General features: G+C 44.1%; 6 gene segments (V, D, J or C); all 6 read left to right on the plus strand.

The window, feature by feature from the left end:
- The first annotated feature begins 1,830 nt into the window (after positions 1 to 1,830).
- Positions 1,831 to 2,362, plus strand: LOC129407151 (immunoglobulin lambda variable 3-21-like). The segment is given in 2 exon segments: positions 1,831 to 1,877; positions 2,058 to 2,362. Coding segments are annotated over 2 exon segments (351 nt in total).
- Positions 2,363 to 18,247: 15,885 nt separating this feature from the next.
- Positions 18,248 to 18,778, plus strand: LOC129407152 (immunoglobulin lambda variable 3-21-like). The segment is given in 2 exon segments: positions 18,248 to 18,293; positions 18,471 to 18,778. Coding segments are annotated over 2 exon segments (354 nt in total).
- A 5,656-nt stretch (positions 18,779 to 24,434) lies between these two features.
- Positions 24,435 to 24,966, plus strand: LOC129407153 (immunoglobulin lambda variable 3-21-like). The segment is given in 2 exon segments: positions 24,435 to 24,481; positions 24,662 to 24,966. Coding segments are annotated over 2 exon segments (351 nt in total).
- A 17,901-nt stretch (positions 24,967 to 42,867) lies between these two features.
- Positions 42,868 to 48,556, plus strand: LOC101558109 (immunoglobulin lambda variable 3-9-like). The segment is given in 3 exon segments: positions 42,868 to 42,913; positions 43,093 to 43,431; positions 48,441 to 48,556. Coding segments are annotated over 3 exon segments (501 nt in total).
- A 6,036-nt stretch (positions 48,557 to 54,592) lies between these two features.
- On the plus strand, positions 54,593 to 55,124 carry LOC101557834 (immunoglobulin lambda variable 3-21-like). The segment is given in 2 exon segments: positions 54,593 to 54,638; positions 54,820 to 55,124. Coding segments are annotated over 2 exon segments (351 nt in total).
- Positions 55,125 to 62,922: 7,798 nt separating this feature from the next.
- Positions 62,923 to 63,454, plus strand: LOC101547561 (immunoglobulin lambda variable 3-1-like). The segment is given in 2 exon segments: positions 62,923 to 62,968; positions 63,150 to 63,454. Coding segments are annotated over 2 exon segments (351 nt in total).
- The last annotated feature ends 8,635 nt before the right edge of the window (positions 63,455 to 72,089 follow it).

A 72,089-nucleotide genomic window follows, 5' to 3' on the forward strand; every position in this document is an offset into this window, starting at 1 on the left:
GGTTGGTTGTGGAACATCATATGACTGAAACTCATTCATGAGTGATTTTGTAACTATATCTCATTGCATTTTATAAACAAATTTGTTTCATCCTAGGCAGTGCTACAGCTGCATTTGAACAATTGTTCATCTATTGTGTGAGAATATCTTCATACCTATCATGTTTATGAAAATTAGAAAGCTTCAGCTCCAAATGTGAAAACTGTGCAAATTCAATGGCCTGTCCATGATATTAATAATCCTAATTCTGGGGCCTGAGCAGATGGTCCTCTCATCAACCTGCCAATTAAATTCAAGTGTCCTTATTCATATTTTCAATTTCCTTAAGAATTGAACCTATGAGATCCAGGATCCACAGAGAAAATGCTCACCCCTCCTCCTCCTTGTCTGATCCCAGGAAATAGTGACCAGTCCCTGAGCCCTGTGATCTGAATCTTCCTTGGACTCCCTGCTAGATTTTCCCAGTCTCTCCCAAAGCACCGAATGACCAGCAGGGAGCAGCAGAGAATCAAGGGGTCCAATGGAGCTGGTGTGGGTCAGGGTTAAAGGGGGTCTAACTCAATACATTTGGAATTTCCAGGGTGCTGGTTTTAATAAGCAGCCTCATATCTAAGAAAAAGGTATGTATTTTCCTATCTGATGAGCATATATTTTCTTTTCTTCCTTCCTTCCTTCCTTCCTTCCTTCCTTCCTTCCTTCCTTCCTTCCTTCCTTCCTTCCTTCCTTCCTTCCTTCCTTCCTTCCTTCCTTCCTTCCTTCCTTCCTTTCTTTCTTTCTTTCTTTCTTTCTTTCTTTCTTTCTTTCTTTCTTTCTTTCTCTCTTTCTTTCTCTCTCTCTTTGATTGACTCCTTTGGAAAATGAACTTCACTGTGTGGCAAATGGCAGGGCCTGTGGTGTAAATTAGTGGGGGGATGTATGGGGAACTGTGGAACTGTGATGCATTCTAAGGAGGCCCTGAGGAACTGTGATGCTGATCAAACCATGTGGTGTCAGAGATTAGTCAGCCACTAGGAGGTGCTGTGGGGAATCCAGAGCTGTCCTCAGTGATGCTCAGTCCAAAAACACATAGTGCTGGGAAACTAAGAAGAATAGTTTTCAAGCAGGGCACCTAGAAAATGAAATCTGTGTGTGTGTGTGTGTGTGTGTGTGTGTGTGTGTCCACGCGTGCGCGCCACACCTTGCCATACTCATAAATTCTGACTTTGCATTCTTGGACAATGTTTGAAGACAGCGTTCAAACCTGGGCAGGCTCTGCACAGGGAATCACCCTCCCCGATTTCTTATATCCCCAGCCACAAGATCTAAATATTTTTGGTCCAGAGAATGTTTGCTCTCTAGTCTGTTGAACATTTTAATGTCCTTTGGTATCTGGTAACAAGAAAGATCCTCTATTTTTACTTGAATCAAGTAGTGAAGGTGACTTTTATTATTGTATGATTGTCCCACATACTGAAGGAAACCAATCATAAAAAATATTTTAATGATAAATCCTTGTAATTTAAACAAATATGTCATACCACATTTCAAATTTTTTATTCTGTAAAAAAAAAAAAAAACGTTTCAGTGCCTTAAACTGCTTCCTAAGCAGACAAAATAAACATAACAGAGAAACAAAACTGTCAGGGAGATACCACTAAGCAGCAGGTAGGGACTGTAGGGCCAGCCCTCCCGCTTTCTGTGTCCCTTGGGTCTGGCCCTTTTCTGCAGCCACAGACCCCAGGCAGCAGCCCTGAGCCTGGCTGATTTGCATAGCCAGCATCTCTCTCCCTGAGGGGATAAGAGGGAACCAGGAGGAGTTCAGCCTCAGGTGCCAGGATCCCAGCCCCTCACCATGGCCTGGACCGCGCTTCTCCTGGGCCTCCTGGCTCACTGCACAGGTGATGTGACCAGGCTTACAGCAGCCAAAGGCCCAGTGCTTGGGAGCCATTCTGACCCTGAATCTGACCACAGCAGGACACTGGTGTAGGATGTCTGTCACACTGATGGATGGTTATGAAGATGGGGGTCTCAGCAGAACTGACTTTCCTCCTTACCTGACCTCTCCTTCTCTCTTGCAGGGTCTGTATTTTCCTATGAGGTGAATCAGCCGCCCTCATTATCTGTGAGGCCGGGAGGGGAGGCCAAGATGACCTGTGCGGGAAACAACATTGGAAGCTATTATGTTGCCTGGTACCAGCAGAAACCAGACCAGATCCCTGTGTTCATCATATATGACAGCAACCGGCCCTCAGGGATCCCTGACCGCTTCTCTGGCTCCAAGTCTGGCAACCTGGCCACCCTGACCATCACGGGAGTCCTGGCTGAGGATGAGGCCGACTATTACTGCGCAGTACATGGTTCCTTTGACAGCAGCTGGCAGTGAGCACAGTGGCACAGACACTGGGGAAGTAGGACAAGAACCTCCTGCTCTGATCTGGTTCTCACCCTCACTGTGCTCAATGGCTGAGGCCTGGAGTTCAAGAAACTTCCCTGCTCTCTGATCCTGATCTCGAATAAGAGCTGGTTCTGTATGCTCCTGGATCTTCACATATCCTTCAATACACAAACCCCTTGAGGGCTAAATCAATACTTAAGTAGGTAAGGCCCTTGCCTTGCATGCACCCGACCTAGTTTGATACTCTGATTCCCATATGGTCCCCTGACCCTGCCGTGAGTGATCCCTGAGTGTAGAATAGGACTAAGTCCTGAGCATAGTCAAGGTGGGCCCAAAACTAAAATTTAAAAAAAAACCAAAACTTTTAAAACCCTCTATTGGGTCTGGAGCAATAGCACAGCGGGTAGAGCATTTGCCTTGCACGTGGCCGACCTGGGTTCTATTCCCAGCATCCCATATGGTTCGAGTAACACAAGGAGTGATTCCTGAGTGTAAGAGCCAGGAGTGATCCCTGTGCACTTCTGGGTGTGACCCAAAAAGCAAAAAAAATTTAAAAAAATAAAATAAAATAAAAATAAATAAAATCCTTGATGTCCTGAGTTATTCAATTTGATGTATTGAGTTCTTCAACTTTTGTCAACACCTGCTGGTCCAGAGTCCCTCCAGCTGTGTGTGGGGCAGCTGCAGCCACCTCCAATGTAGTGTCTTCACTTCCTCATCCCAGGGCTGTGAAAGGAATTCAGACACCAGGGCAGTCTCTGACTCTCAGTGGCCCCTGGCTTCTTGGGGCCTTCTTGTTATCCCTTTAGTCTTGTCCTTTGATGAGACCGCAGGTCTTTCTTGTTAGAGAAGAACTCCTTGGAAGGAGAAGCACAGGATACATCACCTGCTCACTTATTAGAACTGAGATTTATGACACCTGGATTTTGTACTTTGCTGAAAATTTTTATCAGATGTTTCTTAAACTTCCATGTCACTCTTTTATGTATATTGATTGGAAACAAATATCACATTACTTGATACCCACTCTTGAATGATTCTTTCTAATCATTTAAGCTCCCCCTCTGCCACCTTTTTGTCCTTCTTCTTCTTTAAGGACAAAAACGGGGGAATCTATTTCCCATATCAGACTTATTTACTGTATTTTATTTCTCAAATACTTTTCTTCATTTTTTCTTCTGTGGACAGCTCCCAGCAATACTCAGGAGCTACTACTCACTCTGTGCTCTAGAAGTATTCCTGGCAATGCTCAGGGGACCATATGGGATGCTAGGGACCAAACCTGGGTTGGCCACATGCAAAGCAAACACGCTACCCACTATACTATCCAGCTCCTATTCATATATTTTTATACTGAAACTCTCTCATTCTTTGTCTCCCATTAATTTTTCTGCCATACATTTATTCCAAAAATATAAATTTAAGATAAAAATCATTTTATGAATTAGAGAGGCAATACAGGGGTTACCGTTCTTGACTTGCACCTGCTCTTTCAGGTTTGGATGTTCTGGACCACTTTGGGTCTCCTAAATCCTCTAAGCACTACTAATGACACAAGCCAGGAATAGTTCCTGGGCACCAGTGGTTATGGTCCCAAAAGAAAACAGAAAAATTAAAATGTCTTATATTCTTTCAATAAAACTAAATAACTTCAGTTTCTATCTTCCATATTGACTATCATTATTAGTAGTAGAGGCAAAACTGGATCAAACCAATATAAATGTATTATAAATTTCATGGGTAATCATGAGTATTTTCCTGAATACACGGTTAATGTTATTTTCTTCTAGAATGCAACAGAATTCCTCTTCAGTTAACTCCCGATTTTCATTCCTTTGAATCTCAGGGAAAAATTCTTGGGTCTCATAAATATCAATTCTGCAATACACTGTCACCCACCTATCTCATCTCCTTCCTAATCATTATACAAAACCTATTACCTGTCAATGATCAAAGTGAATTTTAATGGACTCATCATTTTTATCACTTGCCATCCTGTTGTTCATTGATTTGGTCGAGCGGATGCCAGGAACACTGCAGTGGGCTCAAGCAGCGCTCTGGAGAGGATCCATCAAGGCCCAACCCCTTCCCCTGCCATCTCTCTTTGATGTCTGCACTGGTGCCATGTCAGAAGCTCAGCCCCTCAGTATTGCCCAAACCCTGAGCTCCACACTGTCACAGGCCCATTGTAGGGCTTCCTGAGACCAGAGCCTTTCTGTTCAATCCTTTCTCCTCTCCTTTCTCTCAAGCTGCTGTGGTCTCCTTTAAGCTGACCCAGTCACCTTCCACATCAGTGGACCTTATACAGACACTCAAGATCACCTGCTCCTGAGACAACCCAGAGATGAGATATACTATTCACTGGTACCAGCAGAAGCTGGCCAGGTCCCTGTGCTGGTCATCTGGTGATAACAACCAGCCATCCGGGATCCCTGACTGCTTCTCTTACTCCAAATGGCCTCCCTGACCATCTGAGTCACCCTGGCTGAGCACCAAGCTGACTCTCACTGTAATAGGTGGAAACTTGAGTGGCAAAGCACGCATCAAGAAGGGTGAAGAGAAGTGACAGGCAAATCTCACCCCATCTGAATCCCACTCCTTCCAGCCCCATGAGTTTGTAGTCAGAGCAGCAAACAGATCTGACTCAGAGAGATCTGAGGACACCTGACTCCACATGACAAGTCCTGGAACAGGCTCTCTCCATGGATCATGAAGGGTGAACTTGGGATTGTAGGATGAAGCTGTCATGGTGTTCACTTGGAAGGGGGTGTTGGGCAAACAGGAACAGACTTCAGGATTATTAGAGGGAAATGTGCGGCCAATGTGTTAAAAGATAAACTCAAGCATATTAATATTTCTGGGTTGTTTTCAGCAGATTCCTATTTGAGTGCTATACTAGATGTAGTTAAGAGCCTCCCCAGGGACCTGGGGCAGGGAGGAAGCTTATAGAGAAGAGGCAAATGCAAGGTAAGAAATGGGTTAAATGACTAGTACTCAAAAGTCAGCCCAAACCTGAGGACTCAGCCACCTCAGAAGATTATTTAACAAGACAAAAGAACTTGATAGACTTTCAAAACAAAAAGTCAGAGCTCAAAGTCCTTTACTTGATAAACCTTGCCAGTAACTGCTTGCTACAGAGAGGGCTCCAAGCTAAGCAGCTTGAAGAGGCACCAAGCCATTGCCTCCTGGAGGATTCAGAACACAAGACAGGCCTTTCAGAGCCACTGCACCCACCTTAGAATGTGTTCTTTTCCTTGAGAGTCTTGCCTTTCTCTGGAGAAGCTCATATTCTTTCTTGTTTTTAATCTGTTTTCCCTTCTAATTTGTGTGTATGGGTGTATGTGTCTGTTTGCCTGTGTGTGTCTATGTGTGTGTTGTTTGGGAGCCACACCTAGTGGGTTCCAGGACTTGCTCATGGCTCTATACTCAGAAATTAATGCTGGAAGGTATAACGGGGACCATAAGTGTTGTCAGGGATTGAATTCACGTCAGTTGCAGGCAAGGCAAGCACCTTAGTCTCTGTACTGCCTATTAGGCCACACTGAGTTAATATCTTGAAATTAAACTATTTTGCTTCACTCTTTCACCTACCCATGACATTTTTTTCTTTGAGAAAAGATGAAGCTCCTGGAGCACTGTGCAGAGACTCAGACTTTTCTTTTCCTGCAAAGTGAGGAACTGTCCTCACTCCAGCCTGAGGCTATTGCTCCTGAGCATTCAGGTGACAGGGACCAGTTCCAGGCTTTGCAGAATGAGTGAACTTAAGGCATAGCTTGATGGTCACATAGAAGGGTCCATGGGATATAAGCATCTATGCCACAGAGTTGCTAGGAGAAGCCTTGAACCGTCCTTACCCAAAAAGGCATTTCCTGGTGTGACCAAGGAGGGTTACACAGAGGGGCAGAGAGGGGCAGAAAGACTCTTTTCTCCAGGCTACCGACCTTGCTCCTCACTCCACCCAAGGCACCTGCAATGATGTTCAGTAAATACTTCAATCACTGCACAAAATCTCAACAGCATTCTCATATTCACACTTTACAGAGGGGTAGCTGAGGCATGAGAGGTGAGTGCAGAAACACAATCGGTACTCGAGCACCATCCAGAATAGCCAGAATCTAGAAATAACCCTGTGCCAAGATCAGAAAAGTGGATAAAGAAACTATTGTACAGCAGAGATGCCACCAGCCCCCATGCTAGGCTATCTCATCTAGGGGGGATCAAGCAGACCTGATGAGGCCCACCACCCAATCCCAGAAAAGCCATGGCAGTAAAAATCTCCAGAAATCAATCACTGCTCTGCTCAAGGCCCATTACCACTGTCTGTACGATCCTCATCCATGAGTGGATCTGCTGAAAACCAGGGATGCGAGACTTGTGACTGAAATCTCCATGCCCGCCTGCAGTCTGGTGACCTCTACCCCACCTCCCTGAGTTCTGGTAGTTGGCAGTCAGGCCCACAACCTTCCTTTGGTGCATTTAATGTCACGAACGGCCATGATCCAGAGACTCACAACTAAACCTAAGAAGAGGAGGACAGCAACATACCTAGACATTCCTCTGGACCCCCAAATTACCATCCACTTAAAAATTGAATTCTTACTGTATCATCCAATTGAAAGTCTTAGAAATTCTGAACATTTCATACTCTATAAAACGGCTTTTTAGCTCCAGGATGACAAAACAATCTTCACACACTTTCCTCTAGTAAAACTTTTTGTATCATCTTTAGAGGATTATTCATCATTGGCAATACAAAGGAAATTATTATGTTCTGCTTTGAGCATCAGCATGGCATAATTTGAAATATGGTTGTTGGAATGTGTTACTGTATTGTAATTGGTAATTATGGCAGTTGACTGGTGTTGGAATACGGAATGTAATCAATTATTGTGAAAAACTTCATAAAATAAAATGTTTAAAGTAAAATAAATTAGAAAGAAACTATCATCTACACAATGGAACAAATTATTCATGTTAGGAAAAACAAAGAAACAAAATTTGCTTCTACATGGATAGACATGGAGAATATCATGTTGAGTTCATGAGTCAATGGGGCACAGACAAAAATACATGATGGCACTCATTTGTGACAATAAAGCTAAAAACAACAACACAGCATGTGAATAATACCCAAAGACTTAGAAACAAGAGCCAGGAGAAATAGCTCATGAAAAAGCATGCCACAAAAAGGGAGCGAATGAAGTTAGTACAGAGAAGGAAGCACTTTGACATGAGAATTGGAAATGATCACTCTGAACAAAAACTATGTGCTGAAAGGAGAGAAAGAGAAATGCACAATACCTTTTCAGTAAGAGTATTGCAAACCACAGTGCCTAAAATACAATGAGACAGACAGACAGAAGACAGACAGACAAACAGAGAAAATGTATCTGCCATAGAGCAGATTTGGAAGTAAGCTAGAGAAGGTGTGAAGGAGGGAACCTGGGAACATTGGTGGTAGAAATGTGCACTGATGCAGGTTGGGTCTGGAACATTGTATGACTGAAACTCATTCATGAGTGATTTTGTAACTCTATATCGCATTGCATTTTATAAAGAAATTTGTTTCATCCTAGGCAGTGCTACAGCTGCATTTGAACGATTGTTCATCTATTGTGTGAGAATACCTTCATACCTATCATGTTTATGAAAATTAGAAAGGTTCAGCTCCAAATGTGAAAACTGTCCAAATTCAATGGCCTGTTCATGATAGAAATAATCCTAATTCTAGGTCTCCAACAGTGGGTCCTGTCTTCAACCTGCCAATTCAATTCGAGTGTCCTTATTCATAATTTCAATTTCCTTGAGAACAGAGCCTATGAGGCCCAGGATCAAGAGAGAAAATGCTCTCTCCTGCTCCTCCCTGTTTGATCCCAGGAGATAGTGACCAGCCCCTGAGCCCAGTGATCTGAATCTTCCTGTACCTCCTGTTAGGACTTCCCAGTCTAGCCCAAGGCACAGAATGGCCAGCAAGAGGCAGCAGAGAATCCCGGGGTCCAAAGGAGGAAGGGTGGATCTGGGTTATGGGGCTCTACCTCAATACATTTGTAATTTCCAAGGAGCTGGTGTTTAATAACCAGCCTCATACTTAAAAAAAAGCTATTTATTTTCCTATCACCTCACACTGATGAGCATATTTTTTCTTTCTTTCTTTCTTTCTTTCTTTCTTTCTTTCTTTCTTTCTTTCTTTCTTTCTATCTTTCTTTCTCTCTCTCTCTCTTTCTTTCTTTCTTTCTTTCTTTCTCTCTCTCTCTTTCTTTCTTTCTTTCCTTCTTTCCTTCTTTCTTTCTTTCTTTCTTTCTTTCTTTCTTTCTTTCTTTCTTTTTTTTTCTTTCTTTCTTTCTTTCTCTCTCTCTGACTGTCTCCTTTTGAATATGAAATTTGTTGTGTGGCAAGTGGCAGGGCCTGTGGTGTAAATGGGTGTGGGGGATGCACGGGGAACTGTGGAACTGTGATGCATTCTAAAGAGGCCCTGAGGCACCTAGAATATGAAATCTGTGGGGTGTGTGTGTGTGTATGTGTGTGTGTGTGCGTGTGTGTGCGTGCATATGTAAGTGTCTGCCACAGCTGGCCATACTCAGAAATTCTGACTTTGCACTCTTGGACAATGTTTGGTGACAGGGATCAAACCTGGGCAGGCCCTGCACAGGGAATCACAATCCCACTATGTATTATCTCCCCGGCCACAAGATCTAAATATTGTTGGTCCAGAGAATATTTGCTATCTAGTCTGTTGAACATTTTGATGTCCTTTGGTATCTGGTAACAAGAAAGAACCTCTATCCTTTACTGGAATCAAGTAGTAAAGGTGACTTTTATTATTGTATGATTGTCCCCCAAACTAAAGGAAACCAACCATCAAAAATATTTTAATGAGAAATCCTTGTCATTTAAGACAATATTTCATAACATATACCAGATTACTTTTTCTGAAAAAAAAAAAACTATGTATCAATGCCCTAAACTGCCTCCTAAGCAGACAAAATTCTCATAACAGAGAAACAAAACTGTCAGGGAGATGACATTAAGCAGCAGGTAGGGACTGCAGGGCCAGCCCTCCCCCTTCCTGTGTCCCTTGGGCCTGGGCCTTTTCTGCAGCCAAGGACCCTGAACACTACCCCTAAGTGTGGCTGATTTGCATAGCCAGCGGCTCTCTCCCTGAGGGGATAAGAGGGGACCAGGAGGAGTTCAGCCTCAGGTGCCAGGATCCCAGCCCCTCACCATGGCCTGGACCCCGCTCCTCCTGGGCCTCCTGGCTCACTGCACAGGTGATGTGAGCAGGCTCACAGCAGCCCCAGGCCCAGTGCTTTAGGGCCATCCTTGTCCTGAATCTGAGCTCAGCAGGGCACTGGGGTAGGATTCCTGTCACCCTGATGGAAGGTCATGAGATGGGGGTGTCGGCAGAACTGACTTTCTATTTCACCTGTCCTTGCCTTCTCTCTTGCAGGTTCTGTATCCTCTTATGAGGTGAATCAGCCGCCCTCATTATCTGTGAGCCTGGGAGCGGAGGCCAAGTTGACCTGTGCGGAAAACAACATTGTTAGATGTGCAGACACTGGGGAAGTGGGGCAAGAACCTCCAGCTCTGGCCTGGTGCTCACCCTCACTGTGCTCAATGGCTGAGGCCTCGGGGTCAAGCAACTTCCCTGCTCTGATGTGATCTTAAATAAGATCTGGTTCTCTATACTCCTGGATCTTTATTTTTTTCCTCAAAACACAAAACACTGGAGGACTAAAGCAATAATTCAGTGGGGAAGGCCCTTGCCTTGCATGCAGCTGGCCTAGTTTGATCCCCTGATTCCCATATGGTCCCCTGAGCCCCGTCATGATAAAATAGAGTAAGTCCTGAATATAGTCAAGCCAAACTAAAACCAACAACAACAACAACAAAAAACCTTTTTAAACCTTCAATGTCTTGAGTTCTTCAATTTGATGTTTTGAGTTCTTCAACTTTTGTCAACACCTGCTGGTCCAGAGTCCCTCCAACTGCCTGTGGGGCAGCTGCAGCCCCTTCTGCTGTAGTGTCTTCACTTCCTCATCCCAGGGCTGTGAGGGGAATTCAGACACCAGCAGGGCAGTCTGTGACCTGGCTTCTTGGGACCTTCTTGTTATCCCTTTAGTCTTGTGCTTTGATGAGACTGCAGTTCTTTCAGTGTTAGAGAAGAACTCCTTGGAAGGAGAATGGGATACCATCACCTGCTCGCTTATTACAACTGAGATTTATGACACTGGATTTTTGCTGAGAATTTTTATCAGATGTTTGTAAAACTTTCATGTCACTCTGTTATGTATATTGATTCAAACAAATATCACAGTTACTTGATACCTACTCTTGAAGGATTCTTTCTAATCATTTAAACTCCTCCTCCTCCCACCTTTTTTGTCTCTCTTCTTCATGAAAGACAAAAAGAGGGGAAATGTTTTTCCCATATCAGACCAATTTACTGTATTTCATTTCTCATACATTTTTCTTTATTTTTTTCTTTTAGGGACCACACCCAGCACTACTCAGGGGCTACTGCTTGCTCCCTGCTCAGGAATTAGTCCTAGCAACTGTCAGGGGACCATATGGGATGCCAGGGATCAAACCTGGGTTGCCACGTGCAAGGCAATTATACTAACCACTATACTATCCAGCTCCTACTCATACATTTTTATACTGAGACTCTCAAATTTTTCATCTCCCATTAATTTTTATGCCATATATAAGTCCAATAAATATAAATTTAAAGGAAAAAACAATTTTCCAGACCAGAGAGGCAATACAGTGATTAAGGTCTTGACTTGCACCCTGCTCATTTAGGTTTGGATGTCCAGGACCACTTCGGTTCTCCTAAACTCCTCTAAGCACTGCTCCTGACACAGAGCAGGAATAGTTCCTGAGCATCTGTGTGTATGGTCCCAAAACCAAACAGAAAAATTAAAATGTCTTATTTTCTTTTAATAAAACTTAATAACTTAAGTGTTAAGTTGCTATCTTCTGTATTGACTATCGTTATTAGTAGTAGATGCAAAACTGGATCAAACCAATATAAATTTATTATAAATTTTATGAGTAATCATGAGTATTGGTTCAGGAATACACTATCAATGTTATTTTCTTCTAGAATGCAACAGAATTCCTCTTCAGTGAACTGCTGATTTTCATTCTTGTGAATCTCAGGGAAACATTCTTTGGTCTCATAAGCGTGAATTCTGTAATACAATGTCACCCACCAATCTCATCTCCTTCTAAATATTATACAAAACCTATTACCTTTCAATGATGGAAGTGAATTTAAATGGACTCATCATTTGTATCACTTGCCATCCTGTTGTTCATTGATTTGCTCCAGTGGGTGCCAGTAATGTCTCCATTCATTCCTGTCACACTACACTACATGGTAGTGTAGCCCTATGGCATCTGCTCACTCCAGGGGTATGAAGAGCATCAAAATGTTCATTCAAGGTTTTGACAAAGAGTCTGACCATCTCCCTTGGAATCCAGTCAGTAACGGGCCTAGTCAGCAGTCATCTTAAAATTGCTCTACGTTTCTGCCTCATCTGATTTTTGACACTTTGGCCAATGAGACAGCATCCCTGCTCCTCAATCGTCCATAAAGATCAAAGATCCGGATTCCTTCTCTCACTTGAGTGAAGCGTGATACTCCAAGCATAGCTATGCTTTTGGACTCACAGGAGTTCTAATTTATATCTTTTTAATTTTGTTAGTTGTAAAAACAGTTGGAAATCATGTGACTTGGAGAGAATTTGTGTAAGTGGCAGTCTGACACCCTGCCAGACCCTTCTGGGAAGAAGAGCCAACTGCCCTATCTGCTGCAGGGAGAACTGCTTGCTGGACTTCACTACCCTGTGAGTTTCCAGGGGGAAAATGCACTGTGTCTGAATAGTGATGGAAGCACTTGGTGGCTGAGAACCATTTCCCAGGCCAGACATCGGGCAACAGTGAATGAAGGACCAGGACAACGGAGGAACAGGAACCGGGCCACAGGCTGGTCTGTAGACAGTTTATTTCTTCTCTTCTCCCGCATAGTCCAATCTCTCCCCTCACGGCACAGTCATAATCGTAGTTTTGGTCATGACCCAGTCATCACAGTTCCATCATCCTAGTCTCCTCTTAGTCCCTAAGTCCCAAAGTCCCAAAGACCCAGTTCTCCTCTTTGTCTTCAACATCTCATCATCAACTTTCTAGTCTTCATCATCTAGTCCCCAACGTCTAGTCCTCGACTTTCTAGTTCCCAGCATCTAGTCCCGACTTTCTACTCCCTTTCAACATAGTTATATAGAAATCATGAAGGGTGGGATACACAAAAGTGGTTTTGAACATTATCATCAAAAGAAACAAAGGAAAATCCACTCCTTTAAGAGATTAACTCAAGCACAAAAATCTCATCAGAAAAAAAAAAAATCTCATCAGAGGGTGGATTCAGCACGCCAGATTACTAGGAGATCCACTCAAGGGCAAGATTCAATCCAGGGTGTATTGTTTGCAATTTTCCTTAGCTAATAATGCATTTAAACAATTATAGCAAATTTACTTCTTATATTTCTACTAAATGTCATTTTGTATGAACATAGTAAGAAATATATTATGCTTAAAGATTTGATCTTCCTGGAGATATCTCCCCATATATTCCAGACCACAGTCCTCAGGCCACATTAGTCTTTCCTAACTCCAGAAGGGTCCTTATTACTTCTTTTTGGCTCGTGACAGAGTTTGTCCATGACCATGCTCTTAACTTATAATTATGTAATATGGTCCTGGGCCTGGCCCATTTCGATGCCAAGATAGCTCACCACTTGCCCTGGGTCCATCCAGCTCCTTCCTCAGGTCCCTGCTCTTGGAATGCTAGGAAAGATGGGCAACTGAGGCTTGAGTCAAGTAAAATTGGATGCCTAGGAATAAATATTATTTTGGAGTCAATTAACCCCCATGTTACAAAGAATAGCATCAATTATCTTTCTTTGTCTAAAATGGACTTTGCTAAATAAAACATTCAAAAGATGTAAAGGAAAGAGAAAAGCAATATAGGATTATTGAGTTAGGGGTTTGAGAGATACTACTGTTTTTAGGGTGATTGAATTCCTGCAGACAACCCCATTATAATCCCTGGAATCCTAGATAGTCCCCCAAAACCACCAGGAGGAATTCCTGAGTACAGAGCCAGAAATTATAATGTGTGGCTCCAAGAGAAACAAAAGTAAAACAAAACAAACTATAACCAAAGACTATGATACTGTGAATAATTCTCCTACTCCACACTCTGAGATGTCTGGAATGAATTCATCAAAGGAGCAGAGATACTGACAATGATCCAGTTCTTACTGAGCTTTGGTAGGAGATATCATGGGTCTCCGCTGCCCTTATTGGGGTACAGGGAGCTTTATCCTGGTTTCCAGAAAGTTTAGAGAAAGTCTAAAATCCTCTAAGGCATCATGAATTCTATGAATCTCATCCCTTACAAGAACTCGGCTGTTTTCAATCTCCTCAAAAAGCTCACTAACAAAATTGCATGTTCATACTGGAACACAATTCTCAGAAATACACCTGTCCCTCTCCCTTCATGTCATATGTGACTTTCCTAAAAATATCTGGGTGGGTCAGGGGGAAATAGCTGAAAGAGTGAGGCCCATACTTAGTGTGAAATCTCCTGAGGTATGGAATTTCCTACACATGAGGAAATTCCTCAAATTCATCTGAACTCTTCCAGACGGGACAGCATACTTGCATCCAGGAGTTTAGAGGACAGAAGCTGGTGTTTCCCAGACGGGAACTCTAGAGGGACAGATCTGGGGCAACAGGTATCCAAGGATTGGTCAGTTGCACTTCCTGTGGCTGCAGAGGCCTGACTCTGAAGATCAGGCTCGCCTGGGACACTGATAGAAGAGGAGGTTAACTGGTTTCATGACAGCCTTTCTTGTACCATATGTGTCTGTATTTCATATAGACTCCAGCCAGCTGCCTCAGCAACACTTAGTACACAGCACAGGTGGGGACACCCTGGATAGAACACAGGCCAGCATGAAGAGGGAAAGTCCCTGGAAGCTGATTATGATCACAGACCTCCAAGACAAGGCTGATATTCTGAGTGAGAAGCAGCTCAGAAGAAGCAGTTAACTCGATTGGCAATCCGTTCTCCCTTATGGCACCTGCTCTGCCTCCTGTGTGCGCTAAGACTCTTCTCTACCCAGAGGAGCAATAAATTTGCACGAGAGCAAATCACCTTTATCCCACAGGGCCAGAGAGGATAGAAGAAGATGCTGTGGATCCCAACACTGCAGTGGGCTCAAGCAGTGCTCTGGAGAGGATCCATCATGGCCAGCCCCCTTCCCCTGCTCCCTCTCCTTTCTATCTGCACATGTGCTGCCTCAGAGGCTTAACCCCACTCGCCTGCCCCAAACCCTGAGATCCACACTGACACAAATTCATTGTGGGACCTCCTGTGCTCAGGGCCTTCCTCTACAACCCTATCTCCTCTTCTTTCTCTCAAGGTGCTGTGGCCTCCTTGAAGCTGATTTAGTCATCTTCCATGTCAATGGACCTTCTACAGACAGTCAAGATCATCGGCTCTGGAGACAACCTGGAGATGAGATATGCAATTCACTGGTACCAGCAGAAGTTTGGCCAGGTCCCTGTGCTGGTCATCTCTGGTGCTAACAACCAGCCCCCAGGAGCCCTGACTGCTTTTCTGGCTACAACTGGCCACCCTGACCTTCGGAGGCACCCTGGCTGAGGACAAGGCTGACTCTCACTATAATAGTTGGAATACTCAAGTAGCAAAGCTCATATTGACAAGGGCAGAAGGGAAGTGACAAAAAAAATCCCTGACCCATCTGAATTATACTCCCCTCCAGCTGCATGAGTTTGTAGTCAGAGCAGCAAACCTATCTGACCTAGAGAGATCTGAAGTCCCCCGACACTCCATACAAATCCTGGAACAGGCTTTATACAGATCTCATGAGGGGTGAATTTGGGATTGTAGGAGGAAGCTTTTGTGGTGTTCACTTGGAAGAGGATTTTGGGCAAACAGAAACAGGCTTCAGGATTATTAGAGGGAAATGCGTGTCTGATGTGCTAGAAGATAAACTCAGGCATATTAACATTTCAAATTGTTTTCAGTGGATTCCTATTTGAGTGCTATACTAGATGCAGTTAGGAGCCCTCCCCAGGCACCTAGGGCAGGGAAAAGACTAGAGAAGAGGCAAATGCATGGCAAGAAATGGGTTAAATGACTAGTGCTCAAAAGTCAACCCAAATCTGAGGACTGAACAATCTCAAAATATTATTTAACAAGATAAAAGAACCTAATAGACTCTCAAAGAAAAAAGTCACCAGTGCTCAAAGTCATTTACCTTGATAAACCTTGCCAAGAACTCCTTCCTGCAAAGATTGCTCCAAGCTGAAGAACCTAGCCATGCTTCCTGTAGGTTTCAGAACACAGTACATGTCTTTTGAAGTCACCGACCCAACTTAGAGTGTGTCCTTTTCCTTGAGAGACTCACCTTTCTTTCGAGAAGCTCATATTCTTCCTTGCTTTTAATCTCTTTGCTCTAGAAAAACTTTTTTGGATCATCTTTAGAGGATTATTCATAATAGGCAAAACAAAGGAAATTATTATGTTCTGCTTTCAGCATTGAGGTGGTATAATTTGAAATATGGTGGTTGGAAGGCGTAATGGTGGTGGATTGGTGTTGGAATAGGGAATGTAATCAAGTATTGTGAATAACTTGATTAAAATAACATAAAATTTTAAAAGAAAAGAAATTAGAAAGAAACTATGGTATATCTACCTAATGAAACACTACATGGCTGTTAGAAAAAATAAAGTCATACTATTTGCTTCTACATGGATAAACATGGAAAGAATCATGCTGAGTTAATGAGTCAATGGGACACAGACAAACATACATGATGGCACTCATTTGGGGATATAAAAAGCCAAAAACGACAACATTGTGTGTAAATAATAACCAAAGACATAGAAACGAGAGGAGAAATGGCTCATGGGAAAAAAGCATGCCACTAAAAGGAAGGGGAATGAAGTTAGGACAGAAAAGGAAACACTTTGACAATGATAGTTGGAAATGATCACTGAACAAAAACTAAATGCTCAAAGGAGAGAAAGAGAAATGCACAATACCTTTTCAGTAAGAGTATTGCAAACCACAGTGCCTAAAATAAAATGAGACAGACAGACAGACAGAATGTGTCTGCCATAGAGCAACTTTGGAGGTAAGGTTGAGGAGACATGAAGGACGGAAACTAGGGCATTGGTGGTGGAAATGTGCACTGGGGAAAGGTTGGGTGTTGGAACATCGTATGACTGAAACTCAACCATGAATTGCTTTGTAACTATATATCTCATTGCATTTAATAAAGAAATTTACTTCATCCTCAGCAGTGCTACAGCTGCATTTTAACAATTGTTCATCTATTATTTGAGAATACCTTCATGACAATTATAGAAATAAAAATTAGAAAGCTTCCATTCCAAATGTGAAAGATGTGCAAATTCAACGGCCTGACCGTGATAGAAATAATGAACAGAAGTTTCCTCAAAAAAGAAATACAAATGGCCCAAAGGCACATGAAAAAAATGCTCCACATGACTGGTTATCAGGGAGATACAAATCAAAACAACAATGAGATATCATCTCACACCACAGAGACTGGCACACATTCAAAAGAACAAAAGCAACCAGTGCTGGCGTGGATGCTGGGGAAAAGGAACGCTCCTTCACTGTTGGTGGGAAAGCCCACTGGTCCAGCCTTTCTGGAAAACAATACGGACAGTCCTTCAAAAACTAGAAATTGAGCTTCCACATGACCCCGCAATACCACCTTTGGGAATATATACCGACGATGAAAAAGAGCACAGTATAAATGATATCTGTACCTATATATTGATCACAGCACTGTTCACAATAGCTAAAATATGGATGTATTCTAAATAGGCCCTGAGGAACTGTGATGCTGATCAAACCATGTGGTGTCAGAGATTAGTCAGCCACTAGGGGGTGGTGTGGGGAATCAAGAGCCGTCCTCAGTGAGGCTCAGTCCAAAAACATAGTGCTGAGAATCTGTGTGTGTGTGTGTGTGTGTGTGTGTCTGTGAGAGAGAGAGAGAGAGAGAGAGTGAGTGAGAGAGAGAGAGAGAGAGAGAGAGAGAGAGAGAGAGAGAGAGAGAGAGAGAGAGAGAGAGAGAGAGAGAGAACAGAGAGTGTGCCACACCTGGCCATACTCAGAAATTCTGACTTTGCACTCTTGGACAATATGTGGTGACAGGCATCAAAGCTGGGCAGGCCCTGCACAGGGAATCACCCTCCCCGCTGTGTTATCTCCTGGCCTCAGGATCTGAAATATTGTTGTTCCTATCTAGTCTGTTGAACATTTCAATGTCCTTTGGTATCTGGTAACAAGAAAGATCCTCTATCCTTTATGGAATCAAGTAATAAAGGTGACTTTTTGACTTTTATCATTGTATGATTCTCCCCAAAACTGAGGAAACAAACCATAAAAAATATTTTCATGAGAAATACTTGTAATTTAAGCCAATATTTCATGCCATAAATCAAATTATTTATTCTGAAAAAAACAATGTGTCAATGCTCTAAACTGCCTCTTGAGCAGACAAAATTCCTATAACTCAGAAACAAACTTTTCAGGGAGATGCCACTAAGCAGCAGGTAGGGACTGCATGGCCAGCCCTCCCCCTTCCTGTGTCCCTTGGGTCAGGGCCCTTTTCTGCAGCCACAGACCCCAGGCAGCAGCCCTGAGCCTGGCTGATTTGCATAGCCAGCAGCTCTCTCCCTGAGGGGATAAGAGGGGACCAGGAGGAGTTCAGCTTCAGGTGCCAGGATCCCAGCCCCTCACCATGGCCTGGACCCCGCTCCTCCTGGGCCTCCTGGCTCACTGCACAGGTGATGTGTCTGGGTTCACAGCAGCCCCAGGCCTTGTGCACTGGGAAGATCTTGTACCTGAGTCTGAGCTCAGCAGGGCACTGGGGTCGGATTTCCATCATCCTGATGGGTGGTCATGGAGATGGGAGTCTAGGAAGAACTGACTTTCTGTTTTACCTGTCCTCTCCTGTCTTGCAGGTTCTGTATCTTCCTATGAGGTGAATCAGCCGCCCTCATTATCTGTGAGCCCGGGAGGGGAGGCCACGATGACCTGTGCGGGAAACAACATTGGAAGAAAAAGTGTTTTCTGGTACAAGCAGAAGCCAGACCAGGCCCCTGTGTCGGTCATGTACAGTGATTACGACGGGCCCACAAAGATGCCTGACCGATTCTTTGGCTCCAACTCTGGCAACCTGGCCACCCTGACCATCACGGGAGTCCAGGCTGAGGATGAGGCCGACTATTACTGTGCAGTATATGGTAACATTGACAACAGCTGGCAGTAAGCACAGTGGCACAGACACTGGGGAAGTGGGACAAGAACCTCCTGCTCTGGCCTGGTGCTCACCCTCACTGTGCTCAGTAGCTGAGGCCTGGGGGTCATGCAACTTCCCTGCTCTGATCATGATCTTAAACAAGAACTGGTTCTCTATGCTTCTGGATGTACATTTATCCTTCAAAACAGAAAACCCTCGAGGACTAAAGCAATAATTCAGTGGGGAAGGCCCTTGCCTTGCATGCAGCCAGCCTAGTTTGACCCCCTGATTTCCATATGGTCCCCTGGGCCCCACCATGATAGAATAGGAGTAAGTCTTGAATATAGTCAAGCCAAAACTAAAACAACAACAACAGCAGCAACAACAAAACCTTTTTAAATCTTCAATATCCTGAGTTCTTCAATCTGATGTTTTGAGTTCTTCAACGTTTGTCAACACCTGCTGGTCCAGAGTCCCTCCAGCTGCATGTGGGGCAGCTGCAGCCCCTTCCGATGTAGTGTCTTCACTTCCTCATCCCAGGGCTGTGAGGGGAATTCAGACACCAGGACAGTCTCTGAATCTGAGTGGCCCCAGGCCTTTTGGGCCTTCTTGTTATCCCTTTAGTCTTGTGCTTTGATGAGACTGCAGGTCTTTCAGTGTTAGAGAAAAACTCCTTGGAAGGAGAAACAAAGGATACCATCACCTTCTAACTATTATAACTCAGATTTATGACACCTGGATTTTTGCTGAGAATTTTTATCAGATGTTTGTAAAATTTCATGTCACTCTCTTATTTATATTGATTCGAACAAATGTCGCAGTTACTTGATACTCACTCTTGAATGATTCTTCCTTATCATTTAAACTCCTGCTCCTCCCACCTTTTTGTCCCTCTTCTTCTTGAAGGACAAAAAGGTGGGAAATCTTTTTCCCATATCAGACCAATTTGCTGTATTTGAATTCTCATACATTTTTCTTTACTTTTTTCTTTTAGGGACCACACCCAGCAATACTCAGGGGCTACTCCTGGCTCTGTGCTCAGGAATTACTCCTGGAAATTGTCAGGGGCTACTCCTGGCTCTGTGCTCTGAAATTGCTCCTGGCAACTGTCAGGGGACCATATAGGATGCCAGGGATCAAACCTGGGTTGGCCACATACAAGGCAAGCATGCTACCCATTATACTGTCCAACTCCTACTCATACATTTTATACTGAAACTCTCTCATTTTTTGTCTCCTATAATGTTTTTGCAATACATTTGTAAAAAATATATAAATTTAAGGAAAAAATTGTTTTTGGATCCAGAGAGGCAATATACGGGTTAAGGTTCTTGACTTGCACCCTGCTCATTCAGGTTCGGATGTCCAGAACCACTTTGGTTCTCCTAAACTCCTCTAAGCACTACTCCTGACACAGAGCCAGGAATAGCTCCTGAGCACCAGTGGGTGTGGTCCCAAAACAAAACAGAAAAATTAAAATGTCTTATTTTCTTTTAATAAAACGTAATAACTTAAGTGTTACATTGTTATCTTCCATATTGACTATCATTATTAATAGTAAAGGCAAAACTGGATCAAACCACTATAAATGTATTATAAATTTCATGGGTAATCATGAGTATTGATTCATGAATACACTATCAATGTTCTTTTCTTCAGAATGCAACAAAATTCCTCTTCAGTTAACTCCCAATTTTCATTCCTTTGAATTGCAGGGAAACATTCTTTGGTCTCATAAACATGAATTCTGTAATACAATGTCACCCACCTATCTCATCTCCTTCCTAATCGTTACACAAAACGTATTACCTGTCAATGATCAAAGTGAATTTTAATTTTAATTAATCCTGGAAGGTAAAATGAAACCATAAATGTCAGGGATTGAATTCATGTCAGTTGCAGGCAAGGCAAGCAACTTAGTCTCTGTACTACCTATTAGGCCACACTAAGTTAATATCTTTAAATAAAACTATTTTGCTTCACTCTTTAACCTACCCATGAAATTTTTTTCTTTGAGAAAAGGTGAAGCTCCCGGAGCACTGTGCTAAGACTCAGTCTTTTCTTTTCCAGCTAAGTTCAGTTCCTCACCAGCCTAAGGATATTGCTCCCTGCTCATTCAGTGACAGGGACCGGTTCCCAGGCTGTGCAGAATGAATGAACTTAAGGCATAGCTTGATGGTCACATAGAAGGGTCCATGGGATATAAGCATCCATGTCACATAGTTGCTAGGAGAAGCCTTGAACCGTCCTTACCCATAAAGGCATTTCCTGGTGTGACCAAGGAGGGTTACAAAGAGGGGCGGAAACACTCTTTTCTCCAGGCTACCTACCTTCCTACCTTGCTCCCCACTTCACCAAAGGCACCTGCAATAACATTCAGTAAATAGTTCAATTACTGCACAAAATCTCAACAGCATTCTCATTTTCACACTTTACAGAGGGGTAGCTGAGGCATTAGAGGTGAGTGCAGAACCACAATCTGTACTCGAGCACCATCCAGAATAGCCAGAATCTAGAAATAACCCTGTGCCAAGATCAGAAAAGTGGATAAAGAACCTATTGTACAGCAGAGATGCCACCAGCCCCCACGCTAGGCTATCTCATCTGGGGGATCGAGCAGACCTGATGAGGCCCACCACCCACTCCCAGAAATCTGATGGCAGCAAAAATCTCCAGAAATCAATCACTGCTCTGCTCAAAGCCCATCTCCACAGGCTGTACGATCCCCATCCATGAGTGAATCTGCTGAAAAATCCAGGGATGCTGGACTTGTGACTGAAATCTCCATGCCCTCTAGCATTCGGGTGACCTCACCCCACATCCCTGAGTTCCGGTAGCTGGCAGTCATGCCCACAAGCTTCCTCTGGCTCCATTTAATCTCAGGAACAGCCTTGATCCAGAGTCTCACAAATAAACCTAAGAGGAGGACAGCAACATACCTCAGACAAGCCTCTGGACCCCAAAGTTACCATCCACTTAAAAATTGAATTCTTACTGTATCACACGATTGAAAGTCTTAGAAGTTCTGCACATTTCCTACTCTATAAAACGGCTTACTGGCTCCAGGGTGATAAGACAGTTGTCACACACTTTCCTCTAGAAAAACTTTTTGCATCATCTTTAGAGCATTATTCATCATTGGCAATACAAAGGAAATTATTATGTTCTGCTTTGAGCATCGGAGTGGCGTAATTTGAAATATGGTGGTTGGAATGTGTTATTGAATGGTAATTGGTAATTATGGTGGTTGATTGGTGTTGGAATATGGAATGTGATCAATTATTGTGAACAACTTCATAAAATAAAATTTTAAAAGTAAAATTAATTAGAAAGAAACTGTTTCATCTACACAATGGAACAATTCATTCATATTAGGAAAAACAAAGTCAAAAAATTTGCTTCTACATGGATAGACATGGAGAATATCATGCTGAATTAATCAGTCAGTAGGACACAGACAAACATACATGATGGCACTCATTTGCAGCAATAGAAAGGTAAAAATAACAACACAGCATGTGAAAAATACCTAAAGACTTAGAAACAAGAGCCAGGAGAAATAACTCATGAAAAAGTATGCCACAAAAAGGGAGGAATGAAGTTAGTACAGAAAAGGAACAACTTTGACATGAGAATTGGAAATGATCACTCTGAACAAAAACTATGTGCTGAAAGGAGAGAAAGAGAAATGCACAATACCTTTTCAGTAAGAGTATTGCAAACCACAGTGCCTAAAATAAAATCAGACAGACAAACACAAGACAAACAGAAATTGTGTCTGCCATAGAGCAGATTTGGAGGTAAGCTAGAGAAGTCGTGAAGGAGGGAACCTGGGGACATTGGTGGTAGAAATGTGCACTGATGCAGGTTGGTTGTGGAACATCATATGACTGAAACTCATTCATGAGTGATTTTGTAACTATATCTCATTGCATTTTATAAAGAAATTTGTTTCATCCTAGGCAGTGCTACAGCTGCATTTGAACAATTGTTCATCTATTGTGTGAGAATATCTTCATACCTATCATGTTTATGAAAATTAGAAAGCTTCAGCTCCAAATGTGAAAACTGTGCAAATTCAATGGCCTGTCCATGATATTAATAATCCTAATTCTGGGGCCTGAGCAGATGGTCCTCTCATCAACCTGCCAATTAAATTCAAGTGTCCTTATTCATATTTTCAATTTCCTTAAGAATTGAACCTATGAGATCCAGGATCCACAGAGAAAATGCTCACCCCTCCTCCTCCTTGTCCGATCCCAGGAAATAGTGACCAGTCCCTGAGCCCTGTGATCTGAATCTTCCTTGGACTCCCTGCTAGATTTTCCCAGTCTCTCCCAAAGCACCGAATGACCAGCAGGGAGCAGCAGAGAATCAAGGGGTCCAATGGAGCTGGTGTGGGTCAGGGTTAAAGGGGGTCTAACTCAATACATTTGGAATTTCCAGGGTGCTGGTTTTAATAAGCAGCCTCATATCTAAGAAAAAGGTATGTATTTTCCTATCTGATGAGCATATATTTTCTTTTCTTCCTTCCTTCCTTCCTTCCTTCCTTCCTTCCTTCCTTCCTTCCTTCCTTCCTTCCTTCCTTCCTTCCTTCCTTCCTTCCTTCCTTTCTTTCTTTCTTTCTTTCTTTCTTTCTTTCTTTCTTTCTTTCTTTCTTTCTTTCTTTCTTTCTCTCTTTCTTTCTCTCTCTCTTTGATTGACTCCTTTGGAAAATGAACTTCACTGTGTGGCAAATGGCAGGGCCTGTGGTGTAAATTAGTGGGGGGATGTATGGGGAACTGTGGAACTGTGATGCATTCTAAGGAGGCCCTGAGGAACTGTGATGCTGATCAAACCATGTGGTGTCAGAGATTAGTCAGCCACTAGGAGGTGCTGTGGGGAATCCAGAGCTGTCCTCAGTGATGCTCAGTCCAAAAACACATAGTGCTGGGAAACTAAGAAGAATAGTTTTCAAGCAGGGCACCTAGAAAATGAAATCTGTGTGTGTGTGTGTGTGTGTGTGTGTGTGTGTGTCCACGCGTGCGCGCCACACCTTGCCATACTCATAAATTCTGACTTTGCATTCTTGGACAATGTTTGAAGACAGCGTTCAAACCTGGGCAGGCTCTGCACAGGGAATCACCCTCCCCGATTTCTTATATCCCCAGCCACAAGATCTAAATATTTTTGGTCCAGAGAATGTTTGCTCTCTAGTCTGTTGAACATTTTAATGTCCTTTGGTATCTGGTAACAAGAAAGATCCTCTATTTTTACTTGAATCAAGTAGTGAAGGTGACTTTTATTATTGTATGATTGTCCCACATACTGAAGGAAACCAATCATAAAAAATATTTTAATGATAAATCCTTGTAATTTAAACAAATATGTCATAATTTCAAATTTTTTATTCTGTAAAAAAAAAAAAAAAAACGTTTCAGTGCCTTAAACTGCTTCCTAAGCAGACAAAATAAACATAACAGAGAAACAAAACTGTCAGGGAGATACCACTAAGCAGCAGGTAGGGACTGTAGGGCCAGCCCTCCCGCTTTCTGTGTCCCTTGGGTCTGGCCCTTTTCTGCAGCCACAGACCCCAGGCAGCAGCCCTGAGCCTGGCTGATTTGCATAGCCAGCATCTCTCTCCCTGAGGGGATAAGAGGGAACCAGGAGGAGTTCAGCCTCAGGTGCCAGGATCCCAGCCCCTCACCATGGCCTGGACCGCGCTTCTCCTGGGCCTCCTGGCTCACTGCACAGGTGATGTGACCAGGCTTACAGCAGCCAAAGGCCCAGTGCTTGGGAGCCATTCTGACCCTGAATCTGACCACAGCAGGACACTGGTGTAGGATGTCTGTCACACTGATGGATGGTTATGAAGATGGGGGTCTCAGCAGAACTGACTTTCCTCCTTACCTGACCTCTCCTTCTCTCTTGCAGGGTCTGTATTTTCCTATGAGGTGAATCAGCCGCCCTCATTATCTGTGAGGCCGGGAGGGGAGGCCAAGATGACCTGTGCGGGAAACAACATTGGAAGCTATTATGTTGCCTGGTACCAGCAGAAACCAGACCAGATCCCTGTGTTCATCATATATGACAGCAACCGGCCCTCAGGGATCCCTGACCGCTTCTCTGGCTCCAAGTCTGGCAACCTGGCCACCCTGACCATCACGGGAGTCCTGGCTGAGGATGAGGCCGACTATTACTGCGCAGTACATGGTTCCTTTGACAGCAGCTGGCAGTGAGCACAGTGGCACAGACACTGGGGAAGTAGGACAAGAACCTCCTGCTCTGATCTGGTTCTCACCCTCACTGTGCTCAATGGCTGAGGCCTGGAGTTCAAGAAACTTCCCTGCTCTCTGATCCTGATCTCGAATAAGAGCTGGTTCTGTATGCTCCTGGATCTTCACATATCCTTCAATACACAAACCCCTTGAGGGCTAAATCAATACTTAAGTAGGTAAGGCCCTTGCCTTGCATGCACCCGACCTAGTTTGATACTCTGATTCCCATATGGTCCCCTGACCCTGCCGTGAGTGATCCCTGAGTGTAGAATAGGACTAAGTCCTGAGCATAGTCAAGGTGGGCCCAAAACTAAAATTTAAAAAAAAACCAAAACTTTTAAAACCCTCTATTGGGTCTGGAGCAATAGCACAGCGGGTAGAGCATTTGCCTTGCACGTGGCCGACCTGGGTTCTATTCCCAGCATCCCATATGGTTCGAGTAACACAAGGAGTGATTCCTGAGTGTAAGAGCCAGGAGTGATCCCTGTGCACTTCTGGGTGTGACCCAAAAAGCAAAAAAAATTTAAAAAAATAAAATAAAATAAAAATAAATAAAATCCTTGATGTCCTGAGTTATTCAATTTGATGTATTGAGTTCTTCAACTTTTGTCAACACCTGCTGGTCCAGAGTCCCTCCAGCTGTGTGTGGGGCAGCTGCAGCCACCTCCAATGTAGTGTCTTCACTTCCTCATCCCAGGGCTGTGAAAGGAATTCAGACACCAGGGCAGTCTCTGACTCTCAGTGGCCCCTGGCTTCTTGGGGCCTTCTTGTTATCCCTTTAGTCTTGTCCTTTGATGAGACCGCAGGTCTTTCTTGTTAGAGAAGAACTCCTTGGAAGGAGAAGCACAGGATACATCACCTGCTCACTTATTAGAACTGAGATTTATGACACCTGGATTTTGTACTTTGCTGAAAATTTTTATCAGATGTTTCTTAAACTTCCATGTCACTCTTTTATGTATATTGATTGGAAACAAATATCACATTACTTGATACCCACTCTTGAATGATTCTTTCTAATCATTTAAGCTCCCCCTCTGCCACCTTTTTGTCCTTCTTCTTCTTTAAGGACAAAAACGGGGGAATCTATTTCCCATATCAGACTTATTTACTGTATTTTATTTCTCAAATACTTTTCTTCATTTTTTCTTCTGTGGACAGCTCCCAGCAATACTCAGGAGCTACTACTCACTCTGTGCTCTAGAAGTATTCCTGGCAATGCTCAGGGGACCATATGGGATGCTAGGGACCAAACCTGGGTTGGCCACATGCAAAGCAAACACGCTACCCACTATACTATCCAGCTCCTATTCATATATTTTTATACTGAAACTCTCTCATTCTTTGTCTCCCATTAATTTTTCTGCCATACATTTATTCCAAAAATATAAATTTAAGATAAAAATCATTTTATGAATTAGAGAGGCAATACAGGGGTTACCGTTCTTGACTTGCACCTGCTCTTTCAGGTTTGGATGTTCTGGACCACTTTGGGTCTCCTAAATCCTCTAAGCACTACTAATGACACAAGCCAGGAATAGTTCCTGGGCACCAGTGGTTATGGTCCCAAAAGAAAACAGAAAAATTAAAATGTCTTATATTCTTTCAATAAAACTAAATAACTTCAGTTTCTATCTTCCATATTGACTATCATTATTAGTAGTAGAGGCAAAACTGGATCAAACCAATATAAATGTATTATAAATTTCATGGGTAATCATGAGTATTTTCCTGAATACACGGTTAATGTTATTTTCTTCTAGAATGCAACAGAATTCCTCTTCAGTTAACTCCCGATTTTCATTCCTTTGAATCTCAGGGAAAAATTCTTGGGTCTCATAAATATCAATTCTGCAATACACTGTCACCCACCTATCTCATCTCCTTCCTAATCATTATACAAAACCTATTACCTGTCAATGATCAAAGTGAATTTTAATGGACTCATCATTTTTATCACTTGCCATCCTGTTGTTCATTGATTTGGTCGAGCAGATGCCAGGAACACTGCAGTGGGCTCAAGCAGCGCTCTGGAGAGGATCCATCAAGGCCCAACCCCTTCCCCTGCCATCTCTCTTTGATGTCTTCACTGGTGCCATGTCAGAAGCTCAGCCCCTCAGTGTTGCCCAAACCCTGAGCTCCACACTGTCACAGGCCCATTGTAGGGCTTCCTGAGACCAGAGCCTTTCTGTTCAATCCTTTCTCCTCTCCTTTCTCTCAAGCTGCTGTGGTCTCCTTTAAGCTGACCCAGTCACCTTCCACATCAGTGGACCTTATACAGACACTCAAGATCACCTGCTCCTGAGACAACCCAGAGATGAGATATACTATTCACTGGTACCAGCAGAAGCTGGCCAGGTCCCTGTGCTGGTCATCTGGTGATAACAACCAGCCATCCGGGATCCCTGACTGCTTCTCTTACTCCAAATGGCCTCCCTGACCATCTGAGTCACCCTGGCTGAGCACCAAGCTGACTCTCACTGTAATAGGTGGAAACTTGAGTGGCAAAGCACGCATCAAGAAGGGTGAAGAGAAGTGACAGGCAAATCTCACCCCATCTGAATCCCACTCCTTCCAGCCCCATGAGTTTGTAGTCAGAGCAGCAAACAGATCTGACTCAGAGAGATCTGAGGACACCTGACTCCACATGACAAGTCCTGGAACAGGCTCTCTCCATGGATCATGAAGGGTGAACTTGGGATTGTAGGATGAAGCTGTCATGGTGTTCACTTGGAAGGGGGTGTTGGGCAAACAGGAACAGACTTCAGGATTGTTAGAGGGAAATGTGCGGCCAATGTGTTAAAAGATAAACTCAAGCATATTAATATTTCTGGGTTGTTTTCAGCAGATTCCTATTTGAGTGCTATACTAGATGTAGTTAAGAGCCTCCCCAGGGACCTGGGGCAGGGAGGAAGCTTATAGAGAAGAGGCAAATGCAAGGTAAGAAATGGGTTAAATGACTAGTACTCAAAAGTCAGCCCAAACCTGAGGACTCAGCAACCTCAGAAGATTATTTAACAAGACAAAAGAACTTGATAGACTTTCAAAACAAAAAGTCAGAGCTCAAAGTCCTTTACTTGATAAACCTTGCCAGTAACTGCTTGCTACAGAGAGGGCTCCAAGCTAAGCTGCTTGAAGAGGCACCAAGCCATTGCCTCCTGGAGGATTCAGAACACAAGACATGCCTTTCGGAGTCACTGCACCCAACTTAGAATGCGTTCTTTTCCTTGAGAGTCTTGCCTTTCTCTGGAGAAGCTCAAATTCTTTCTTATTTTTAATCTGTTTTTCCCTCCTCATTTGTATGTATGGGTGTATGTGTCTGTTTGCCTGTGTGTGTCTATGTGTGTGTTGTTTGGGAGCCACACCTAGTGGGTTCCAGGACTTGCTCATGGCTCTATACTCAGAAATTAATGCTGGAAGGTATAACGGGGACCATAAGTGTTGTCAGGGATTGAATTCACGTCAGCTGCAGGCAAGGCAAGCACCTTAGTCTCTGTACTGCCTATTAGGCCACACTGAGTTAATATCTTGAAATTAAACTATTTTGCTTCACTCTTTCACCTACCCATGAAATTTTTTTCTTTGAGAAAAGATGGAGCTCCTGGAGCACTGTGCAGAGACTCAGACTTTTCTTTTCCTGCAAAGTGAGGAACTGTCCTCACTCCAGCCTGAGGCTATTGCTCCCTGAGCATTCAGGTGACAGGGACCGGTTCCCAGGCTGTGCAGAATGAGTGAACTTAAGGCAGAGCTTGATGGTCACATAGAAGGGTCCATGGGATATAAGCATCTATGCCACATAGTTGCTAGGAGAAGCCTTGAACCGTCCTTACCCATAGACGCATTTCCTGGTGTGACCAAGGAGGGTTACACAGAGGGGCAGAGAGGGGCAGAAAGACTTTTCTCCAGGCTACCGACCTTGCTCCCCACTCCACCCAAGGCACCTGCAATGATGTTCAGTAAATACTTTAATCACTGCACAAAATCTCAACAGCATTCTTATTTTCACACTTTACAGAGGGGTAGCTGAGGCATGAGAGGTGAGTGCAGAAACACAATCGGTACTCGAGCACCATCCAGAATAGCCAGAATCTAGAAATAACCCTGTGCCAAGATCAGAAAAGTGGATAAAGAAACTATTGTACAGCAGAGATGCCACCAGCCCCCATGCTAGGCTATCTCATCTAGGGGGGATCAAGCAGACCTGATGAGGCCCACCACCCAATCCCAGAAAAGCCATGGCAGTAAAAATCTCCAGAAATCAATCACTGCTCTGCTCAAGGCCCATTACCACTGTCTGTACGATCCTCATCCATGAGTGCGTCTGCTGAAAACCAGGGATGCGAGACTTGTGACTGAAATCTCCATGCCCGCCTGCAGTCTGGTGACCTCTACCACACCTCCCTGAGTTCTGGTAGTTGGCAGTCAGGCCCACAACCTTCCTTTGGCGCATTAAATGTCACGAAGGGCCATGATCCAGAGACTCACAACTAAACCTAAGAAGACGAGGACAGCAACATACCTAGACATTCCTCTGGACCCCCAAATTACCATCCACTTAAAAATTGAATTCTTTAACAGAGTGGGAGACTAACACCCAAGAATTGTAGAAACAACTACCAGGAGGTTGGCTCCATGGCTAAGGGGGCTGGCCTCACATTCTGGGGAAAGGGCAACTCAGAGAAGGGATCACCAACTATAATGTAGTCGAAGGCCATGTGGGAGAAGGGAGTTGCGGACTGAATGAGGGCTTGAGACTGAGCACAGTGGCCACTCAACACCTTTATTGCAAACCACAATACCTAATTAGAGGGAGAGAACAGAAGGGAATGCCCTGCCACAATGACAGGGTGGGGTGGGGGGAGATGGGATTGGGGAGGATGGGAGGGATGCTGTGTTTAGTGGTGGTGGAGTATGGGCACTGGTGAAGGGATGGGTTCCCGAACTTTGTATGGGGGAAGCATAAGCACAGATGTGTATAAATCCGTAACTGTACCCTCATGGTGATTCATTAATTAAAAATAAATAAATTTATTTTAAAAAATTGAATTCTTACTATATCATCCAATTGAAAGTCTTAGAAATTCTGCACATTTCATACTCTATAAAACGGCTTTTTGGCTCCAGGATGACAAAACAATCTTCACACACTTTCCTCTAGTAAAACTTTTTGTATCATCTTTAGAGGATTATTCATAATTGGCAATACAAAGGAAATTATTATGTTCTGCTTTGAGCATCAGCATGGCATAATTTGAAATATGGTTGTTGGAATGTGTTACTGAATGGTAATTGGTAATTATGGCAGTTGACTGGTGTTGGAATACGGAATGTAATCAATTATTGTGAAAAACTTCATAAAATAAAATGTTTAAAGTAAAATAAATTAGAAAGAAACTATCATCTACACAATGGAACAATTTATTCATGTTAGGAAAAACAAAGAAACAAAATTTGCTTCTACATGGATAGACATGGAGAATATCATGTTGAGTTCATGAGTCAATGGGACACAGACAAAAATACATGATGGCACTCATTTGTGACAATAAAGCTAAAAACAACAACACAGCATGTGAATAATACCCAAAGACTTAGAAACAAGAGACAGGAGAAATAGCTCATGAAAAAGCATGCCACAAAAAGGGAGGAATGAAGTTAGTACAGAGAAGGAAGCACTTTGACATGATAATTGGAAATGATCACTCTGAACAAAAACTATGTGCTGAAAGGAGAGAAAGAGAAATGCACAATACCTTTTCAGTAAGAGTATTGCAAACCACAGTGCCTAAAATACAATGAGACAGACATACAGACAGAAGACAGACAGACAAACAGAGAAAATGTATCTGCCATAGAGCAGATTTGGAGGTAAGCTAGAGAAGGTGTGAAGGAGGGAACCTGGGAACATTGGTGGTAGAAATGTGCACTGATGCAGGTTGGGTCTGGAACATTGTATGACTGAAACTCAATCATGAGTGATTTTGTAACTCTATATCTCATTGCATTTTATAAAGAAATTTGTTTCATCCTAGGCAGTGCTACAGCTGCATTTGAACGATTGTTCATCTATTGTGTGAGAATACCTTCATATCTATCATGTTTATGAAAATTAGAAAGGTTCAGCTCCAAATGTGAAAACTGTCCAAATTCAATGCCCTGTTCATGATAGAAATAATCCTAATTCTAGGTCTCCAACAGCGGTTCCTGTCATCAACCTGCCAATTCAATTCGAGTGTCCTTATTCATAATTTCAATTTCCTTGAGAACAGAGCCTATGAGGCCCAGGATCAAGAGAGAAAATGCTCACTCCTCCTCCTCCCTGTTTGATCCCAGGAGATAGTGACCAGCCCCTGAGCCCAGTGATCTGAATCTTCCTGTACTTCCTGTTAGGACTTCCCAGTCTCGCCCAAGGCACAGAATGGCCAGCAAGAGGCAGCAGAGAATCCCGGGGTCCAAAGGAGGAAGAGTGGATCTGGGTTATGGGGCTCTACCTCAATACATTTGGAATTTCCAAGGAGCTGGTGTTTAATAACCAGCCTCATACTTAAGAAAAAAGCTATTTATTTTCCTATCACCTCACACTGATAAGCATATTTTTTCTTTCTTTCTTTCTTTCTTTCTTTCTTTCTTTCTTTCTTTCTTTCTTTCTTTCTTTCTTTCTTTCTTTCTTTCTTTCTTTTTTCTTTCTTTTATTCCTTCCTTCCTTCCCTTCCTTCTTTCTTTCTTTCTTTCTTTCTTTCTTTCTTTCTTTCTTTCTTTCTTTCTTTCTTTTTCTTTCTTTCTTTCTTTCTTTCTTTCTTTCTTTCTTTCTTTCTTTCTTTCTTCCTTCCTTCCTTCGTTCCTTTCTTTCTTTCTTTCTTTCTTTCTTTCTTTCTTTCTTTCTTTCTTTCTTTCTTTCTTTCTCTCTCTCTCTTTGACTGTCTCCTTTTGAATATGAAATTTGCTGTGTGGCAAGTGGCAGGGTCTGTGGTGTAAATGGGTGTGGGGGATGCATGGGGAACTGTGGAACTGTGATGCATTCTAAAGAGGCCCTGAGGCACCTAGATTATGAAATCTGTGTGTGTGTTGTGTGTGTGTGCGTGTTTGTGTGTGTGTGTGCATGTAAGTGTGTGCCACACCTGGCCGTACTCAGAAATTCTGACTTTGCACTCTTGGACAATGTTTGGTGACAGGGATCAAACCTGGGCAGGCCCTGCACAGGGAATCACAATCCCACTATGTATTATCTCCCCGGCCACAAGATCTAAATATTGTTGGTCCAGAGAATATTTGCTATCTAGTCTGTTGAACATTTTGATGTCCTTTGGTATCTGGTAACAAGAAAGAACCTCTATCCTTTACTGGAATCAAGTAGTAAAGGTGACTTTTATTATTGTATGATTGAACCCCAAACTGAAGGAAACCAACCATCAAAAATATTTTAATGAGAAATCCTTGTCATTTAAGACAATAATTCATAACATTACCAGATTACTTTTTCTGAAAAAAAAAAAAAAACTATGTGTTAATGCCCTAAACTGTCTCCTAAGCAGACAAAATTCACATAACAGAGAAACAAAACTGTCAGGGAGATGACATTAAGCAGCAGGTAGGGACTGCAGGGCCAGCCCTCCCCCTTCCTGTGTCCCTTGGGCCTGGGCCTTTTCTGCAGCCAAGGACCCTGAACACTACCCCTAAGTGTGGCTGATTTGCATAGCCAGCAGCTCTCTCCCAGAGGGGATAAGAAGGCACCAGGAGGAGTTCAGCCTCAGCTGCCAGGATCCCAGCCCCTCACCATGGCCTGGACCCCGCTCCTCCTGGGCCTCCTGGCTCACTGCACAGGTGATGTGAGCAGGCTCACAGCAGCCCGAGGCCCAGTGCTTTAGGGCCATCCTTGTCCTGAATCTGAGCTCAGCAGGGCACTGGGGTAGGATTCCCGTCACCCTGATGGATGGTCATGAGATGGGGGTGTCGGCAGAACTGAATTTCTATTTCACCTGTCCTCGCCTTCTCTCTTGCAGGTTCTGTATCTTCCTATGAGGTGAATCAGCCGCCCTCATTATCTGTGAGCCTGGGAGGGGAGGCCAAGTTGACCTGTGCGGGAAACAACATTGTTAGATGTGCAGACACTGGGGAAGTGGGGCAAGAACCTCCTGTTCTGGCCTGGTGCTCACCCTCACTGTGCTCAATGGCTGAGGCCTCGGGGTCAAGCAACTTCCCTGCTCTGATGTGATCTTAAATAAGATGGTTCTCTATACTCCTGGATCTTTATTTTTTTCCTCAAAACACAAAACACTGGAGGACTAAAGCAATAATTCAGTGGGTAAGGCCCTTGCCTTGCATGCAGCTGGCCTAGTTTGATCCCCTGATTCCCATATGGTCCCCTGAGCCCCGTCATGATAAAATAGAGTAAGTCCTGAATATAGTCAAGCCAAACTAAAACCAACAACAACAACAACAAAAAACCTTTTTAAACCTTCAATGTCTTGAGTTCTTCAATTTGATGTTTTGAGTTCTTCAACTTTTGTCAACACCTGCTGGTCCAGAGTCCCTCCAACTGCCTGTGGGGCAGCTGCAGCCCCTTCTGCTATAGTGTCTTCACTTCCTCATTCCAGGGCTGTGAGGGGAATTTAGACACCAGCAGGGCAGTCTGTGACGTGGCTTCTTGGGGCCTTCTTGTTATCCCTTTAGTCTTGTCCTTTGATGAGACTGCAGTTCTTTCAGTGTTAGAGAAGAACTCCTTGGAAGGAGAATGGGATACCATCACCTGCTCGCTTATTACAACTGAGATTTATGACACTGGATTTTTGCTGAGAATTTTTATCAGATATTTGTAAAACTTTCATGTCACTCTGTTATGTATATTGATTCAAACAAATATCACAGTTACTTGATACCTACTCTTGAAGGATTCTTTCTAATCATTTAAACTCCTCCTCCTCCCACCTTTTTGTCTCTCTTCTTCTTGAAAGACAAAAAGAGGGAAAATGTTTTTCCTATATCAGACCAATTTACTGTATTTCATTTCTCATACATTTTTCTTTATTTTTTCTTTTAGGGACCACACCCAGCACTACTCAGGGGCTACTCCTTGCTCTCTGCTCAGGAATTAGTCCTGGCAACTGTCAGGGGACCATATGGGATGCCAGGGATCAAACCTGGGTTGCCACATGCAAGGCAATTATACTAACCACTATACTATCCAGCTCCTACTCATACATTTTATACTTTGACTCTCTCATTTTTCATCTCCCATTAATTTTTATGCCATATATAAGTCCAATAAATATAAATTTAAAGGAAAAAACAATTTTTGAGACCACAGAGGCAATACAGTGATTAAGGTCTTGACTTGCACTCTGTTCATTCAGGTTTGGATGTCCAGAACCACTTCGGTTCTAAACTCCTCTAAGCACTGCTCCTGACACAGAGCAGGAATAGTTCCTGAGCATCTGTGCGTATGGTCCCAAAGCCAAACAGAAAAATTAAAATGTCTTATTTTCTTTTAATAAAACTTAATAACTTAAGTGTTAAGTTGTTATCTTCCATATTGACTATCATTATTAGTAGTAGAGGCAAAACTGGATCAAACCAATATAAATTTATTATAAATTTTATGAGTAATCATGAGCATTGGTTCAGGAATACACTATCAATGCTATTTTCTTCTAGAATGCAACAGAATTCCTCTTCAGTGAACTGCTGATTTTCATTCTTGTGAATCTCAAGGAAACATTCTTTGGTCTCATAAGCATGAATCTGTAATACAATGTCACCCACCAATCTCATCTCCTTCTAAATATTATACAAAACCTATTACCTTTCAATGATGGAAGTGAATTTAAATGGACTCATCATTTGTATCACTTGCCATCCTGTTGTTCATTGATTTGCTCCAGTGGGTGCCAGTAATGTCTCATTCATTCCTGTCTAATGCTAGTGTAGCCCTATGGCATCTGCTCACTCCAGGAGTATGGAGTATGTTCATTCAAGGTTTTGACAAAGAGTCTGACCATCTCCCTTGGAATCCAGTCAGTAACGGGCCTAGTCGGCGGTCATCTTCAAATTGCTCTACGTTTCTGGCTCATCTGATTTTTGACACTTTGGCCAATGAGACAGCATCCCAGGCTCCTCAATCGTCGATAAAGATCAAAGCTCCAGATTCCTTCTCTCACTTGAGTGAAGCGTGATACTCCAAGCATAGCTATGCTTTTGGACTCACAGGAGTTCTAATTTATATCTTTTTAATTTTGTTAGTTGTAAAAACAGTTGGAAATCATCTGACTTGGAGAGAATTTGTGTAAGTGGCAGTCTGACACCCTGCCAGACCCTTCTGGGAAGAAGAGCCAACTGCCCTATCTGCTGCAGGGAGAAGTGCTTGCTGGACTTCACTACCCTGTGAGTTTCCAGGGGGAAAATGCACTGTGTCTGAATAGTGATGGAAGCACTTGGTGGCTGAGAACCATTTCCCAGGCCAGTCATCGGGCGACAGTGAGTGAAGGACCAGGGCAAGGGAGGAACAGGAACCAGGCCCCAGGCTGGTCTGTAGACAGTTTATTTCTTCTCTTCTCCCGCATAGTCCAATCTCTCCCCTCACGGCACAGTCATAATCGTAGTTTTGGTCATGACCCAGTCATCACAGTTCCATCATCCTAGTCTCCTCGTAGTCCCTAAGTCCCAAAGTCCCAAAGACCCAGTTCTCCTCTTTGTCTTCAACATCTCATCGTCAACTTTCTAGTCTTCATCATCAAGTCTCCAACGTCTAGTCCTCGACTTTCTAGCTCCCAGCATCTAGTCCCGACTTTCTACTCCCTTTCAACATAGTTATATAGAAATCATGAAGGGTGGGGTACACAAAAGTGGTGTTGAACATTATCATCAAAAGAAATAAAGGAAAATCCACTCCTTTAAGAGATTAACTCAAGCACAAAAATCTCATCAGAAAAAAAAAAATCTCATCAGAGGGTGGATTCAGCATGCCAGATTACTAGGAGATCCACTCAAGGGCAAGATTCAATCCAGGGTGTATTGTTTGCAATTTTCCTTAGCTAATAATGCATTTAAACAATTATAGCAAATTTACTTCTTATATTTCTACTAAATGTCATTTTGTATGAACATAGTAAGAAATATATTATGCTTAAAGATTTGATCTTCTTGGAGATATCTCCCCATATATTCCAGACCACAGTCCTAAGGCCACGTTAGTCTTTCCTAACTCCAGAAGGGTCCTTATTACTTCTTTTTGGCTCGTGACAGAGTTTGTCCATGACCATGCTCTTAACTTATAATTATGTAGTATGGTCCTGGGCCTGGCCCATTTCGATGCCAAGGTAGCTCACAACTTGCCCTGGGTCCATCCAGCTCCTTCCTCAGGTCCCTGTTCTTGGAATGCTAGGAAAGATGGGCAACTGAGGCTTGAGTCAAGTAAAATTGGATGCCTAGGAATAAATATTATTTTGGAGTCAATTAACCCCCATGTTACAAAGCATAGCATCAATTATCTTTCTTTATCTAAAATGGACTTTGCTAAATAAAACATGCAAAAGATGTAAAGGAAAGAGAAAAGCAATATAGGATTATTGAGTTAGGGGTTTGAGAGATGCTACTGTTTTTTTTTTTTTTTTTTTTTTTCTTTTTGGGTCACACCCGGCGATGCACAGGGGTCACTCCTGGCTCATGCACTCAGGAATTACTCCTGGCGGTGCTCGGGGGACCATATGGGATGCTGGGATTCGAACCCGGGTCGGCCGCGTGCAAGGCAAACGCCCTACCCGCTGTGCTATCACTCCAGCCCCGAGATGCTACTGTTTTTAGGGTGCTTGCATTCCTGCAGACAACCCCATTATAATCCCTGGAATCCTAGATAGTCCCCCAAAACCACCAGGAGGAATTCCTGAGTACAGAGCCAGGAATTATAATGTGTGGCTCCAAGAGAAACAGAAGTAAAACAAAACAAACTATAACCAAAGACTATGATACTGTGAATAATTCTCCTACTCCACACTCTGAGATGTCTGGAATGATTTCATCAAAGGAGCAGAGATACTGACAATGATCCAGTTCATACTGAGCTTTGGTAGGAGATATCATGTGTCTCCGCTGCCCTTATTGGGGTACAGGGAGCTTTATCCTGGTTTCCAGTAAGTTTAGAGAAAGTCTAAAATCTTCTAAGACATCACGAATTCTATGAATCTCATCCCTTAAAAGAACTCGGCTGTTTTCAATCTCCTCAAAAAGCTCACTAACAAAATTGCATGTTCATACTGGAACACAATTCTCAGAAATACACCTGTCCCTCCTCCCTTCATGTCATATGTGACTTTCCTAAACAGATCTGGGTGGGTCAGGGGGAAATAGCTGAAAGAGTGAGGCCCATACTTAGTGTGAAATCTCCTGAGGTATGGAATTTCCTACACATGAGGAAATTCCTCAAATTCATCTGAACTCTTCCAGATGAGACAGCTTACTTGCATCCTGGAGTTTAGAGGACAGAAGCTGGTGTTTCCTAGACGGGAACTCTAGAGGGACAGATCTGGGGGCAACAGGTATCCAAGGATTGGTCAGTTGCACTTCCTGTGGCTGTAGAGGCCTCACTCTGAAGATCAGGCTTGCCTGGGACACTGATAGAAGAGGAGGGTAAACTGGTTTCATGACAGCCTTTCTTGAACCATATGTGTCTGTATTTCATAGACTCCAGGCAGCTTCCTCAGCAATATTTAGTACACAGCACAGGTGGGGACTCCCTGAACAGAACACAGCCAACATGAAGAGGGAAAGTCACTGGAAGCTGATTATGATCACAGACCTCCATGACACTGCTGATATTCTAAGTGAAAAGTAGCTCAGAAGAAGCAGTTAATGTGATTGTCAATTCGTTCTCCTCAAGCCACCTGCTCTGCCTCCTGTGTGCTCTAAGACTCTTCCCTACACAGAGGAGCAGTAAATTTGCATGAGAGCAAACCATCTTTTTCCCACAGGGCCAGAGAGGGTATAAGAAGATGCTGTAGATCCCAACATTGCAGTGGGCTCAAGCAGCTCTCTAAAGGGATCTATCATGGCCCCAGTTCTTCCCCTGGTCCTTCTCTTTGCAGTCTGCACAGATGCTGCCTCAGAGGTTCAGTCCCACTGGCCTGCCCCAAACCCTGAGATCCACATTGACATAGACTAATAGTGGGACCTCCTGGACTCAGGGTCTTATGTTCAACATTGTCTGCTCTCCTTTCTCTCAGGAATGTGGCCTCCTTGAAGCTGACCCAGTCGTCTTCCACATCAGTGGATCTTATACAGACAGTCAAGAGCACCTGCTCTGGAGTCAACCCAGAGATGAGATACACTATTCACTGGTACGAGCAGAAGCTTGGCCAGTTCCCTGTGCTGGTCGTCTCTGGTAATAACAACCAGACCTCCAGGATCCCTGACTGCTTCTCTGACCCCAACTGACCACCCTGACCATCAGAGGCACCCCGGCTGAGCACAAGCCTAACTCCCACTGTATTCAGTGGAATACTCTAGTAGCAAAGCACACAAAGACAAGAGCAGTGGAGAAGTGACACACAAATCTCTGTTCCATCTGAATCCTACTCCCCTCCAGCCGCACGAGTTTGTAGTCAGAGCAGCAAACAGATCTGACCCAGAGAGATCTGAGGACACCTGACTCCCCATCCCAAATCATGGAACAGGCTCACCATCATGAAGGGTGAACTTGGGATTGTAGGCTGAAGCGCTCACGGTGCCACTTGGAAGGGGGTGTCAGGCAAACATGACCAGACTTCATGATTATTACAGGGAAATGTGTATCCAGTGCCTTAAACAATTAACTGAGACATATTAGAATTTCAAGGTTGTTTTCAGCATATACTTATTTGAGTGCTATACTAGAAGCAGTTAGGAGCCTCCCCGCATTCTGGGCAGGGAAATAACTACAGAGAAGAGGAAAATGCAAGACAAGGAAAAGATTAAGTGACAAGAGCTCAGCCCAAACCTCAGGATGGAACAATCTCAGAAGATAATTTAACAGGAGCAAAGGACCTGAGAGACTCTCAATGAAAAACGTCACCAGTGCTCAAAATCTTTACCTTGACCAACCTTGCCAAGAACTCCTTTCTGCAGAGAGAGCCACAAGCAGAGCACCTTGGGGAGTCATAAACCCTGCTTCCTGGAGGATTCAGGACACGCCATTCCGGAGTCACTGAATCTGACATAGAATGTCTCCGTTTCCTTAGGCATTTGCCTTTTTCTGGAGAAGCCCATATTCTTTCTACTTTTCATCTCTTTTTTTCTCCTATTTGTGTGTGTGTCTGTGCGTGTGGGTGTGTGTGTTGTTTGGGAGTCACACCCAGCGGAACTCAGGACTTGCTCCTGGTTCAGCTCACAGGGCTCACTCCTAACAGGGCCTGAGAAACCATATATGATTCAGGGATATAAAAACAAACAAAAAATCCAACAATGTGTGTGTGTGTGTATAATACCCAAAGACATAGAAACAATGTCCAGGAGGAATGACCCAGGGGAGGGAGCAGGCCACAAGAAGGGGGAAGAGTGAAGTTAAGACAGACAAGGACCACTTTGACAACGATAGCTGGAAATGATCACTCTGATCAAAACCTGAGCATTGAATGGAGATACAGTGGTGTGATCCTTTCAGTAACTGTGTGAGAACCAAAGTGCAGCCATTTTGTTATTAGTAGCTATTTTGCATTTCTGTATGATTATTTAACTGACAGCTGAACTGAGCATGAACTTTAGACCACATCATGGGAAAAGGAACAGAACGAACAAAATTTACAATGCTTGCAGATAATGTCAGCCACTCAGTAAAAAGAAGGAATCCAGTGGTCAGCCAGCCATGGAAAGAAGAGAATAAAGAAGCACCCACAGGAGGCGCTAAGCAATCAGCTTACAGGTTGGTTAGGGAGAAATAACAATGTGGTTTTAGGGTCCTAAAACCCTGCCCCACAGTTGTTGGGGGTCGTACCCCACCATTTTTCTGGCCAGTCTGTGACAATTCTCTCTCTGTCTCTCTGTATCTCTGTCTCTCTCTCTCTCTTGCAATCTCTCTCTCACACACACATACACGCATACATACACACATACACACCTATTTAATAAAATCTTTGAACTCTTCACAGGTGCCTTGACTTCGAATGCAGACCCTAACAACAGTATTGCAAACCACAGTGCCTAAAAGAAAAATGAGAGAGAGAGAGAGATGACAGACAGACAGACAACAGACTGACCAACAGACAGACAGACAGATAAAGAGAACAGAGACAGAGAGGAAATGTGTCTACCATAGAGCAGGATTAGGACTTAAAGTGGAGGAGGCATGCAGGAGGAAACTGGGGACATTGGTGGTGGGAAATGTGCTCTGGGGAAAACATGGGTGTTGGAACATTATACGACTGAAACTCAAGCAGGAATGGCTTTGTAACTATATATCTCACTGCATTTTATAAAGGAATTTGTTTCATCCTCAGCAGTGCTACAGTTGCATTTGCACTATTGTTCATCTGTTATGTGAGAATACCTTCATGCCTATCATGTTTATGAAAATGAGTTCCAGTTGCAAATGTGATAATTGCCCAAATTCAATGACCTGACAATGATTGAAATAATCCAAATTCCAGGGGCTGAGCAGTGGTCCTCTCATCAATCTGCCAATTCAATTCAAGTGCACTTATTCATATTTTCAGCTTCCCTGCGAACTGAGCCTGTGAAGCCCACGATACACAGAGAAAATGCTCACACCTCCTCCTCCCTGCATAACCCCAGTAGATAGTGACTCAGCCCTTGAGCCCTGTGATCTCATTCTGCCCTGACTTCCTGCTAGGATTTCCAAGCCCCGTCCACTGCACTAATGACCACCAGGGGGCAGCAGAGAATCATGGGGTCCAATGGATCTGGGAAGGGTCAGGGCGACAAGGGGGTCTAACTCCAGTAGATTCGGAATATCCAGGGTGCTGATGTTTAGTAACCAACCTCAGGCCTAAGGAAAAGGTATTTATTTTCATATCTCCTGACACTTATGAGCATATTCTTTCACTTTCTCTGCTTTTTTTCTTCTTTGTTTCTTCCTTTTTTCTTCTTTCTTATTCTTCCTCCTCCCTCCCTCCCTCCCTCCCTCCCTCACTTCCTTCCTCCCTCCCTCACTTCCTTCCTTCCTTCCTTCCTTCCTTCCTTCCTTCCTTCCTTCCTTCCTTCCTTCCTTCCTTCATCTCTCTCTCTTTCTTTCTTTCTTTCTCTCTTTCTCTCTTTCTTTCTTTCTTTCTTTCTTTCTTTCTTTCTTTCTTTCTTTCTTTCTTTCTTTCTTTCTTTCTTCTTCCTTCCTTCCTTCCTTCCTTCATTTTCTTTCTTTCTTTCTTTCTTTCTTTCTTTCTTTCTTTCTTTCTTTCTTTCTTTCTTTCTTTCTTTCTTTCTTTCTTTCTCTTTCTCTCTTTCTTTCTCTCTGTCTTTCTTTTTTTCTTTCTTTATTTCTTTCTATCTCTTACAGAAATTGCCAATTTCTTTGAAAAAGATACAGACTCTTTAGCTCCCCCAATGCAACTCAATTCTGACCATTGGGTCACAGTCCACAAAGTTTTGACTAACTCCTGTAGAATCTGAACTTCGTTGTGAGGCAAGTGGTCTGCAGGGTAAGGGTGGAGTGGGGATCTGGGGGGCTGGAGAAACTGTGATGCATTCTAAGGAGGCCCTGGGGGGACTGTGATGCTGATGAAACCATGTGGTGTCAGACATTACTCAGCCACTAGGAGGTGCTGTGGGGAATCCAGAGCTGTCCTCAGTGATGCTCCTTACAGGAACACATATTGCTGGGAATCTAAGTGGAATTGTTTTCAAGCAAGGCACCTAGGGTATGAAATCTGTGTGTGTGTGTGTGTGTATGTGTTTGAGTTAGTGTGTGAGTGTGTGTGTGTGTGTTTGAGTTAGTGTGTGAGTGTGTGTGTGTGTGTGTGCGCGTGTGTGTGCATGCCACATGTACCTATACTCAGGACTTCTGAGTGCACTCTTGGATTGTTTCTAATGTGGTGACAGAAATTAAACCTGGGCAGGCCGTGCACAGGGACGCTCCCTCCCACTCTTTATCTTTCCAGCCACACAATCTGAAATATTTTTGGTCCCTAAAATATTTACTATGTAGTCTGCTTAACATTTTCATCTTTTTTGGTATCTGGTAACATGAAGGATCTTTAACATTTACTAAAATCAAGTAATAAGGGTGATTCTTTAAACTTTATGAATGTCTCCCAAACAGAAGGAAACCAACTATACAAAATATTTTAATGAAATTCTTGTAATTTAAGCCAATATTTCAGAGCGTCACTGTCACTGTTATCCTTTGCTCATCGATTTGTTCAAGCGGGCAACTATAACTTCTACTACTGTGAGACTTGTTGTTACTGGTTTTGGAATATCCAATACACCACAGGTAGCTTGCCAGGCTCTGCTGTGTGGGCACGATACTCTCGGTAGCTTGCCAGGCTCACCAAGAGGGGTGGAGGAATCGAACACAGGTCGGTTGCGTGAAAGAGGAACACACTACTGCTGTGCTATTGCTCCAGCCCATTTCAGAGCATATATAAATTATTTATTCTGAAAATCTACTGTGTTAATTCTGTATACCACCACCTAAGTATGCAAAATTCCCATAACCAATAGAGAAACAAAAACTGTCAGGGAGATGCCACTAAGCAGCTGGTAGGGACTGCAGGGCCAGTCCACCCTCCCTGTGTCCCTTGGGTCTGGGCCCTTTTCTGCAGCCACAGACCCCAGACAGCAGCCCTGAGCCTGGCTGATTTGCATAGCCAGCAGCTCTCTCCCTGAGGGGATAAGAGGGGACCAGGAGGAGTTCAGCCTCAGGTGCCAGGATCCCAGCCCCTGACCATGGCCTGGACCCCGCTCCTCCTGGGCCTCCTGGCTCACTGCACAGGTAATGTGACCAGGCTCACACAGTCACAGACTCAGTGCTATGAGGCCATCCTGGCCCTAAGTCTGAGCACAGCAGGGAACTCCTGTAGAATGCCAGTGACCCTGATGAATGGTCATGAAGATGGGGTTCTCAGCAGAACTGACTTCCTTTTTGACCTGACGTCTCCTTCTCTCTTGCAGGTTCTGTATCTTCCTATGAGGTGAATCAGCCGTCCTCATTATCTGTGAGACTGGGAGGGGAGGCCAAGATGACCTGTGCGGGAAACAATATTAGAAGCAAATATGTTTCCTGGTACCAGCAGAAGCCAGGCCAGGCCCCAATGCTTGTCATCTATGATAGTAACAAGCGGCCCTCGGGGATCCCTGACCGCTTCTCTGGCTCCAACTCTGGCAACCTGGCCACCCTGACCATCACGGGAGTCCAGGCTGAGGATGAGGCCGACTATTACTGTGCAGTAGATAATAGCAATTGGGGGCAGCTGGCATTGAGCACAGTGGCAAAGATACTAGGGAAGTGGGGTAAGAACCTCCTGCTCTGACCTGGTGCTCACCCTCACTGTGCTCAGTAGCTGAGGCCTAATTCTCAGGCAACCCCCCTGCCCTGCTCTGATTGTGATCTCAAACAAGAGCTGGTTCTCTATATTCCTGATTCTTCATTTATCCATCAAAGACACAAAACCCTCAAGGACTAGAGCAATAATTCAGTGGGTAAGGCCCTTGCCTTGCATGCAGCCGACCTAGTTTGATCCCCAGTTTCCCATATGGTCCCCTGGGCCTCACCATGAGGGATCCCTGAGTGTAGAATAGGAGTAAGTCCTGAGCATAGTCAAGTGGGGCCCAAAGCTAAAAAGAAAAAAAAATAAACCTTTTTAAACACTTGATGCCCTGAGTTCTTCAATTCGGTGTTTTGAGTTCTTCAACTTCTGTCAACACCTGCTGGTCCCAAGTCCCTCCAGCTGTGTGTGGGGCAGCTGCAGCCCCTTCCAATGTAGTATCTTCACTTCCTCATCCCAGGGCTGTGAGGGAAATCCAGACACCAGCAGGACAGTCTCTGAGTGGCCCTGACTCATGCTGGCCTTTGTTATCCCTTTACTTCTATCCCTTGATGAGACTGCAGGTCTTTCAGAGTTAGAGGAGGGCTCCTTGGAAGGAGAAGCACTGGATACCATCACCTGCTCACTTATTCAAACTGAGATGTATGACACCTGGATTTTTGTATATTGCTGAAATTTTTATCAGAGTTTGTAAAACTTCCGTGTCACTCTCTTAAATATATTGACTGGAAACAAATGTCACCATGACTTGAACCCACTCTTGACTGATTCTTCTTCATCATTTACCACCCCTACCCTGCTTTTTTTCACTCTTCTATTGAAGGACAGAAGGGGAAAAATCTTTTCCCATATCAGACCAATTTACTGCATTTGATTTTCTCATACATTTTTCTTTATTTTTTGTTTTGAGGACAACACACAGCAATATTCAGGGCCTACTCCTGGTTCAGTGCTCAGGAATTACTCCTGGTAATGCTCAAGGGAACTTATGGGATGACAGGAATTAAACCTAGGTTGGCCATATGCAAGGCAAGCATGCTACCCACTACTCTTTCCAGCCCCTACCATATACATTTTTATACTGAAGTTCTCTCATTCTTTGACTTCATTAATTTTTCTGCCATACATCTGTGCAAAAAATATGAATAAAAGGTAAAAATAGTTTTAGGGACCAGAGAGGTAAAAAAGGGGTTAAGGTTCTTGACTTGCATCCAGCTAATTCAGGTTCTGATACCCAGCACCACAGGAGAGAATTTTAGGCTACGAATAGTGTGCACACAAGTTTATTGGGTTAAAAAAGGGAGGGAAGGAGAGGAGGATAATAATTCATGCTCTTGAGTGGCCACGGGCTTCTCCAGATTGGTGAGCATCAGTACACATCCCAAGCACAAATATATGGGTCGTATGAAAGTCCACTTCTTTTCAAGAAGGGAGATGAGAGCAGCAGATGTGTGTGTGTCCCTCTGCTAAGTTTGTTTATGGAGTTTTCTCAACTGCAGCAGCCCCCAACCCCTACCATTCTGTTCCTAGTGTGGTTGCAAAGGGGGAGAGCTGGGAGGTATGGTCTTCTTTTGATAGTTTTATATTCTTTTGATAATCTCCCTTTTTTTCCCACCATGAGTCGGGCATTCGCCTTGCACGCTGCCAACCCAGATTTGATTCTGTCGCTCTCGGAGAGCCCGGCAAGCTACCGAGAGTATCTCATCTGCATGGCAGAGCCTGGCAAGCTACTTGTGGTGTATTCGATATGTCAAAAACAGTAACAAATCTTGGGGCCGGAGCGATAGCACAGCGGGTAGGGCGTTTGCCTTGCACGCGGCCGACCCGGGTTCAATCCCCGGCATCCCATATGGTCCCCTGAGCACTGCCAGGAGTAATTCCTGAGTGCAGAACCAGGAGTAACCCCTGAGCATTGCTGGGTGTGACCCAAAAAGCAAAAAAAAAAAAACAGTAACAAATCTCACAATGCAGACGTTACTGGTGCCTGCTCGAGCAAATCAATGAGCAATGGGATGACAGTGACAGTGTTAGTGATTCTTCTCCTGAGTTTTGTACCAGAGATTGAGCCCCTCCTCTGGTGTCCAGCTATTTCACTTCTCTGGGATCCTTTGCACTATTTTCAGATGTTGGGAATTCTGCATTCTAATGGTTTTTCTAGGTTCTGAGATGGAACCTTTGTGGTAAAGGTCTACATTGCTTTGGGGCTAGCTTAGATTTCATACACGTTTCCCCAACATACACTACCAGGGTCCCCTTTTCTTCCCCCCTACAACAGTTTGAAGGCTTGCTCTATTGTCCTATGTGGAATATTTCAAAAGAACAATCTGAGCAAAGGATTGGAAAGGCCCAATGGATCGATGAGGATGAGCCCTTAATGTTTCTATTCCGCTCACTTCATCCAGATTTTTTTCATAAAGGTGGGCCCCAGAAACCATCCCTACAAACCTACTGCAAGATAACTTCATTTCAAGTCATCCAACCATTTGTCATCTGCTTTCTTGGTTCCTGGGATATGTACCAAGAAGACAGACAAGAATGACTAGTTAAATCAGTTACTTCTTTACCAAGAGTTTTCTTGTCTAAGATGACACATGTTAAAAGTTGAGGAAGAAATGGAATTATCTGTGATTTTTGTTAGTCTCTTGAGTACAGGATAGAGAAGGGAAGGGCAGGGTGGAGTAGAGGTTAGACTGGGAGAGGTGGAGAGTAATGGGGAGAGTGGGGAAGAGGAGGTCAGGAAATATGGATGAGAGGGAGGGAAAAAGGGGAAGGAAAGAGAAGGGGAGTCGAGGGAAAAGGGGAGGAGCATGACATAAGTGAAAAGCAGAAGATCCAGACTAACTACAGTTGACTGAGAACCAGAAAAGGCCAGAACCATCTGTTTCTGCCCAGACATCCTCTGGATACTTCCCTGTCCTCCATACACCAGGCCTGTGGTTTGTGGGGGAAATTCCCTCTATTGTTTTCTACGTGTCTGCAACATTATAAACCTCTGTGTATAAGAGCAGGATTTGGAGCACCTAGAACCAGGTGTACTCAGAAGGCCTTGGGGGATAAGCCAGTGCAAGAGAAGATTCCTTATGACCCCAAAGATAGCTTTGCAGTCAGCAAGAACATGGGTCCGCAAGTGAACACTGATACAATTTCAGCTTCAGCAGAACCTTGCAGTATCCACAGCCTGACTGAACCAGGGCATGAAGATAAATGCCACATTCCTGTTCCTGTTCCAAGCTGATGGCTCATGAAATCAGACTTGAATTGTTATCTGGAAATAACAGCATGAACCAATGACTGATCGTCAATCAGAGACTTTATTCAGATACAACAATGCTTTTATAAGGAAAATAATGTGTGTGGTACATGGTAATGCAGTGAGTGGGAATGGAAGAGAAAGGAATCAAGGTTTGCATATGTTACATATCAATATAGCAGATACACGAGGTGAGAAAGCTTGAAATTCTCTAAGACTAAAGACTATCAATCTATGTAGTGAACAAAATAGTTCAGAAAATACTTAGGTTTATTTGTCTTGGTCAATGTCTCATATGGTGACATATTCCCTTATGATTACTAGTCACCGAGAGATCATCATCAATATCTGACTCTAGGGGTGTCAGTCCTATGCCAGTCTATGTCACCAGTCCTATGTCACCAGTCAGGTGACAGTCCGACCCAACATAAGGACAGGGTGCCTAAGGGGCTCTTAGCCCCACGGCTTATTCTTCCTCAGGGGTCATCTGGTCCAGATGGTACAGTGGCGCATTCAGTAACAACTGTATAGCGCGTACCCGGGATTGTCAACTATGTCAGATTCTAGGGCATCCACACCGCTGCTCCTCTGAGAACACACTCTGAGCAGTCCATGCCACTAGGTGCATGTGTCAGGGAGGAGGAAACACCGAGAAACCCAGGGAACCGGCTCCATCCCTCCAGCGCCAGGTGCCTTGGCCCTGTAGCCACCCAGCCATATTTGTGCTCAGAATGAGATCAGGAATCAGTCTGTCCTGACTCAGGTCTCAAGTCATTGCACCCCTGGCCTCAAAACAAACAAAAATAAAACAAAACAAGCTATAATAAAACACAATTAAACTCTGAAGAAATCTCCTACCCCACACTCTGAGATGTCTGAATGAGTTCATCAAAGGAGCAGAGATGCTGACAATGATCCAAGTGCACACTGAGCTTCAGTGGCAAACATCTGGGTCCCAGCTGCCTTGTTGGGAAAAAGGGAGCTTTAGTCTTGGTTTCCAGATACAAAGAAAGTCTAAACTCGTCTAGGTCGTCACGTCCTCTACGAATCTCAACACTGTGAAAGAACGTGGTTCCTTTCACTCTCCTCACAAAACTCTGACATGTTTGTCCTAAAACACAATTCTCAGAAATACACAGGTCTCCTTCGCCCTTCACACCATATGTGACTTTTCTAAACAGAGCTGGGTAGGTCAGGGGGAAATAGCTGACAGGGCTCGAAAGAGTGAGGGCTTTAGTGGGAACCCTCTTGAGATTTGGAGTACCTGGAGGTGAGAAATTCCCATCTGAACTCTTCCGAAGTGGGCAGCTGACCTGCATCCTGGAGTTTAGAGGACAGAAGCTGGTGTTTCCCAGAGGAGAATCAGAGGGACAGACACGGAGGCAAGAGGTCTCCCAGGTTTGGTCCATCAAACTTCCTGAGGCTGCAGAGTCTCACTGTGAAGGTCAGGCTCACCTGGGACACTGATAGAAGCTGGGCACAATATGTGACTTACCAGTGAAAGACAAGGACCTCATTCTTGTTTGATCAAAAACGCTGGTTCCTCTCTCCCAGGCATGTTCAGGAATGCCTTGACCACTGCTCTTTCACCTCTTCATCCCTATTTCAGGCCAACTCTGATATGATTCAAAAAGTCTCGGGAAGCCAGAAAGCAAGTGACAGAGGAAGAGGATGACTGGTTTCATGGCCCCATTTTCTGTACCTCTTGTGTCTGTATTTCACAGACTGCAGCCTCACCAAATTCCTGGTACACTGCAGAGTTGAGGACTCCCAGAACAGGACACAGGCCAGCAGGAAGGGGGAACATCTCTGGAAGCTGATTATGATCAAAAACCTCTAAGACAAGTTTGATATTCTGAGTGAGATGCAGCTCAGAAGATGCAGTTAATGTGATTGGTAATCTGTTCTCCCTTAAGCCACCCGCTCTGCCTCCTGTGTGCTCTAAGACTCTTCTCTACCCCGAGGAACAGTAAATTTGCATGAGAGCAAACCATCTTTATTCCACAGGGCCAGAGAGGATAGAAGAAGATGCTGTAGGTCCCAACACTGCAGTGGGCTCAAGCAGTGCTCAGGAGAGGATCCATCATGCCCCAGCCCCTTCCCCTGCTCCCTCTCCTTGCTGTCTGCACAGGTACTGCTTCAGAGGTCAGCACCACAGGCCTGCCCCAAACCCTGAGCTCCACACTGACACATACTCATAGTGGGACCTCCTGGGGCCAGAGTCTTCCTGTTCAACCCTGTCTCCTCTCTTTTCTCTCAAAATGCTGTGGCCTCCTTGAAGCTGACCTAGTCATCTTCCACATCAGTAGACCTTATACAGACAGTCAAGATCACCTACTCTTGAGACAACCCGGAGATGAGATAAGGTATTCACTGGTACCAGAAAAGTTTGGCCAGGTCCCTGTGTTGGTCATCTCTGGTGATAACAACCAGTGCTCCAGGATCCCTGACTGCTTCTCTGGCTACAACTAGCTACCCTGACCATTGGAGGTGCCCCAGTTTAGCACGAGACTATCACTGTAATGGATTGAATATCCGAGTGCCAAGGCACACATTGTCAAGGGCAGAAAGGAGCCTACACATAAATCCCTGCCCCATCTGAATCATACTCCCCTGCAGCCCCAAGAGTTTGTTGTCAGAGAAGCAAACAGATTTTCTCTCTGACCCAGAGAGATCTGAGGTCCCCTGACACTTCATCCAAGTCCTGGAACAGGCTTTATACAAGTATCATGAAGGGTGAATTTGGGATTGTAGGATGAAGTGTCATGGTGTTCACTTGGAAGAGAGTGTTTTCAAGGGGAACAGACTTCAGGATTACTAGAGGGAAATGCATATCTAGTGTACTAAAAGATAAACTCAGGCATATTAACATTTCAAGTTGTTTTCAGCAGATTCTGTGAGGGCACAGTTCTGGATCTCCAACCCCCGACAAGGACCATTCAGGAATGCAATCAGCAAGCGGGTAGTTTATTAAGCGGCTAGCCAGGGTCATGCACACGCACACAGCAACACGCATGTCCCATGTGTGAGGCAAGGCCCTGACCCAGGGTGCAGGGGTTACTTATATAGGCCCATGTTGGCCGTTAACGGCAAAAGGGCGAGAACCAACACATTCCCTAGCCAATAAATTCATAATTCGACATGCCTCTCCCTCCAATCCCATTAGGTCCATCTGCTTGTCCAGCCTGTTAGGGCAGTCCTGTCCTAACAATTCCTATTTAAGTGCTATACTATATGCAGTTAAGAGCCCTACCCAGGGACCTGGGGCAGGGAAAATACTTTAGAGAAGAGGGAAATTCAAGGCAAGGAATGGGTTAAATAATTAGTGCTCAAAAGTCAGCCCAAACCTCAGATTATTTAACAAGACAAAAGAACCAGATTAACTCTCAAAGAAAAAAGCCATCAGAGCTTGAAGTCCTTTACCTTGATAAACCTTGCCAATAACTCCCTCCTCCTGAGAGAGCTCCAAGCTGAGCAGCCTAGAGAGGCACCAACCTATGCTTCACTGAGGATTCAGACAGAACACAGGACTTCCTGTTCTGGAGTCACTGCACCCAATTTAGAGTGTGTCCTTTTCTGTAAAATACCTCCGTGGGTGGCCAAGGGAGAGCCCCATCAGCTCTCTCCATTGGCCGCGCCAAGGTTTGGGGCGCGGCCACTCACCCAGACAAGCGGTCCAGGACATGGGGCAGACTGAAGAGGAAACAAGGGCCAAACCGTTTGATCGATCAGTTGCCGTTTATTCCTTTCTCTCCGTATGTCTGTTCCAATCTCTCTGAGCTCCCCATTTCCAATTCTCATCTCTCTCCCCAAGCACCTTCCTTCCTAGCTTCTCATTTCTGGATCCCCGCTCTTTGGATCCTCTTTCTCCCACTAGTATCTACACCCCTACTTGTCTCTCTGGGCTCAAGTCATCATCATCATCATCATCATCATCATCCCGTTGATTGTCAAATTTCTCTATCGGTCTCAGTAACATCTCCATTCATCCTAGAGGCTGAGATTTTAGCAGCCTCTCTTCACACGTCCTTTCCAATGGTGCCATATTGGAGGCTCTTTCAGGGTCAGGGGAATGAAACCCATCATTATGACTGACTACAAATATGAATACAACGTATGAATACAGCATATGAATATGACATGGGAAGTTTGCGAGGCTCTCCCACGCAGACAGGAAACTCTGGGTAGCTTGCCAGGTTCTTCCAGAGGGAGAACTATGCTATAAGATGTCGCTTCCAGGAGCTTGGTTTTATAGTCTCTGGATGTTGGCCATTGGGGGGATTACACAGTGCCTGGGCAGTCCCTAGGCGTGACCACCTAGCTACTGGAAAATGGGGGATCTGGGCGGAAGATGCCCAGTCCAGATCCAGCAGCCTTGGAGATCTCAGCCCTAGATCCAACACACCTGGGTTCCTCTACCGGTTCCTTCATGTGTGAGGCTCGTCCAAACATGTGGAGAGGGACCTAGAGTATGGCTGTGGCTGGGTTCGGAAGTCTTTGGCTACGAGGGCTCTGCTCAGGGTGGGGAGGAAAACTGAAACTCACCCCCTCTGAGGGGAGAGGTGAAGATAGCCAGGCTTGAGGGCAAGAGACTCTCTGCCAGGCCAAAGCCATACCCAGCAAAATCAACATCAGAAAGCCCTTCCTGAGGGCCAACCAGGTTCAAAGGAAACATTAACTAGAGGTATTCTAAAGCCCTTTCTGACTGCCAGTAGGCAAAATACCTCTTAAGATGTTTTTGTCCTTTCCTCAGTCCAAAATCTCCATCAACATCTTAATACAAGTTATATTTGTACAGACACAGTAAGAGATACATTTAGCTTGTAGGGCAGCTCTCCTGGGAACATCTTGCCACAGACTCATGCTGACTTAATGAGTCAAAGGGACACAGACAAACATACAATGATGGCACTCTTTTGCAGATATTAAAAGTCAAAAACAACAACACAGTGTATGAATAATACCCAAAGATATTGTAACAAGAGCCAGAAGAAATGGCTCATAAAATAAAAGCATGTCACAAAATGAGAGGGAATGAAGTTAGGACAGAGAAGGAACCACATTGACTATGGTAGTTGGAAATGATGACTCTGAACAAAAACTAAGTGCTGAAAGAGAAGAAAGAGAAATGCAGAATACTTTTTCAGTAACAGTATTTTTTTTGTATCATAAACTTTTATTTATTTTTATTTTTTTTTACAGACACTTGCATTTTCCTGAAACCTGTGTTTTTTTGTTTGCTTGTTTTATTCTTTTTTTTTTAAATTTTTTTATTGAGTCACCATGTGGAAAGTTACAAAGTTTTCAGGTTTAAATCTCAGTTATACAATGCTCTAATACCCATCCCTTCACCAGTGCACATATTCCACCACCAAGAATCCTAGTATAGCTCCACTCCGCACCCCCACACCCCTAAACCCCCACGCCCCTAGCCCCCCACCCTTAGCCCCCCCGCCTGTGTAACTAATAAATTTCACTTTACTTTCACTTTGATTGCATTCAATATTTCAACAAAACTCACTATTATTGTTTGGAGAGTCTCTCCCCTAAAGTCAGACCTGCTGAAAAGGAAGCATTAGATAATTTGTTTTCCATTGCTGAGGATGAAGAGGTATGAGGTCGAGTGACCACATTTAGTGGCCTCTCGGTTTTGGGTTTTTGTATTTTAGTATTTTAGTAACTAAGTCTAGAGAGATATCTGCCATAAGTTGCATCATTGCCAACTTGTACTTCTCAGTTTCAGTAACAGTATTGCAAACCAAAGTGCCTAAAAAAAAGAAATGAGAAAGACAGATAGACAGGAGACAGAAAGACAGTCAAACAAACAGGGAAAATGTGTCTGCCATACAGAAGCTTTGGAGGTAAGGGGGAGAAGGCGTGCAGAAGGGAAACTGGGGACATTGGTGGTAGAAATGTGCACTGAAGAAAGGTTGGATGTTGGTACATTGTACGACTGAAACTCAATCATGAATGATTTTGTAACTCTATGTCTCATTGCATTTTATAAAGATTTATTTCATCCTAGGAAGTGCTAAAGCGGCATTTGAATGATTGTTCATCTATTATGTGAGATTACCTTCATGCCTATCATGTTTATGAAAATGAGAAAGCTTCAACTAAAATGTGAAAACTGTCCAAATTCAATGGCCTGTCCATGACAGAAATAATCCTAATTCTGGGGCCGAGTGTGGGTCCTCTCATCAACCTGCCAATTCAATTCAAGTGTCCTTATTCATATTCAATTTCCCTGAGAACAGAGCCTATGAGGCCCAGGATCCACAGAGAAAATGCTCACTCCTCCTCCTCCCTGGATGCTCCCAGGAGATAGTGACCAGCCCCTAAGCCCTATGATCTGAATCTTCCTGAACTTCCTGCTAGGACTTCCCAGTCTCTCCTAAGGCACAGAATGATCACCAGGAAGCAGCAGAGAATAATGGGGTCCCATGGAGCTGGGGTGGTCAGGGCGACAGGAGGTCTAACTCAATATATTTAGAATTTCCAGGGTGCTGGTATTTAATAACCAGTCTTATACCTAAGAAAAAGGTATTTATTTTTCTATCACCTCACACTGATGAGCATATTTTTACTTTTTCTTTGTTTCTCTTTGCCTCTCTCTTTCTTTCTTTTTCTTTCCTTCTTTCCTTCTTTCCTTCCTTCCTTCCTTCTTTCTTTCTTTCTTTCTTTCTTTCTTTCTTTCTTTCTTTCTTTCTTTCTTTCTTTCTTTCTTTCTTTCTTTCTTTCTTTCTTTCTTTCTTTCTTTCTTTCTCTCTCTTTGGCTGGCTCCTTTTGAATCTGAACTTTGTTGTGTGGCAAGTGGCAGGGCCTGTGGTGTAAATGTGTGTGTGGGGGGGGGAGTGGGGGGATGCAAAGGGACTGTGGAAGTGTGATGCATTCTAAAGAGGCCCTGAGGATCAGTGATGCTGATAAAATCATGTGGTGTCAGACATTACTCAGCCACGAGGAGGTGCTGTGGGGAATCCAGAGCTGTCCTCACTGATGCTCAGTCCAGGAACACATGGTGCTGGTAATCTAAGCAGGGCACTTAGGATATGAAATTTGTGTATGCGCTTGCGCACGCGTGCATGCGTGTGTGTGTGTGTGTGTGTGTGTGTGAGAGAGAGAGAGAGAGAGAGAGGGAGGAGAGAGAGAGAGAGAGAGAGAGAGAGAGAGAGAGAGAGAGAGAGAGAGAGAGAGAGAGAGAGAGAGAGTGCACCACGCCTGGCCATACTCAGAAATTCTGATTTACACTTTGACAATATGTGGTGACAGGCATCAAAGCTGGGCAGGCCCTGCACAGGGAATCACCCTCCCCGCTGTATAATCTCCCTGGCCACAAGATCTGAAATATTTTTGGTCTAGAGATTATTTGCTATCTAGTGTGTTGAACATTTCAATGTCCTTTGGTATCTGGTAACAACAAAGATCCTCTGTCCTTTAATTGAATCAAGTAATAAAGGTGACATTTACCATTGTATGATTCTCCATACAACTGAAGGAAACCAACCACAAAATATATTTTCATAAGAAATCCTTGTAATATAAGCCATTATTTTATACCGTATATTAAATTATTCATTCTGGAAAAAAAAAACAAAACAATGTGTCAGTACCCTTAAACTGTCTCCTAAGTAGAGAAAATACCCATAAAAGAGAGACAAAATTGTGAAGGAGATGCCAGTAAGCAGCAGGTGGGAACTACAGGGCCAGCCCTCCCCCTTCCTGTGTCCTTTGGGTCTGGGCCCATTTCTGCAGCCACAGACCCCAGGCAGCAGCCCTGAGCCTGGCTGATTTGCATAGCCAGCAGCTCTCTCCCTGAGGGGATAAGAGGGGACCAGGACGAGTTCAGCCTCAGGTGCCAGGATCCCAGCCCCTCACCATGGCCTGGACCCTGCTCCTCCTGGGCCTCCTGGCTCACTGCACAGGTGATGTGTCCAGGCTCACAGCAGCCCCAGGCCCAGTGCTCTAGGGCCATCTTGGTCCTGAGTCTGAGTTCAGCAGGGCACTGGGGTAGGATGTCCATCACCCTGATGGATGGGCATGAAGATGGGGGGTCTCAACAAAACTGACTTTCTTTTTGACCTGACCTCTCCTTCTCTGTCACAGGTTCTGTATCTTCCTATGAGGTGAATCAGCCACCCTCATTATCTGTGAACATGAGAGGGGAGGCCAAGATGACCTGTGAGGGATACAACATTGGAGGCAAACTTATTTCCTGGTTCCAGCAGAAGCCAGGCCAGGCCCCTGTGCTCGTCATGTATGAAAGCAACAGGACCTCAGGGATCCCTGACCGCTTCTCTGGCTCCAAGTCTCGCCACCTGGCCACCCTGACCATCAGGGGAGTCCAGGCTGAGGATGAGGCCGACTATTACTGTGCACCAGCTGGTAACATTGACGGCAGCTGGCAGTGAGCACAGTGGCACAGACACTGGGGAAGTGGGGCAAGAACCTCCTGCTCTGGTCTGGTGCTCACCCTCACTGTGCTCAATAGCTAAGTCCTGGGGATCAAGCAACTTCCCTGCTCTGATTGTGATCTCAAACAAGAGCTGGTTCTCTGTGCTCCTGGATCTTCATTTATTCTTCGAAACACAAAATCCTTGTGGACTAGAGGAATAATTCAGTGTGTAAGGCCCTTGCCTTGCATGCAGCCAGCCTAGTTTGATCCTCTGATTCCCATATGGTCCCCTGAGCCTTGCCATGAGGGATCCCTGAGTGAAGAATAGGAGTAAGTCCTGAACATAGTCAAGTGGGGCCCAAAACTAAAAAAACAAAAACAAAAACAAAAAATCTTTTCAAACCCTCGATGTTCTGAGTTCTTCAATTTGATGTTTTGAGTTGTTCAACACCTGCTGGTCCAGAGTCCCTCCAGCTGTGTGTGGGGCAGCTGCAGCCCCTTCTGATTTAGTGTCTTCACTTCCTCATCCCAGGGCTGTGAGGGGAATCCAGACACCAGGACAGTCTCTGACTCGGAGTGGCCCCTGGCTTATTGGGAACTTCTTGTTTTCCCTTTAGTCTTGTCCTTTGATGAGACTGCAGTTCTGTCTTGTTAGAGAAGAACTCCTTGGAAGGAGAAGCACAGGATATATCACCTGCTTGCTATTAGAACTGAGATTTATGACACCTGGATTTTTGTATGTTGTTGAGAATTTTTATCAGAAATTTGTAAAACTTCCACATCACTGTCTTATGTATATTGATTGGAACAAATGTCACAATTACTTGATACCCACCTTTGAATGATTCTACCTAATCACTTAAACTCCCTCACCCCGCCTTTTTGTCCCTCTTCTTGAAGGACAAAAAGGGGGGAATCTTTTTCCCATATCAGATAAATTTACTGTATTTGATTTCTCATATATTTTTCTTTTTTGTGGTGGGAGGGACAACACCCAGAAATACTCAGGGTCTACTCCTGGCTCTATGCTCAGGAATTACTCCTGGTAATGTTCAGGGATATGGGATGCCAGGGATCAAACCTGTGTTGGCCACATGCAAGGCAGCACACTACCCACTGTACTATCCAGTTCCTACTCATATATTTTTATACTAAAACTCTCTTATTATTTGTCTCATTAATTTTTCTGCCATACATTTGTCCAAAAAATATAAATTTAAGGTAAAAATAGTTTTAGGGACCAGAGAGGCAATAATCGGGTTAAGGTTCTTGACTTGCACTCTGTTCATTCAGGTTCAGATGTCCAGGACAACTTTGGTTCCTCTAAACTCCTCTAAGTACTACTCCTGACACACAGCTGGGAATAGTTCCTGAGCACCAGTGGGTATGGTGCCAAAACAAAACAGAAAAATAAAAATGTCTTATTTTCGTTTAATAAAACTTAATAACAAGTGTTAAGCTGTTCTCTTCTGTATTGAGTATCATTATTAGTAGTAGATGGAAAACTGGATCAAATCAATATAAATGTATTATAATTTTCATGGGTAATCATGTATATCAGTTCATGAATACACTATCAATGTTATTTTTTTCTAGAATGCAACAGAATTCCTCTTCAGTTAACTCCCGATCTTCATTCCTTTGAATCTCAGGGAAACATTCTTTGGTCTCATAAACATGAATTCTATAATACAATTTCACCCATCTATCACATCTCCTTCCTATTCATTATACAAAACCTATTACCTGTCAATGATCAAAGTGAATTTCAATGGACTCATCATTTGTATCACTTGCCATCCTGTTGTTCATTGATTTGCTCAAACGGATGCCAGGAACACTGCAGTGGGCTCAAGCAGCACTCTGGAGAGGATCCATCATGGCCCAACATCTTCACCTGCTCCCACTCCTTACTGTCTGCACTGGTGCCACGTCAGAAAACCAGCCCCTCAGGACTGCCTAAGCCCTGAGTTCCACACTGACACAGGCTCATTGTGGGGCTTCCTTCAACTCTCCCTCTCTCAAGGTGCTGTGGCCTCCTTGAAGCTGACCCAATCATCTTCCACATCAGTGGACCTTATACAGACAGTCAAGATCACCTGCTCTTGAGACCACCCGGAGATGAGATACACTAATGACTGGTAAGAGCAAAGTTTGGTCAGGTCTCTGTGCTGGTCATTTCTGGTGATAACAACCAGCCCTCCAGGATCTCTGACTGCTTCTCTGACTCCAACTGACCACCCTGACCATTGGAGGCACCCCAGCTGAGCACCAGGCTGACTCTCACTGTAGTAGGTGGAATCCTAGAGTGGCAAAGGACACATTGAAAAGAGCAGAAGAGAAGTGACACACAAATCCCTGTCCCATCTTTATCATACTTCTCTCTAGCCCCACGAGTTTGTAGTCAGAGCAGCAAACCGATCTGACCCAGAGAGATCTGACCTGACTCAATATGTCAAGTCCTGGAACAGGCTCTCTCCATGCATCATGAAGGGTGGATTTGGGATTGTAGGCTGAAGCTGTCATGCTGTTCACTTGGAAGGGGGTGTTGGGCAAACAGGAACAGATTTCAGGATTGTTAGTGGGAAATGTGTGTCCAGTGTGTTTAAAGATAAACCCAAGCATATTAATATTTCTAGATTGTTTTCAGCAGATTCCTATTTGAGTGTTATACTAGATGTAGTTAGGAGTCCTCCCCACAGACATGGCCCAGGGAAAAAGACTAAAGAGAAGAAGCAAATGCAAGGCAAGAAATGGGTTAAATGACTAGTACTCAAAAGTCAGCCCAAACCTGAGGACTGTACAACCTCAGAAGATTATTTAACAAGACAAAAGAACCTGATAGACTCTGAAAACAAAAAGTCATCAGAGCTCAAAGTCCTTTACTTGATAAACCTTGCCAATAACTGCTTCCTGCAGAGAGGGCTCCAAGCTAAGCAGCTTGAAGAGGCACCAAGCCATTGCCTCCTGGAGGCTTCAGAACACAAGACAGGCCTTTCGGAGTCACTGCACCCAACTTAGAATGCGTTCTTTCCCTTGAGAGTCTTGCCTTTCTCTGGCGAAGCTCGTATTCTTTCTTGTTTTTAATCTGTTTTCCCTCCTCATTTGTGTGTATGGGTGTATGTGTCTGTGTGTGACTGTGTGTGTCTGTGTGTGTGTGTCTGTGTGTGTGTTGTTTGGGAGCCACACCTAGTGGGTTCCAGGACTTGCTCATGGCTATGTACTCAGAAGTTAATACTGGAAGGTATAACGGGGACCATAAGTGTCGTCAGGGATTGAATTCACGTCAGTTGCAGGCAAAGCTAAGAGTCTCGGTACTACCTATTAGGCCACACTAAATTAATACCTTTAAATAAAACTATTTTGCTTCACTCTTTCACCTGCTTCTGAAATATTTTTCTTTGAGAAAAGATGAAGCTCCTGGAGCACCGTGTTGATACTCAGACTTTTCTTTTCCTGCAAAGTTTAGTTTCTCACTCCAGCCTGAGGCTATTGCTCCCTGAGCATTCAGATGACAGGGACCAGTTCCCAGGCTGTGCAGAATGAGTGAACTTAAAGCATAACTAGATGGTCACATAGAAGGATCCGTGGGATGCAAGCGTCCACATCTCATATTGCTAGGAGAAGCCTTGAACCGTCCTTACCCATAGAGGCATTTTCTGGTGTGCCCAAGGAGAGTTATGCAGAGGGGCAGAGAGGGGCAGAAACACTCTTTTCTCCAGGCTACCTACCTTGCCCCCACTCCACCCAAGGCACCTGCAATGATATTCAGTAAATACTTCAATCACTGCACAAAACCTCAACTGCATTCTCATTTTCCCAGGGGGAAGCTGAGGCATTAGAGGTGAGTGCAGAAACACAATCTGTACTGGAGCAGAATCTAGAAATAACCCTGTGCCAAGATCAGAAAAGTGGATAAAGAAACTATTGTACAGCAGAGATGCCACCAGCCCCCATGCCAGGCTATCTCATCTGGGGGATCAAGCAGACCTGATGAATCTCAATACCCACTCCCAGAAAACCCATGGCAACAAAAATCTCAGTCTCGTCCCACGGAAACGGATAAAGAGGTTCACGAGGAGAGGGTGCAAGAGTGATAGGGAGAGGGGTGACAAACACACACACATATACAGGCACACACACACACACACACACACACACACACACATGCAGATAGAGGTGAGCAAAAGCAAAAGCTGCTTTATTGTAACTCCACAGCGCTTATGTATGCTTAGGCTTCAATCTACTTGCGTCATGGCCTTAAGGTAAAACTAAAAGTAACTAATGGCACCCGGGAAAACTAGGGAGATAACAGTAGATATCCAGAAGGCTGATCTATCTGTTCCTGTTGGCTAACCATCCTGCTCTTGTGAAAGTGTCCCAGTCCTCCAGTTCTTGTAAAATGGCTTTCTCAACCTGTTTATGCGAATGTTTGACCACAAGCTATACGCTGAAGGCCCGCTCACCACAAATCCCCAGAAATTAACCACTGCTCTGCTCAAGGCCCATCTCCACTGGCTGTACAATCCTCATCCATGAGTGAATCTGCTGAAAAACCAGGGATGCAGGACTTGTCACTGATATCTCCATGCCCACTGACAGTCTGATGACTCCACCCCACCTCCCTGAGTTCTGGCGGCTGGCAGTCATGCCCAAAACTGCCTCTGGCTCCATTTACTCCCATTAATGACCATGATCCAGAGACTCACAACTAAACCTCAGAAAAGGAGAACAACATGCCTCAGACATGCCTTTGGACCCTAAAGTTACCATCCACTTAAAAATTGAGTTCTTGCTATATCATCCTACTCAAAATCTTAAGTTCTGCACATTTCATACTCTATAAAATGGCTTACTGGCTCCACGGTGATAAAACAATCTTCACACACTTTCCTCTAGAAAAACTTTTTTGCATCATCTTTAGAGGGTTATTCATATTAGGCAATACAAAGGAAATTATTATGTTATGCTTTGAGCATCAGGGTGGCATAATTTGAAATATGGTGGTTGGAAGGTGTTGGAATATGGAAAGTAATCAATTATTGTGAACACTGTCACTGTCACTGTCATCCTGTTACTCATCGATTTGCTTGAGCGGGCACCAGTAATGTCTCTCATTGAGAGACTTATTGTTACTGTTTTTGGCATATCCAATACGCACAGGTAGCTTGCCAGGCTCTGCCACGTGGGCTCGATACTCTCAGTAGCTTGCCGGGCTCTCCGAGAGAGGCGGAAGAATTGAACATGGGTCAGTCGCATAAAAGGCGAATGCCCAACCACTGTGCTATTGCTCCAGCCCATTGTGAACAACGTCATGAAAATAAAATAAAATAAAATTTTAAAAGTAAAATAAATTAGAAAGAAACTATGTTGCATCTACATAATGGAAAACTACATGGCTGTTAGAAAAAACAAAGTCATAAAATTTGCTTCTACATGGATAGACATGGAGAGTATCATGCTGAGTTAATGAGTCAATGGGACACAGGGAAACATACATGATGGCACTCATTCGCAGAAATAAAAAGCTAAAAACAACAACACAGCATGAGAATAATACCCAAAGACTTAGAAACAAGAGCCAGGGGAAATAGCTGATGGGAAAAAGCATGCCACAAAAAGGCAGGGAATGAAGTTAGGACAGAGAAGGAACCACTTTGACAATGATAGTTGGAAATGATCACTCTGAACAAAAACCAAATGCTGAAAGAGAAGAAAGAGAAATGTACAATACCTTTTCAGTAAGAGTATTTCAAACCACAGTGCCTAAAATAAAATGAGACAGACAACAGACAGAAGACAAACAGACAAAGAGGGAAAATGTGTCTGGCATAGAGCAGCTTTAGAAGTAAGATAGAAAAGGTGTGCAGGAGGTGAACTGGGGACATTGGCAGTAGAAATGTGCACTGATGAAAGATTGGTGTTTGAACATCGTATGACTGAAACTCAATCATAAATGATTTTGTAACTCTATATCTCATTGCATTTTATAAAGAAATTTGTTTCATCCTAGGCAGTGCTACAGCTGCTTTTGAACGATTGCTCATCTATTTTGCGAAAATAACTTCATGCCTATCTTGTTTATGAAAATTGGTAAGTTTCAGCTCCAAATGTGAAAAATGTCCAAATTCAATGGCCTGTCCATGATAGAAATAATCCTAATTCTTGGGCCTGAGCAGTGGGTACTCTCATCACATACCAATTCAATTCAAATGTCATTTATATTTTCAGTTTTTCTGAGAACTAAGCCTATGTGGTCCAGGATCCACAGAGAAAATGTTCACTCCTCCTCCTCCCTGCCAGCTCTCAGGAGATAGTGGCCAGCCTCTGAGCCTTGTGATCTGAATCTTCCTGGACTTCCTGTTAGGACTTCCCAGTCTTGCCCAAGGCACAGAATGACCAGCAGGAGGCAGCAGAGAATCCCGGGGTCCAAAGGAGCAAAGGTGGGTCTGAGTTATGGGGCTCTAACTCAATACATTTGGAATTTCCAAGGAGCTGGTGTTTAATAACCCACCTCATACTTAAGAAAAAAGCTATTTATTTTCCTATCACCTCAAACTGATGAGCATAGTTTTTCTCTTTCTTTCCTTCTTTTTTCTTTCTTTCTTTCCTTCTTTTTTCTTTCTTTCTTTCTTTCTTTCTTTCTTTCTTTCTTTCTTTCTTTCTTTCTTTCTTTCTCTCTCTCTTTTCTTCTTTCTTTCTCTTTTCTTCTTTCTCTTTCTTTCTTTCTTTCTTTCTTTCTTTCTTTCTTTCTTTCTTTCTTTCTTTCTTTCTTTCTTTCTTTCTTTCTTTCTTTCTTTCTTTCTTTCTTTCTTTCTGTCTTTCTTTCTTACTCTCTTTGAATGACTCCTTTTTAGTATGAACTTTGTTGTGTTGCAAGTGGTAGGGCCTGTGGTGTAAATGGGTGTGTGTTTGGGTGGGGGGCGGGCTGCGCAGGGATTGTGGATCTGTGATGCATTCTAAAGAAGCCCTGAGGAACTGTGATACCGAGACCATGTGGTGTCAGACATTATTCAGCCACTAGGGGTGCTGTGGCAAAGAAATCCAAACTGTCCTCAGTGAAGCTCAATCCAAAAAAACACATAGTGCTGTGTGTGTGTGTGTGTGTGTGTGTGTGTGTGTGTGTGTGTGTGTGTGCGTGCGCGCGTGCACGCTCGGACCACACCTGGCCATACCAAGGAATTCTGACTTTGCACTCTTGGACAATATGTAGTGACAGGGATCAAACCTGGGCAGGCCCTGCACAGGGTTCACATTCCCTGCTGTATTATCTCCCTGGCCACAAGATCTGAAATAGTTTGGTCCAGAGAATACTTGCTATCTAGTCTGTTGAACATTTTAATGTCCTTTGGTATCTTGTAATAAGAAGGATCCTCTATCCTTTACTTGAATCAAGTAATAAAGGTGACTTTCATTATTGTATGATTCCCAAAAAAACTGAAGGAAACTAAACATAAAAACTATTTTCATGAGCAATCTTTGTAATTTAAGCCAATATTTCATACAATATATCAAATTATTTATTCTGAAAAAAACAATGTGTCAATGCCATAAACCACCTCCTAAGCAGACAAAATTTCCATAACAGAGAAACAAAATAGTCAGGGAGATGCCACTTAGCAGCAGGTAGGGACTGCAGGGCCAGCCCTCCCCCTTCCTGTGTCCCTTGGGTCTGGGCCCTTTTCTGCAGCCACAGACCCCAGGCAGCAGCCCTGAGCCTGGCTGATTTGCATAGCCAGCAGCTCTCTCCCTGAGGGGATAAGAGGGGACCAGGAGGAGTTCAGCCTCAGCTGCCAGGATCCCAGCCCCTCACCATGGCCTGGACCCCGCTCCTCCTGGGCCTCCTGGCTCACTGCACAGGTGATGTGACCAGGCTCACAACAGTCAGAGGCCCAGTGCTCTAGCTCCATTGTGGCCCTGAGTCTGAGCACAGCATGGAACTCGTGTAGAATGCCTGTTACCCAGATGAATGGTCATGAAGATGGGGCGTCTCGGCAGAACTGATTTTATTTTCTACCTGTCCTCTCCTTCTCTCTTGCAGGTTCTGTATCTTCCTATGAGGTGAATCAGCCGCCCTCATTATCTGTGAGACCGGGAGGGGAGGCCAAGATGACCTGTGCAGGAAACAACATTGGAAACAAGTATGTTTCCTGGTACCAGCAGAAGCCAGGTCAGGCCCCTTTGTATGTTATGTATGAAAGCACCCGGCCCTCAGGGATCCCTGACCGCTTTTCTGGCTCCAACTCTGGCAATCTGGCCACCTTGACCATCACGGGAGTCCAGGCTGAGGACGAGGCCGACTATTACTGTGCAGCAAGTAGTGGCATTTGGAGCAGCTGGCAGTGAGCACAGTGGCACAGACACTGGGGAAGTGGGGCAAGAACCTCCTGCTCTGGCCTGGCTCTCACCCTCACTGCGCTCAGTAGCTGAGGCCTGGGGGTCAGGCAACTTCCCTGCTCTGATCGTGATCTCGAACAAGAGCTGGTTCTCTGTGCTCCTAGATCTTCATTTATCCTTCATAAACACAAAACCCTCTAGGACTAAAGCAATAATTCACTGGGTAAGGCCCTTGACTTGCGTGCTGCAGGCCTAGTTTGACCCCCTGATTCCCATATGGTCCCCTGACCCCACCATGAGTGATCCCTGAGTGTAGAATAGGAGAAAGTCCTGAGCACAGTCAAGTGGGGCCCAAGGTAAAAACAAACAAACAACAAAGTAACCTTTTTAAACCCTCAATGTCCTGAGTTCTTCAATTCGATGTTTTGAGTTCTTCAACGTTTGTCAACACCTGCTGGTCCAGAGTCCCTCTAGCTGCATGTGGGGAAGCTGCAGCCCCTTCCGATGTAGTGTCTTCACTTCCTCATCCCAGGGCTGTGAGGGGAATTCAGACACCAAGACAGTCTCTGACAAGAGTGGCCCCTGGTTTATTGGGGCTTTTGTTATCCCTTTAGTCTTGTCCTTTGATGAGAATGCAGGACTTTCAGCTTTAGAGAACTCCATGGAAAGAGAAACACAGGATACCATCACCTGCTCACTTATTAGAACTGAGATGTATGACACCTTGGTTTTTGTATGTTGCTGAGAATTTTTATCAGATGTTTCTAAGTTGAGCACCAAGCTGACTCTCTATATTAGGTAGAATACTCGAGTGGTAAAGCACACATTGACAGAGGCAGAAGAGAAGTGACACACAAATCTCTGTCCCATCTGAATCATACTCCCCTCCAGCCCCACTAGTTTGTAGTCAGAACAGCAAACAGATCTGACCCAGAGATCTGAGGTCCCTGAGCCCCCATCCCAAATCATGTAACAGGCCCTCGACAGGCATTACGAAGGGTGAATTTGGGACTGTAGGCTGAAGCTCTCATGGTGTCACTTGGAAGGGGGTGTTAGGCAAACATGACCAGACTTCAGGATTATTAGAGGGAAATGCGTGTCCAGTGGGTTAAAAGATAAACTGAGGCATATTAGCATTTCAACATTGTTTTCAGCATATACTTATTTGAGTGCTATACTAGAAGCAATTGGGAGCCTCCCTGGATTATGGGGCAGGGAAAAGACTACAGAGAAGAGGCAAATGCAAGACAAGGAAAAGATTAAGTGACTAGAGCTCAATAATCAGCCCAAAACTCAGGACAGAACAACCTTAGAAGATAATTTAACAGGAGCAAAAAACCTGTCTCAATGAAAACCGTCCCCAGTGCTCAAAATCTTTACCTTGACCAACCTTGCCAATAACTCCTTTCTGCAGAGAGAGCTCCAAGCAGGGCAGCTTGGGGAGGCATAAACCCTGCTTCCTGGAGGATTCAGGACACACCATTCTGGAGTCACTGCATGTGACAACGAGTGTCCTTTTCCTTAGGCATTTGCCTTCTCTGGGGAAGCCCATATTCTTTCTATGGGCTATTAATCTATTAATCTCTTTTCCCTCCTATTTGTGTATGTGTCTGTGTGTGTGGGTGGGTGTGTTGTTTGGGAGTCACACCCAGCAGTACTCAGGACTTGCTCCTGGTTCAGCTCACAGGGATCACTCCTAACTGGCCCTTAGGGACCATATATGATTCTAAGAAATGTATTCTGGTCAGTGGCATGCAGTGCAACCGCCTTGCATGATAGAGAGTGGTCTCCATACTATCTATCCGGTCCCTCTAAGTAAATATCTTTAAATAAAACTATTTTGCTTCACTCTTTTGCCTGTTCTTGAAATTCTTTTCTTTGGGAAGTAATGAAGCTCTCAAGCACTGTGTTGAGACTTGTCTGACTATCTTTTTTCTGCAAAGATCAATTCCTCACTCCAGACTGAGGCTATAACTTCAGTCACAGATTGTGGGGACCAGTGAAGAATGCTTCATGCTGTGAAGAATGAATGGACTTCCAACATAGCTCTATGGTCTGTTAGTCAGGCCTGTGGGATGTGAGCGTCCATGCCCTATACTGCTAGGAGCAGCTTCTACTGCTTCTGACCATCTAGATTTTTCCTGGGGTGGCTGAGGAGAGTCGAGCAGAGGCCAGAATATCGTTTTACTCCAGGCTACTCCATTCCTCCCCTCTCCACCCAAGGCACATGCGATAATGCTCAGTAAATACTTTAATCACTGAGCAAAGCTCAGCCAGCATTCTCATTTTCATACTTCACAGAAGAGGAAGCTGAAGCATGAGGGATGAGGGATGAGTTCAGAAGAGAGGTCTGCACTCCAGCACTATCCAGAATTGCCAGAATCTGGAAATAACCCTGTACCCAAAATCAGATGAGCAGATAAAAAAGTATTGTACAGCAGAGATGCCACGGCCCCAAGTGTGTCAGACTATTTCATCTGGGGCAATCCGGAGCGGGACTGGTGGGTCCCACCACCCACCCTTAAAGAAGAGCCCAGGCAGCCAAAAACCGCCCGAACAAAACAGTGCCATCGCCACAGGCTCCATGAAGCTTATCCTTGAGTGAATCTTCTGAAAAACCCAGGTATGAGGGACGTGTGACTGAAATCTCCATGCTTGCCTTCGGTCACTCCATCACCCTGGGCTTCCATAGCTGGCAGTCACACCCACAAACTGCTTCTGAATCCATTAAATCTCATTCACAGCCATGATCCAGAGACTCACATATAAACCTCAGAAAAGGAAGAGAGCAACACTCAGATACCTCGGACCCCAAAGTCACCATTCATTTGTAAACATTATGCTAGCTCTATCACCCTATTGAAAATCTTAGAGGTTCTGCACATCTTATACTCTATACATGGGCTTAATGGCTCCAGGGTGATAAAACAATCTTCACATATTTTCTTTGAAGAAAAATTTTGGAACAACTTTAGAGGATTTTTCGTATAGGCAATACAAAGGAAATGACTATGCTCTGCTTTGGGAATCCAGTGGAATAATTTGAAATATTTTGATGGGAATGTGTAATGGGGTGGGATTGATGATGGAATGTTGAATGTAATCAATGATTGTGAACATCTTTATAAAAATAGAATTAAATTTAAATAATAAAAAAACTTAAAAAGAAACTATGGTGTTAATACCCAAAAGGAGAGAGAGAGAGTAAGAGAGAATGTTAACTGCCACGGAGGAGGTGGGGGTGAAGGGGTGGGGATGGCAGGATGGATACTGGGAATATTGTTGGTAGAGAAAGGGCACTGGTGGAGGGATGGGTACCCAAATATTGCTTGTCTGAAGTGTCATCACGAATGTTTGTAAGTGTGTAACTATTTCACGGTGATTGATTAAAATTTAAAAAGTTAAATAATAATTTTTAAACATTAACTATGGTGCATATACACAGTGAAACACTACATGGCTGTTAGAGAGAATGACTTATGAAGTTTGCTTTTACATTGGACAGACATGGATAGAAGCATGCTGAGACAATGAGTCAATGGGAAAGGGACAATGTACAATGACTACACTCATTTGGGAATATAAAAACAAACAAACAAAAAAACACAACAACACTGTGTGTGTATATAATACCCAAAGACATAGAAAAAAGGGCCAGGAGGATGACCCATGGGAAGAAGCAGGCCACAAAAAGGAGGAGGAGTGAAGTTTGGACAGAGAAGGGACCACTTTGACAACAATAGCTGGAAATGATCACTCGGAACAAAACCTGAGCGTTGAAAAGCGATAAAGTGGTGTGCTCCTTTCGGTAACAGTGTGAGAACCACAGTGCAGCCTTTTTCAGCATGAACCAAAGTGCAGCCATTTTAGTTATTAGTAGCCGTTTCGCATTTCTGTATGATTATTTAACTGACAGCTGAACTGAGCATGAACCTGAGATCACATCATGGGAAAAGGAACAGAACGAACAAACTTTACAACGCTTGCAGATACTGTCAGCCACTCAGTAAAAAGAAGGAATCCAGTGGTCAGCCAGCCATGGAAAAATAGAAAAAAAGAGGCACCCACAGGAGGCACTAAGCAATCAATTTACAGATCAATTAGGGAGAAGAACAATGTGGTTTTTGGGTCCGTAAACCCTCCCCCTCAGTTGTTGGGGGTCGTACCTTATCATTTTTCTGGCCAGTTTGTAACAAACTGTGTGTCTCTGTGTCTGTGTCTCTCTGTCTCTTTCTCTGTCTCTCTCTGTCTCTCTGTCTCTGTCTCTGTCTCTGTCTCTCTCTCTCTCTCTCTCACACACACACATACACACCTATTTAATAAAATCTTTGAATTCTTCACAGGTGCATTGACTTCGAATGCAGACCGAAACAACAGTATTGTAAACCACAGTGCCTACAAGCCAAATCAGAGAAAAGGAGATAGGGAGATGACAGACAGACAGACAGAAAAAGAGAACAAAGAAAGAGACGAAATATGTCTACCATAGAGCAGGGTTTGACATAATAGAGCAGGCATGCAGGTAGGAAACTGGAGACATTGGTAGTGGGAAATGTGCTCTGGGGAAAACATGGGTGTTGGAACATTATACAACTGAAACTCAAACATGAATGGCTTTGTAACTATATATCTCACTGCATTTTATAAAGGAATTTGTTTCATCCTCAGCAGTGCTACAGTTGCATTTGCACGATTGTCCATCCATTATGTGACAATACCTTCATGCCTATCATATTTATGAAAAAGAGTTCCAGTTGCAAGTGTGATAATTCCCCAGATTCAATGGCCTGACCATGATTGAAACAATCCTAATTCTGGGGGCTGAGCAGTGTCGTCTCATCAATCTGCCAATTCAATTCAAGTGTCCTTATTTATATTTTCAGTTTCCCTGAGAACTGAGCCTGCGATGCACAGGATACACAGAGAAAATGCTCAGGCCTCCTCATCCCCTGAGGACACCAGTAGACAGTGACTCAGTTTTTGAGCCCTGTGATCTCAATCTGCCCTGACTTCCTGTAGGACTTCTAACTTCCACTTCCACTGCACTAATGACCACCAGGGGGCAGCAGAGAATCATGGGGTCCAATCGAACAGGGAAGAGTCAGGGCGACAGGGGGTCTAACTAGATTGGGAATGTCCAGGGTGCTGGACTAGGGGTCTAGTAGATTGGGAATGTCCAGCATGCTGGTGTTTAGTAACCAAACTCAGACCTAACATAAAGGTATTTATTTTCCTATGAGCATATATTTTCACTTTCTTTCTCTGCTTTTTCTTTGCTTCTTTGTTCCTTTCATTTTCTTTCTCTTGCTTGCTTGCTTCCTTCCTTCCTTCCATCCTTTATTCCTTCCTTCCAACCTTCCTTCCTTCTTTCCTCTCTCTCTTTCTCTTTGTTCTCTTTCTTTCTCCCTTTCTTTCTCTCTCCCTTTCTTTCTCTCTCCTTTTTTTCTCTCTTCCTTCCTTCCTTCCTTCCTTCCTTCCTTCCTTCCTTCCTTCCTTCCTTCCTTCCTTCCTTCCTTTCTTTCTTTCTTTCTTTCTTTCTTTCTTTCTTTCTTTCTTTCTCTCTGTCTTTCTTTTTTTCTTTCTTTCTTTCCTTCTATCTCTTACAGAGATTGCCAATTTCTTTGAAAAACGATACAGACTCTTTAGCTCCCCCAACACAACTCAATTCTGATCATTCGGTCACTGTCCACAAAGTTATCACTGACTTCTATAGAATCTGAACTTTGGGGGCCGGAGTGATAGCACAGTGAGTAGGGTGTTTGCCTTGCACTGGCCGACCCGGGTTCGATCCCCGGCATCCCATATGGTCCCCCAAGCACCGCCAAAAGTAATTCCTGAGTGCAAAGCCAGGAGTAAACCCTGTGCATCGCTGGGTGTGACCCAAAAAGCAAAAAAAAAAAAAAAAAAAGAATCTGAACTTTGTTGTGAGGCAAGTGGCCAGCAGGGTAAGGGTGGGTTGGGATCTGGGGGGCTGAGAAACTATGATGCATTCTAAGGAGGCCCAGGGGGACTATGATGCTGATGAAACCATGTGGTGTCAGAGACTAGTCAACCACTAGGAGGTGCTGTGGGGAATTCAGAGCTGTCCTGAGTGATGCTTGGTCCAGGAACACATAGTGCTGGGAATCTAAGAAGAATTATTTTCAAGCAGGGCATCTAGGATATGAAATCTTTGTGTGTGTGTGTGTGTGTGTGTGTGTGTGTGTGTGTGCCACACGTACCTATTCAGGATTTCTGACTGCACTCTTGCATTGTTTCTGATGTGGTGACAGATCAAATCTGGGCAGGCCGTGCACAGGGAAGCACCCTCCTGCTCTATTGTCTTTTCAGCCACACAATCTGAAATATTTTTGGTCCTGAAAATATTTACTTTCTAGTCTGTTTAACATTTTCATCTCCTTTGGTATCTGGTAACAAGAAGGATATCTATCATTTACAAAAATCAAATAATAAAGGTAATTGTTTTCATTTTATGAATGTCCCCAAAACAGAAGGAAACCAACTATACAAAACATTTTAATGAAACTCTTGTAAATTAAGCCAATATTTTACACCATATCACATATCATCCCATTGCTCATCGATTTGCTCAAGCGGGCATCAGTAACATCTCTATTGTGAGACTTGTTGTTACTCTTTTTAGCATATCAAATATGCCAGGTAGCTAGCCAGGCTCTGCCCTGCGGTTGAGATACTCTTGGTACCTTGCCGGCTTTTAGAGAGGAGTGGAGAAAATGAACCGAGTCGGCAACGTGAAAGAGAAATGCCCTACCCACTGTGCTATTCCTCCAGCCATTTCATTCCACTCTGAACGCGCCCGATCTCATCTGATCTCAAAAGCTATGCAGGGTCGGACTGGTTAGTACTTGGTGGGAGACCGCCTGGGAATTTCATACCGTATATCAGATTATTGATTCTGAAAATAAACTGTGCTAATGCTGTAAACCACCACCTAAGTATACAAAATTCCCATAAGCAATGGAGAAACAAAAACTGTCAGGGAGATGCCACAAAGCAGCAGGTAGGGAAGGCAAGGCCCACCCTCCCCCTTCCCTGTGTCCCTTGGGTCTGGGCCTTTTTCTGCAGCCACAGACCCCAGGCAGCAGCCCTGAGCCTGGCTGATTTGCATAGCCAGCAGCTCTCTCCCTGAGGGGATAAGAGGGCACCAGGAGGAGTTCAGCCTCAGCTGCCAGGATCCCAGCCCCTCACCATGGCCTGGACCCCGCTCCTCCTGGGCCTCCTGGCTCACTGCACAGGTGATGTGACCAGGCTCACAGCAGCCCCAAGACCAGTACTCAGGGGACATCCTGGCCCTGAGCCTGAGCACAGCAGGAAACACATGTAGACTGCCTGTCACCCTGATGGGGGGTCTCAGCAGAACTGACTTTCTTTTTGACCTGACGTCTCCTTCTCTCTTGCAGGTTCTGTTTCTTCCTCTGATGTGAATCAGCCGCCTTCATTATCTGTGAGCCCGGGAGGGGAGGCCAAGATGACCTGTGTGTCATACTACATTAGAAGCAATGCTGTTTCCTGGTACCAGCAGAAGCCAGGCCAGGGCCCTGTGCTCGTCATCTATGGAAGCAATCGGCCCTCGGGGATCCCTGACCGCTTCTCTGGCTCCAAGTCTGGGAACACGGCCACCCTGACCATCACGGGAGTCCAGGCTGAGGACGAGGCCGACTATTACTGTGCAGTACATGGTTCCTTTGACAGCAGCTGGCAGTGAGCACAGTGGCGCAGACACTGGGGAAGTGGGGCAAGAACCTCCTGCTCTGGCCTGGTGCTCTCCCTCACTGTGCTCAGTAGCTGAGTCCTGGGGGTCAAACAACTTCCCTGCTCTGAACCTGATATCAAACATGAGCTGGTTCTCTGTGCTCCTGGATCTTCATTTATCCTTAAAAACACAAAACCCTCGAAGACTAAAGCAATAATTCAGAGGGTTGAATTGAATTTGCCTTGCATACAGCCAGCCTTGTTTGATCCCCTGATTCCCATATGGTCCGGTCCCCTGACCCCGCCATGAGTGATCCTTGAGTGTAGATTAGGTTAAGTCCTGAGCATAGTCAAAGTGGGCCCAAAACTAAAAATTAAAAAAAAAAAAAACCTTTTAAAACCCTCGATGGGGACTGGAGTGATAGCACAACGGGTAGGGCTCTTGGAGTGATTCCTGAGTGTAAGACCCAGGAGTGCATTGCCAGGTGTGGCCCAAAAAGCAAAAACATTTAAAAAATTAAAAATAAAATAAAAAAAATAAAAGCCTTGTTGTCCTGAGTTCTTCAACTTTTCTCAACACCTGCTGTCCAGAGTCCCTCCAACTGCATTTGGGGCAGCTGCAGCCACCTCCGATGTAGTGTCTTCACTTCCTCCTCCCAGGGGTGTGAGGGGATTCAGACACCAGGACAGTCTCTGACTCTCAGTGGCCCCTGGCTTACTGGGGGCTTCTTGATATCCCTTTACTCTTGTCCTTTGATAAGACTGCAGGTCTTTCAGAGTTAGAGGAGGGCTCCTTGGATGGAGAAGCACAGGATACATCACCTGCTCACTTATTAGAACTGAGATTTATGACACTTGGAGTTTTGTATGTTGCTGAGAATTTTTATCAGATGTTTGTAAAACTTCCGTGTCACTCTCTTATGTATATTGA

The sequence above is a fragment of the Sorex araneus genome, chromosome 9 (assembly GCF_027595985.1).
Source record: "Sorex araneus isolate mSorAra2 chromosome 9, mSorAra2.pri, whole genome shotgun sequence".
NCBI classification, from domain to species: Eukaryota; Metazoa; Chordata; class Mammalia; order Eulipotyphla; family Soricidae; genus Sorex; species Sorex araneus.